This window comes from Zea mays, chromosome 7 (genome assembly GCF_902167145.1).
Source record: "Zea mays cultivar B73 chromosome 7, Zm-B73-REFERENCE-NAM-5.0, whole genome shotgun sequence".
NCBI lineage: Eukaryota > Viridiplantae > Streptophyta > Magnoliopsida > Poales > Poaceae > Zea > Zea mays.
The window spans coordinates 35965379-36037467 of record NC_050102.1 but is presented as its reverse complement, the minus strand read 5'-3'; the positions used below and the strand labels follow the sequence as shown (position 1 = coordinate 36037467).

Genomic DNA, 72089 nt, shown 5'->3' with positions numbered 1-72089 from the left:
CGAAGCTTTACTTTTGGGACTTCGAAAGTTAAAGGCAATGGGGATAAGAAGGGCGGTCCTTAAAATCGACTCTCAAGTTATTTCTGGTCATGTTGACAAGAGTTGCAAGGCAAGAGATCCGAAGTTTGAGAAATACCTGGACATAGTTCGAAGGCTTGAAGCTTCTTTCGAAGGATTTTCTGTTAAGAATATTCCACGAGGAGAAAATGAGCATGCTGATCTGCTGGCCAAATCAGCGGCACAGGGGCTTCCTCTACCTTCGGAAGTATTCTTTGAAACAATAAGAGCACCTTCGGTGGAACTTCTCGAAAGAGCAGTCCTCACTATATCTCCTGTCCATAGTGAAGATTGGAGGACTGAGATTATATCTTTCCTCCAAGGTAACTGTCTCTCGGATGATGAGGTTTATAACAAAAGAATGGAAGCAAGAATAAGACCATATGTCATAATAGAAGGGGAGTTATATAAACATGGAGTTTGTTCCCCACTTCTCAAGTGCTTGTCCAGAACCGAAGGTATAGAACTGATGAAGGAGATACATGCAGGATCTTGTGGATCCCATATTGGGTCCAGACCTCTTCTGGGAAGGTTTTTCGGCAAGGATTCTATTGTCCGAAGGCAGCTTCGGACGCGCAGATTTGGTTCAAAAGTGCGAAAATTGCCAAAAATGTGCAAGAGATCAGAAGCAACCTTCGTCATTGACTCAGCTGATACAACCTACCTGGCCATTGCAAAGATGGGGCCTAGATTTACTAGGTCCACTTCCACCAGCGCAGGGCAACTTGAGATATGTCGTGGTGGCGGTAGAATATTTTTCTAAGTGGATCGAAGCGAAGCCTTTGGCGACAATAACTTCGGCTACAGTCCAAAAATTCTTCTTGCAGAATATAGTTTGTCGCTTCAGTGTGCTGAAGGCTATAACTGTAGACAATGGAACGCAGTTTGATGCTGAAACTTTCAAAGATTTCTGTGATCAGATCGGCACAAAAATTCATTTTGCATCAGTCAGGCACCCGGAATCAAATGGACTAGTCGAAAGGGCAAATGGTATTATAATGGCGGGAATAATGAAGTTAATCTTCAATCAGCCCAGAGGAAAGTGGCCAAATGAGTTGGTTAAAGTGGTGTGGAGCCACAATACATCTATATCAAGGTCAACAGGTTTTACACCATTCAAGTTACGGTTTGGTGATGAAGCTATAACCCCTGAAGAGGCCAAAGCGGGGTCAATAAGAACAGTAGCTTCGACAGAAGACGAAGCTAATTATTCTGTGGCAAAAGACACTATAGAAGGGATCAGACTTCAGGCTGTGGAAAATATCAACAAATATTAAGCCGAAACAATAAAATGGCGTGATAGAAAGGTTCGATTGAAAGACATTAAGCCTGGACATTTGGTGCTTCGGAGAGTAGCCAACCCTGACACAGTAGGCAAGCTTCAGCTGAAGTGGGAAGGACCCTTTCTGGTAGTATCTTCGTCAAGACCCGGTTCTTACAAATTAAAGGACATGGATGGCAACGACATTCCTAGATCTTGGAACGCGGATGAGCTTCAACGGTATTATGTATAAATTGATGTAATCTTTTACATTTTTCCTATGGCACCCTTTTCCTTTACAAAGGGGGATAAAGGTTTTTAATGGGGCTATATTTTGTAATTTTTCCTTTCTTATTCAGCTCTACGAGAGCAAAATCCCCCAAAATATGTAAATGTAAAATCTGAGCATGCACCATCGAGTGCAGAAAAAAGGAAAAAACAAGGAGAAGCTCGAAAGTCGTCCCTAAGGGGATGCAGAGCATGATGAAGCTACAAAAAGTCGTTCCCAAGGAAGCGCAGCGTAAGTTTTCTGCTCAAAAGTCGTTTCTAAGGGAATGCAGAGCCAAATACCGCCGAAATATAAGGCGAAGCGTGAAAATTCAACGTGAATACCACCGAAATAGAAGGCGAAGAAGTTCAAAAGACATTCCTAAGGGGATGCAGAACTTACACCGAAAAATAAGCGGTGCAGCTGAAAAATAAACGGCAGAGACTTCAGTCATTCCTAAGGGGATGAAGGGTATGGATGTGGCTTCGTATGTGTGTGTTTGGGCCTTCATTTGCATGATACATTGCATTCATAAACATTCATTTAGACATACATAGGATCATCATCATCATATCATTCAGATACAGACAGTTGCTTCGGCTCTAAGGATACAGCTTCAGAAGCAGATTTATGCTTCGATTGTGTACGAAAAGAAGGGAAGGTGTTTTTCGCCTTCGGCTCAAAAAAATACAGGCTTCGTCCACATCAAAGCACTTTATACATTGACGGAAAGATAAAAATATATTACAAGGTATGGACAAATTTACAGGGTAGAATCTGATTCTCAAATTACAATATTCTTTACAAAGGATAATACAAGAGTTTTTCTAGAGATTTTTTTTCACAACCAGGCTTTCGGCTTCATCATCTACTGATAAGCTTTGGATCATCTGCTAAGCTTCGGCTCAATGCTCTTCGGCTTCATCATCCTGTACACATCAAAGCATTATAAGGTAAATTCAAGTTTCAAAGGAAAGGTAAGCGCAAGGTATGAGTTTATTACCGGTTTAAGGTGACTTCGAGCTTCGTCACCAGCCAGGTTTCGCCCGCCCTTTGCCCAGATTTGAGTAATGAATCTGTTTCCGATGCTTTGGGCCAGGCCGGGGATGTCATCCAAGTCTGCTGGTGACAGGCTGAAGTTTGGTCTGTTTACAATATTTCCATGTGTGCAGCCAGCCTTCATGAAAGCGATAGCTGTGCCTCGAGAAGCTAGCAGGGCACAGAAATCACCATGTCCAGCTATAATTTCGTCCTGAGCATCAACTTCACCTTCAATATGATCAAATGTGTCCGGCAGGTCTTCAACCGAAGGTTTAAATTTTTCGGAGCTGGCTCCAACGGAGTTAAAGACCTGTTTCAGCCGTTGAATGCATCGAGTGCCGAAGCCTAGGCATTTTTCCTGAAGATCCTTGAGTGATTTCTGTAGATTCGAACTTTTTTCAGCTTCGGCTTCGAGTTTTGTTTTGAAATCTTTCTTTTCTTGCTCAAAGCTTTTTGATTGTAGGGAAAGTTCACCGTTCAATCTGGCGACTTCGGCCTAAGCTTCTGCTAGTGAACCTTCCATCGTTTGAAGCATGAAGTCTTTCTTTTCCAAGGCAGCTTCCTGATCTTTAATCTTCTTCTCTAAGCCCTCAATTATAACTTCGTTTTTCTTGTCCTCGAGGTCTTGTTGCATCCTCAAGGCTTTGCTTAGCAGTAAGCTCTGACAAAATAACCTTCATCAGAAAGCATCTTCATAACAAAACAATAAAAAGTTAAGGGAAGAATTCTACCTTAAAGTTAGAATAAAACAGGCTACCGACGATGTGCTGTCATCGGTATCTGCTAAGATCAGTTTCGAGCTTTGGAAAACCAACACTTTTCGATAAAGTGCTGACAACCTTCGCCCCAACTCGGTCCCGAAGGCATCCTAAACTCTCTTCGGCAACACCGCCGTAGAGCAGCGCCCCTGGCTAGTATCCGCAAGATATGGCATATTCCTTCAGCTCTTCTTTTTCAGCTTTTGACAATTCTTGCCCAATTATGTTTTGAAAGATGAAATTTTCTTCTTCCGAAGTATCTTCGGCAGGCTCTTTCTCTTTTCCAGGCATCTTCTCCCCTTTTTCAGGCACTGTGGCCGGGGTTTCCTCAGCAGCTGCAACAGTATCTTCCTCAGCCATATTCAAAATCATTTCATCAATATCAATGAGTGTGTTTTCCAAATCTGTGGCTTTGGCTGCTACAGCTTCGGAAGTAGAAGCTTCGGCAGGAGCATCTTCGGCTGCTGCTGGTTTCGGCGCTGAGGCCGATGGCGGTGTTTCTTCAATAGCCTCAATAACAGTAATAATTCTTCGCTTTTTTGGTTCAGCAGGCTTCTCGGCAGCCGAAGGCTCCTTCTTCTTCTGTAAAAGCTTCATCAGTTCCGATCCCAGCGGACTTAGCTTATTAGGTAGAGATTCAGTCATTACCTTTAAAATTTCTTCTGCGTCAGTGGCAGAAGGTGTTGAGGGAACTTCTTCTTCTAAATCAGCTTTCGGCTTAAGAGCTAGAGCCTTTCTTTTCTTCAACACAGCCACCTTCGGCTCAGGACTGGATTTTTTCTTTTTTGCCAAATTCTCATCTTCTTTTATCATCCTAGCAACTTGTCTTTTTATAATACTAACAGCCCTTTTTCGTTTTGGCCCTTCGGCACCTTTGTTTAACCTTTCGTAGTCCGGGTATTCAAATTTTAAAGCATCCATTACTCAGTTTAACCTTCGTTTCGGCCGGGTGCCGAAGGCTGCTGTCATCAGTTGATCTTCTTTTTTCGTATAATTGCCCAAGATTTCATTACACATAACCTCAATTGTATCCAACCATTCTTGGCAGGGTTCTTTAAAGTGTTTCTTGAACTTAAAATGATAGGGCAGCCGAACAAGTTCATTCTTCTTCTCTCCTTTAAGCTTTGGCATACCCCATTCCCTTAACGTTAGGAATACCCTGTTGGCTAAGTATTCCTGAACTAAATCTCTAATACCAATATGTTCAGACACAACTCTAAATTTGCCCACAGCATCTGGGCATGATGCCCCCGGCGTCATGTTGCACTGAGGCCTAGTCAACCTGAAAGTAAGCTCCAGCGGGCTCTGAACTAGCTTCTCCTTTTTCTCATCAATCTTAACATAAAACCATTCAGTCTTCCAACCGGTCGGCCACTTAGTGCGGTAGCTAACCACCGGTGTCTTCATGTCTTTGCGGTAAGCAAAATTATAGCAGTCGAAGTTCTCGTGCAGTCCATCTTCTCTAGCCTTTGTCTGATAGTGAAGTTCATGTACCCGGCAGAAGGCGAGCGGCTCCACTTCTTGGCTTCGGAGAGCCCAAATAAACACGCTGAGCCTAACGATAGCGTTAGGAGTCAACTGATGAAGATAAATCTCAAAATTTTCCAAAACATCTGCAATCATTTCGTGCAGAGGAAACCTCAACCCTGCTTTGAAGAAGCTCTTAAAAACTACCACTTCATCATTTTCTGGTTTCGGGATGGTCTCTTCCCTGCCAAAGCGAATCAACTTCTTTTCGACTTCCCCGAAGTAGCCTAGCTTCGTCATCATGGGCATATCAGCTTCGGACACAGTCGACTTCCCAAAATCCAAATGGCTGGGCTTGGATGGCATAGCGGTGTTATAATCAATCTCTTCTTCACCAGTATTGCCCTCTTCAATATTTGCCTGCTCGGCTTCAGTAGCAGGTGCACCTTCGTCAGAATCACCCTCCGTCACAACCAGTCCCGACCGCCTCATAACTTCGGAGATTAGGGCAGTCTCAGTAGCTTCGGTCTCCTCTCCGTCACGTTTTATCCTAGCTATCGAGCGCACCCTGGCCATTTGATGCTGAATTTCTTGCGTTTTGGCGAAGTTGAATACTTTTTGTTTTTGCCGAAGCTCCCTCTTGTGACGAAGCTAAAGCAAAACGATGCTTCGATTGAGAGCACGGTGAATAAGCTTCGGCTGTGGTCAAATTTTTCGGTAGCACAACAGTGCAATAGCAGTAAATGTTGTGGTAACTTCACACCTACCCGTCTGTTTATATAATGCTGCAGGTGGGAAGGTGAATCGTCAAGCCACTCGCACCCGCTGAACAGTCGCTCGCACCCACTAAACGGTGGACCATAGTGCCCAAGAAGGTGAATCACCATATCGCGTGTACCCGTTGTATGGTGGGACCACCTTTCACTCAGAATATTTAAATCGTTTCTCGACAACGAGCCCAGGGAAGGTGTTTTTTGGACCTTCGACATCCCGAAGCCTGAGAGAATTTTTCACGAGTCGAGCTCGTTACGAAAAACGATCTGGCACCGTGAAGGGGCTACTATTGGGGGTCTGCTTCGTCGCCGAGGGTCCCATAAGAAGAAACACCTTCGAAAGATTGACACAAAGATAAAGCTATCAATCAAAGAGCTTCGTAGCGTACTTCCAGATGCACCGACTTAAAGATGAAATGACCAATCGGCCCATGATAACTTGTATTATGATTGTAATCATTTGTAAAGGGTATGAATGTAATTTCTCACAGGCTGCGTCCTGTGCCTATAAATAGATGAACAGTACCCCTGTACTGTTCACGCTATCTTGTATTCGCTCGAGCGCCACGTTTGGATTTTTGCCTTCTGTCAAGCCGAATGTACAAATGTAATTAAATATTATCTTTGTTTATTCGAGATTATATAATGAAGACATGTGAATTATGTTATATGATTATTCATGTTATCTTTCATGTTTCATATGCTCTATCTTTCATTAACATATATCGTGATGATGAAGGTACGTCCTTCATAACCTTCGTCCGAAGATCGTTATATCCTAAGGGAAATAATGCTTCGAATGACGAAGGACATTAACATTTAATATTTTGTGTTGCCTTGTTCTTAACTCATAGTATTTGAGAACAAGTCCCCAACAGCTAGTGTAAGCCAAGTGTTTGATCTAGGGTAGAAAGAACTCTAGATGCAGGTAACTTGACTTAACCTGACAAGTAAAATGAATTCTTAAGGATCCACTCATAGTAAGCTTTTCTGCAAAGAGTCTTTGAATCTTGTTAAACTCTACCTTGATTCCCAAAAGCCAGCACGTCCTTGAGAGTCTTTTTCTTTAGTTGGGTAAGACTTGTGAAAGTATACTTCGTACTCAGGGTTTTCGAACCCATGTTGTTGCAGGTACTAGATTTGTGCTGCTATGGATGGTGTTAAGCACCGGTGGGCACGACCTTCTTATAAGTCTAAGTACCTCTCCTATACTTCTTATTGAGGATTGTCATTGAGCTAGCATATATTTCAAAATTATAAATAATTTATAACATTTCAAAGTTTATTTCTTTGAATCACTTTTGCAATCACTCTGATAAACATAATGTAAATTTTTGTAACTTGTAACTTTTTGTAATAAAGAAATTCCGCTGCAAAATGTTGGTGTGTGATTTGTGTTTACTTAATCTTGTGATCTTAGTTGTAAGTGGTTTATCCGGGGTCTTTATGACAATCGGACGGATCCTGTTAAGTTATCCGGTGCACATGCATAGCCGTTTGAGGTCTTTGAGACAAGGACAGGTGTATGTGGGCCCAATAACTTGGGAGGTTCTGCCACACACAGGGGTCTGCTTGAAGAGGAAAAATAGACCCACTTCTTGATGCAAGTTTCTGCTGACGATTCTGAAATTGATGTTGTTCTAGGTATGTTGGCTAGAGAGTCGTCCGACTGTGCGAGTTGAGTCGGGGAGTGGGGCTCCCGATTAATCAGGCACAGGGGGAAAAGAGTTAGTAGTCTCGAAGGCGAACCTCACAAGTAAACATGCCAAACAGACTCTCAGGCTGAGTCTGTCGTGGTAAAGAAGAAGAAGAAGAAAAGGCTTCGTCGTTCGTCGGACCTAGAACTAGTGACTGCCCCTGTCGTGCTGAACCCTGATGATAGTACAATGATTGCTGATCTAGAGGATGTTGTGGAGGGCTACAATGGTGTGAGGACTGAAAGGTACATGATGGAGGGAGATGATGAAAAAGGGGAAGAAACGCTCCCCCTGGTTCATCGAGAACGGCGAAGAAAAGCTGGTGGTGACAAGTCAGGCCTAGCTTCTGTGGGGATAATCAATATCCGAGGTCTGATAATGTCTGTCGATGACAGTGTGCTGGAAGACTCTATTCCTGAAGATCTTTTGCTTGAGTTGCCTGAAATTAGAGTCGTTGACGTCCGTATAGAGTGCCCGGACGACGTGCCCTCTGTTGGCTTACTTGTCAGGCCAGAGGTAAGCCTGCCAGTCTGCTAGTGCTCTTTAGCCCCCAGGGGTGTTCCAGCCCCCGAGGGTCCTGCGATCGGCTCCCCATCTACTGCTTCGATAGATGTTCAAGTGGGGTTGCCAATGCCCCAGACTGATGATGTCGCGGTGATGAGTTCTGATATGCTCATTGGTCCAGCTAGCCTAGCCACCTTAGAGGTCAATGGCCATGGAGATGAAGACCCAATGGATGTTCCAAGTGTTGAAGGTCCAATGGGTGCATTTGGAGTTGAGATCCCAATGGGTGTTGCACTTAGCTTGGATTATCCGTTATCCAGTTCCTCCGATGCCTGACCCTGGTCATAATGCGGCTTCTGTTGTTGTCCTTTCTTCTAGGAGCGCGTCGGCACTCCCGGCTTTAGGGTATCCCTTGTTTCTGTCCAACTTACAGGCACCTGCATCCCACGCTTCCTTGTTTTTACCAATGGGTGTTCCCTTTGCTAACTTCTGTAGCTGCAGAGTGTCCTAGACTTGGTGGCTGCTCAGCTGAAGGCATGTGGCGCTCCCGTGCTCGAGAAAATTTCTTCGTTGTCGTAATGGAACCCCCTTTCTCTTCAGAAGCAGATATATGATCTAAAATCTGCTAACGCTGGTGAGCTGGTTGATAGTGTTTCCTGTTAATCTTTCTTTCTGTTCATATCACAAGTGGTTGCTAATTTTTTTTCTTCAGATTTGACTCGGCGGTGTTCTGATGCTGAGGAGAGGTGTACTCAAGGCCAGGCAGAGCTTGATCAGGTGACCATGTCTCTTGACGGTGCCCGTGCCATGAACTCTTCCCTGCAGTCAAAGCTTGTTTTGGAGAAGAAAACCCATGAGGTAACCCGCCGAGAGCTTCAAGTTGCTTATTCCATGTTTTTGTCCTATTACCAAAGGTTCTCCTATGAGGAGATGCAGAAATTTCTTGACTCCCGAAACAATCTTGATAAATCAGTCTTGGCCACATTTATCTTTTGCAAAGTTGTAACATCACCAACAGTGATAGCAAAAATAACATCCACTTTGCATCAAACAATTCCTTTGCATAAGATTGCACTGAACACACAAGTATGACAACACAATTTACCTCCCACTTTGCTTTCTGTTGATTGCACTAAGCTGGCTCCTGACATTATTATCTTATGTTGCTTGTACCTGGGGAAGAGTATTTTTTAGAAGTCGTGAATTAAAAATTAAGCATATAAGTTATTGACCGTATGTTTTAGCACCGCAAAAACGAGACATAAAATTGAGAGCATAGCTAAAATCACAGCCAGAGAACCAAATGGTATAGCTGAGAAATATGATTTTTTGTTTGTCCTGAGTCCTGACAAAATCTAGGATCAATGGTTTCTAATCACTTTGCAACCTAGTGGGTCATGTGACAACTATATGCTAGGATAAGTAGCAGTATACCTAATAGTCAAACAAACAGTGGTTATAACAATGTAGTGATAGCGTTGAATTGACACGAAAAAATCCCCTAGCATGCACTGGTAACTGTACTAAGTTCCTTAGAAATTTACATACATGTTTAGGAAACAAGTAGAAACATGGCCTCTTATTAAACACATATGAGCAACCTTAGCTCCTAAATCCCAACCAAGATCACAATAGTAGCAAATAAACTATCTGTGAGTCTAGCTAATGAGTTGATGTTGCTATACCAGTGACAAATTGGGGCAGGCTGCGACAGGACACAAAAAAGCATAGGCAAAGAGATGGCCATAGGGGTAGCTCGAAGAGGGGCGACGCTGACGTCCTTGGATCCGTCGACGTCGACCCCGCGAGCGGGGAGGCAACTAGCGCGGACCCAGGCATGGGCGGTCGCAGCTGCTGTCTAGGACGGGGGAGGCGGTTGTCTTGGGGAGTGGCGCTAGCCGCTCGAGGGAGTTGGGCAGCGACTGTCTCGGCGGAGCAGGGCGACGCTCGACACGGGCGAAATTGGGCGAGACAGGGGCATGGACCAACTGTGGATGCCTACGTTTGATTTTTATAGAGTAGTAGATTGATATAGAGATGTTATATATGATTTTGGTGAACAAATGTGTGTGAAACTATTATTTTTATTGCGCATCGTGAGTTATACACATTACAAACAAACCCTATCAGAAATTTGATTTTTTTTCCAAACTTAATCATAGTTTTTTAGTAAAAACAATGAATTTCGACGATAATACATTTTCGACCAAAAAATATAAATTTGTTTTTTTAATTTGAAAATGCATTCTGGTTGAAAAATCCGTTGAATTTCGATCGGTTTCCCGACCGATCATAAAAAAAATTTAAAAACAAAATTTCCGCAGACCACACTGCCTCATGAATTTTTATAGCATCATCGCATTCCTTGTGCATGTAGCACATATTAACTTAAGTAATGTTGTGGTAATGATTTAAGTAATTGACTCCATTAGAAGAAAAGAATAAGACGAGGATGAACGACTTCGTTTCTTTAACCAAAACACCCCGTACATTACAAACATGGCAGCTGGTCCACCCAATACATATCCAAATACAACACATAAGGCAACATTTCTTTTGACAGGTCTAACTAGGTCTCCAATTGTTTACCCAGTCTGTCAGTGCACCTACGTTCCTACTAATATCCTCCACGTTGTCACTTCGCAATGGCATCACGATGTCCTCTCTGTAGCTCTCCCTCGCCTCCTCGAGGAGCACTTGGAAGATTTCGCACTCTATGTTGTTGGCGAGTTTGGAACCCATGTAACCTCTGTACAAGTTTAGTCCCAAATATAAGGATGCAGGATGAGGTGACTAGAATGCACTTACGTCGAATTCAACTTGGATTACCTACCTACCCGTCAGGCGATCATGCAGAATTGAGTTGTCAGTCTGGAGCACAACTACGAGGTCAAACCAACGTTCTGGAAAGAAATCACATCCGTGGTAATCTACTAGTATGCCACCTTCTTCCATCATGTCCTCAAGCTCGTCGCACACCTGCGGCAAAAATATATATTATAGCAACAATTCAGCAAATTATAGAACCCCAAACGTAAACAAGGGAACCAGGAAGCTTTGCTTGTTCAAAATAAAAGATAACTGAATCTAGGAAGTTAACATAATGAGGAAACAACACTGCACGTTTACTTTTGCTACCTCCAAATGATCTAAAATATTTCTATGACCAAACCTCATGCAGGTGGGGCACACCCAAAGGTGAGCGAAAGCTCGATATGCAGCACAGAGATGATATCCATGTATCTTTTTGTGTGTGCGCAAATGATTCAACTTATTTCTTCTTTTATTTGCACACTTTGATGATCCGGGATGTCACCACTAATTTTTTTTATGACTGTCATCGCTAACTTCTTTTTCATGCAAGGTGGGGTTTCTGATTTTTTATTTACATTCCAATTACTTCCACCCACTGAACTTTCTATGCAAGCAACCAAAGTTACTATGCAATTGATTCCCATGCAATCTTGCATGTTTCTATGATGCATGCACACATTTTTTTTCTGGTTGTTTTTTCATCTAAAAATATTTATGCATCCCAAGAGAAAAATCATGTTTCAATGCTTGCATAAGTTTCTATTGCTCGAGCAATTATGATTGGACAATATGACTAGAATGTGTTGATTAGATTAGCACAATGATCTAGTGGCGATTATGTATGCTTGCATTTCTACTGTTTATTTCCCAACATTTTTTATGCCCATCATATGATTTTTTCCAATTTTCCGTACTTGCATCAATGTAAATTTCTGTACTTGCATTAGTGGTGTGCAATGAAATTGAAATCTTAATTTTTGGTTCTATGCTTTATGAGTTAGGTTTGTCTGTGTTAAGTTCATCTGTGTGATATATGATTTTAGCTGGAGCTGCTCTTGGCCATGTACCTAGTCAGCGCCGTCTTTTATTGTTCCTATGATTTCCTTCATTTGTTTTCATGGCAAATGGCGATAGAGGTCTTAATCTTCGGACGCATAGAAATTGATGTTGTTTGCCATAATTATTGAACCTCTTTGATTTTTTATTTCTCATTTTGCTTTTCTTCCTTTTTCCAAGTGTCGATGAGGTGCTAACATCTGGGCGCTACGTGCAGGAGGTCCAATCGTAGTATCTAACTTTATTACAATTAACATCAATTTACGATGGTGAAAGTGGGTTTCTATATTTGTCTGAAATGTAATGACTCAAAATTTGTATGCAGTGAGAAAAAGTTTCATTTTTTTTTACTTGTATTCATAATTTCTACACCTTGCATAAGAATGTGGAGTGGCTAGATATAGGGATGAAAACGGTTTCGGAATTTTTCGGAATTCCGGAAATCGATTTCGAAATTTTTCGATCGGATTCACCGGTAACGGTATTTTTCGAAAACGGAATCGGTTTTCGGAATTTTCTATCGGAATCGGTATCGGAATCGGCGTGGTGTTTTACCGACCGTTTCCATCGGTTACCAGTTTTTGTCGGAAATTACCGGATTTGTGTCTCGGAAATTTCCGGAATTGTGTCTCGGAATTTTTTTCGGAATTTTCCAGCATGTGATTTTTTCGCATCGCCTGTACATTTCTGGATAAGGATTGCTTATTTTTGTATTTTTTGGACGCTTTAAGATTTTTTTTGGGGTTAGATGGTGTTGGAAGGCAATTGAGATTAACAATTTGGTCTCTCGAACGAATTCATCATTTCCTATGCACATGTTATGTATTAGTAATATATAATGATAGAGAGCCGACAGTCTGTCTTTTTCACACACTAGATTTTAGGCTTTTCCTGTGAGGCTATGAAAAAAACCTTTATGTGAGGAAAAAATATTTCATGAGTAAGCATGCCATGTCAACTAAATCGAGTGGATATTGTGAATTGTGAACTTTGAGTCTGTGAACTTGTGATCTTTATGAACTTGTTATATTGTGAACTTATGATCTTTGTAAACTTTTTATATTATAAATTTGTGATCATTGTGAACTTGTTATATTGTGAACTTGTTATATCATGAATTGTGAACTTATGGTATTTGTGATCTTTTGTCAATTTTGTTTTATTGTGAAGTTTGATACATTTACCGATCGTATTTTAGATTTCGACCGTTACCGGTGTATTTTCCGCACCGAACTTTCGTTTCCGATGTTTCCGAAATACCGATATCGTTTCCGTTTCCGGAGTTACCGTTTCCGATAAAAAATATGAAAACGGTAATGGTTTTAGTGTTTACCGACCGTTTCCGACCGTTTTCATCCCTACTAGATAGGTTTGCATCCGTTGTTTCAATATGTTTGGTCATAATTAGTTTTGTGTGATGCTGGTGTTGATTGTAATCCTTGTGTGTTTAGTATCTATATTGCTTAGCAAGTAGCTCCTATTTTAGTAAGTAATCTAAGAATAGGCATGTGATTGTCCGCATGACCGAGAGGCCCTGATTTGTTTCCTTGCAATCTTCTATATAAGCAAAGCAATAGACAACGGAAACGCTGCCAATTTCTGCAGCACAAGAACGAGATTGTGTTCTTCATGTTCGTGTGAGCATCTGTTGGTCGCGATCTCGCCGACAACCTGAGTATTGTCAATCCGGTGAGGTTCTAACAAGTGGTACCAAGGAGCTAGGTTCTGATTCTTCTGAACGTCTGGGAAGAAGAACGAAGACGGCACCTCCAAAGACGGAGTTGTGATCCAGCGGGTAATTCGTGAGGTGGGTGGCGGTAGCAGCTACCCCGTTCTGACCAAGAACAACTACTCCTACCGGTTATATAATGGTCAACTGACGATCCACGAGGACCTGTTTCCTTAACGGCATCTAGCAAAAGAAATAGAGGTAACCCGACCTGCAGTCAGTGGCGGAGCACCCATTATGGTCTATGGCTTGAGACATACCTAAAAATCATGTTTGGTGTAGTGGTAAGTTCATACTACCTGTAATCAACAGGTTCCAGGTTCAAGTCCTATGTGTTGCATCATGTTTTTCTCTTTTTTTTTTCCTTCTTCAGCCATACCTTATTATTATTTTGTCCTCCGCCACTGCCTGCAGTACGGCTGTTTACATACCACAAAAAAGGAATCCAACAAATCTTAAAAACTAAATCTGGGGGCACTTCAACCACAGAATAAACTCAGAATTTTAGGTTTCACGCATAATAATCCTGGTATTTAAGCTCGTGTATTCAATCTACAGGGCAAATGCTGAACATTACGGTCGAGATTAACACGATAGGACGAAGAGAGGAATATCCGAAGAAAGGAGCGGAGCGGAGCTCAGTTGGGCAGAGGCGAGACTTACCAGGTCCTCGTTGATGACATGGCACTCGAGGTCGGCGTCCCAGCCGTCGTGGAGGCTCTTCTCGCGGACGAGGTCGCCGATGTTGACGTGGCGGAGGCCTGCGGCGTCGGCAAGGAGCGAGCACGTTGTCGTCTTCCCCGTCCCCGGCGTCCCCGTCACTAGCACGTTCGGACGCGCGCGCCGCGAGCCGCCGCCGCTCCCTACGGCCATCGAGGGGGAAGAGGGTTCTAGGTCTCAGGTGCCGGAAGGAGCTCCTCTTTCTTTCTAACATGGAAGACTCAGGGACACGCTAGGCCTGATGCCGTTCGTTTGGCATCCTATGGTACAAAGCAAATAAACAGAGATGAATACGCAGTTCCCACCCATACGCGATCTGGCCCAGGTTTTACCCTGGATCCAACGTGGGCTGTATCGCCCTCTAATACGGCCCATATCGACCTTAGCAACCTTAACTTGTATTGATTTTTTTAAAGGGTGAAAATTTCATTATGAAATAGGCAAACAGTTAACAACATAACCATTACAGCAAACCACACAGACATGTCTTAAGCGGGAAAACGGCTAGATAGACCGAGCTAGCAACCTATTCAGATAAGCGACTTCTGAACAAGAAAGGGCCAATGCAGACAAACCCACAGACTGAACCTAAGGCATCGCACGGTCTGAGTCTGATCACACACTATGATGATCACACGAAACAACGACAGTGTTTATTACAAATACTGTGGACCTAGTATTGCAATCGCCGACAAAAGAGCCTGACCAGCTGGACATAAACTGGGGCGAGGACATGGAGAGCGCATGCGTCTGGAGAAAGAGCACGGCAGGGCGCGGAAGATTCAGCAGATGCGTCTGTCAAGCGGTGTCCATCCCAGATCACGGTTGAAAACTTCTTTAGCCAGTCTTCTGATTCGCAGGCTTCCGCCCACCAACTTCTTTCTTTCCGTCTCTTTCTGCAACAAAGACCAAGAGTCCAGCCAGAAGCAAGTAAGCAACCAAAAAAAAATGACGTCAGATGGGTTAACCATAGTTCTATTATTAAAACAGAAGTCATTCCTGATTCTTCAAATGGACCACAGCACAGCACAGCAGTCGACTATGATCAGGTTTCTATCAGTTTTCTTGAAACCCCTAACCCAACCACCGAAGAGAGTCTCGACATTACCAGGAGTACTATTAATGTTGAGCGCATTCTATCAGTGACATAATTATCTGAAATAATTGTGTCACTACTATTGCTTAATAGAAATTTTGTCACTTTTATAATTTCAGGATTTCTGTTATATTTTCAAAAAACGGTACAGCACACATCAATGGTTTAGCACAAAACAATTATGTTTTTACCTTCTAATTTGAACTTTATAATATAACATAAATGCTGAAATTCAGTTCAGTACAAAAATGACAAAAAACATGTAATCAACTGTTGATCCTGCTAGCCCTTAGGTATTCTCTTCCATATTTCCAAGTCCGACTGTGATGTGGTTGTCTAAATGTGGAAACATAGCCTTGTATGGCTTCATGAAACGTTTCCCACCAAAGAGCTCACCACAAGCAAGGTAAATGTGTGTTTTATTGTCAAATCCCATAGCAGGTAGCACCTAGAATAAGACCTACGTGCACAACAAACCAAATAGAATATTAGATTACTTCAGTAGTAAAAAAATTTGTTCATGATGAAAGGCTTACCATGTGCCTAGGAAGCCATCATAATACTCCAGCAGCACTCTTTTTTTTTTTTTTGCTCCTGAGATGAAACCACTTATTCTCCATTCAGCAGCTTGGGAATGAAATTTTATCCCTTCGTGTAGCAGGTTGGGAGGTGACGAAAGGGGTATTAGCATCACCAAACCAAACCAGACAACATAGACGGGCAGCCCTTGGAAGAACTGCGAGCGAGGCAGAAGGGCAACATGCCTGCCGACAGAGGTGATGTATGGCACCCGGAATTCCAGCAAAGCTGAGGAGAAAGCTTGAGAACCCGTGTGCAAGAGGAAGGATGGTGTGCCTCCTTCTTCATGCTCTCCTTTCCGATGCGCCTGTTGGAGACTTGTTATCAAATGTTATGAGTTAAGAACAAAGCAACACAAAATGTGTAACACCATAAAAATCATCAAATAAAAGTAATACATTTAGTTGTTAATGGTAATAAATTTTATTTTAAGTGTTTGTTATTTGTTTGCATTTGGAATGATTTTTGATTGCTCATAATGGATTTTGGATATTGAATATCATTTTTTTCTTAAATGAAAAACCAAATAAATAATATAATAATTAGTCAAAAATAATATTTTATTTAAAAATAATTTTGGTTTAATTATTATGAATTTTAGGGTTATTTAAAATATGATTTTAAATTTAGAAAAAGGAAATAGAAAAAAAACTAACATAACTAACCCTTGGCCCATTAGGCCCATGAGCCGGCCGCCCCTGCCCCCTTCCCTAACCCTAAGCCGCCGCCCCTAACTCCTAGCCGTCGCCGCCGTTCCCTCTTCCCCTTTCTCTCTCTCTCTCTCACCCGGCTTTCTCTCTCCTCGCTCCTCTCTCCGACGCACTGCACCGCCCGACTGAGCAGCCCCTGCGCCCATCGAGCTCGCACGTGCGCCTCAAGCCGAGCAAGCCAGCGACCCGCGTCGAGGATTCTATCTAGCCGCGCCCATGAAGTCACCCGCCCCTACGCGCTCGATGCCATGCCCCAACACCGACCGCGCGCCCTGCACGCCAGCGAAGACCGGCTGTGCGACGCCCGCACGACCGCGCCAGAAGCCGTGCACCGAGCGCCCGACGCCGAGTAGCCGACCCGTGTGACCCCGTCATCCGCGACCGTTTCTTTCTTGCGTTATGGACCTTCAATGGAGTCGTTTTCCTCCCCATTAATCCCTCTCTTCATGGACGTCGTAGATGACAGCCTTGAAGCCATGGTCGTTTCTCCCTCTTCCTGGCTCTCTCTCTCTCCCTCTCCCTTCTCTATAAATTGGGCAGCCGAGCTCTTCTCTCTCCCTACCCCAAGCTCGCTCCCTCCTCTCGGTTTTCTCTCTCCCTCGCCGTTCGCTGCCGTAAAGTTCGTCGTCGGACCGTCCGCGCCCGTTTGTCGTTCAACGGAGTGCCTATGCGTTGTCCGTCGTTCGCCGTCCGTCCCGGAGTCTGTGAAGCTCGCCCACACAGCAGCCCGGCGACCGTGCCCACACCGTTCGCCGTCATCCGTTCACCCAAGGTTGAAGACAACCCCAACCCGTTAACTTATTGTCTAAATCATGTGTTGAATTAATTTATGAATTTGTGAATTATCGTTGTAATATTATGCGACTTGGCGATTCGTGTATGATTTAGAGATTCCGATGTATACGTGTATCCAAAATCGAACCCCGCGACAATATTTTAAAATGTGTGTGAGTTTATAATTCTAAAAATGAACACGGTCACTATTCACTACTTCAGTGATTTCATACTAGAAATGTTTATGATTAATTTCGCTTTAGTGTGTAGAGCGATAATCGGTTAATATTGATATAAGTATAAATTCTGTGATATAAGAAATTGAAATAAGTATTTAAGCCACGTATTTCCGGTCAAATGAAAATATAGATTTTACTATTCATGATAAATGTATTCATAAGTATAGCACTTAAATTACTTAGAATTAGTAAACTATTTATTTATGTCATAATAACCATGAATATGTTATTAAAAGTCCCATTTAGTAATTTACAAATAATTCTTAGTATATTAATGTTAGAAGAATTAAATAAACAATTTTTAGTTATACGTATAAATTCTATTTAGAAAATAAAGGAGAAAACTGAAATAGTAGAATTTTATAATAATATTAAAATAACTTAATTAGGCACTCATGCTTTCCTAATAAAGAAATTGATAGTTATATTGGTAAACATATGTTTCTTACTAAAGATTTAGAGAATTTGTTTCTAACTGTAAAATGACCCTTTTGATAGACATCCTGATTTTGATTTAATAAGATTCGTTATAGATGTTTAAGTATAGCCGTACTAAATAGTAATATGTCATATAACTTTTCTAATAATGATATAATGGCTTAATTAAATGCTCACACTGTCATAACTAAAATGATAGTTAATAATATACCAATAAATATAGTATTCATTTTAATTATCTGGATCATTTGTTCCTACAATAGAATTAAAGATAATTAATAGATTAATTATCATTTATCATAATTTATTAATCAAACCTATAGTCAATTTGTTCTTAACTAGGTTTATGGCATGATTAATGATTTCATAGAATTTAGTGCACATTACATACGAATCACTTAGCTTTTCCTAAAGGATAAAATAAAGTAATAAGAGTTTAAGTTCTTTTATAACTTAAAATGTTACTTTATATATATTGACTTCAAATATAATAATATAGGCTATGTGCTTTTTAATGAAATTAAATGATGGTTATGTGTTCATTATCTTTTGCATGAAAATCCATTTAAGACCCATAACCTAACTCGTCTTAAATAGTTATTAATAATATAATTATGATCTTTTCACATAAAAAGTTGTTTATGAGCTTGTTATAAAAGTAATGTTTAATAATGTGTTTTATAACTCATTATCGTTAGATATATAACATATATCTTCTCTAAAAGGTAAAAAGGTTTAATATTGTTATAACGTGTTTTATCATCTTATAAACCCTTTATCTTAGACGTATCACATATGATGTTTTATAAAAGATTAAATTGGTGAACCTAATATTTGCATATTTTAATTAAGATATTTTAAGCTTATGTCTTGTTTTATAAAGTATAGATCACACATTTTTAAAAAGAATACCCTCTTATTATAACCATTACTCGCAACGTTTTTGAAAAGCGAATGCTCTTTTCGTTAAGCTTTCTTTTAGCTTTACGTATGGTGAATGTTGTATGTTATTGAGTGGTGTTTGTTCTTCTTGTTTGTTTGTGTGATATTTAGTGGTTGATCTAGTAGTTAAGAGTCAAGATATATTCCTATCCGTGGAAGAACCTCAAGTTTTCAATAAGCAAGGCAAGTGGACTTCTCCCTCTGCATACTCTGTTTGATCCCAAACAATACATTTAATAAAGTTTATTCTTCGATGAATATATGCATAATTTGATGGGTTACCTATTTAGATAACCTTTCCAACCTTACTCCTTGTTTAACCTGGGATTATGATCTAATCAAGTAGCTATGCTATTGCTACAACTTGAAATTTATGCAGTCACTCCTGTTTATGATATTAATGTTCCAAATGGTAAGATTACTTTGTTGTTGTTAACCCGATGGTTAAACAAGATTATTGCATATTAATTGGAACATGGAGTGACCACCCAGGAAAACGGTGCTACCATGAGAACTATCATGGCTCTGGTCTTGGCTAAATAACTAGGGAAGTCTTATGTTGGGTGTTGGTCGTGGTCGACCAGGAACGGGGGCACCTAGCAAGCGCTTATAGTACCGGCTCAGGCAGATTGGATACGGGCATAGTTCCCAAAGCTTTACCCTGTGGACTGGACTATAAGTTGGTTACGGTAGGTGTACCTTATGTAGTTGACCATTTCCAACATTTGCGTAATGAGGACTCTAGGAAGAAGCCTCGTAGTGAGACCCTGGTCATTCACCTCGGAAGTGAATACGGGTCTAGCTAACCCGGGCTAGAAGGGAATCGCGACTCATGGGTAAAGATGCGCCACCTCTGCAGAGTGTAAAACTGATATATCAGCCCTGCTCACGGTTATGAGCAGCCTGGACTCCTCACATGATAATTGAACTTGAAGATGGAAATAAATCGAGATCCGACGATCTGCCAATGGTTTGCTTAAGTGGTTTCACTTAAGTGTTTTTGATATACACTTGTACCTTTGTTTAATGGGAATACTTGGGATTCACACTTATTAGTAAGATTGGTGTTGTTAATAAAATGTTGACCAACTAAAATGCTTACTGCTCAACCTTAGCCTCACCTTGTTAAACTTGCATTAGTTTTCCCCCACTTGCTGAGCCCCGACCATAAGTGAGCTCACCCTTGCTTAATTTTGATCAGAAGTTTGCAGGTGAAGTTATGATGCTGAGCTCCATGGATGCTAGTCTAGTGATACCCCCGGTCATCTTCCTGTGGATGGATGTCCATGTTTCGCTGTACTTTGATGAATAAAGGTTAAGACATTATGTCTGTTTGAAGTGTAATATGTTAATATAATCGTTATTTACGCTTTTATGCATTGTCCTTTTGATATATTACACTTGTGATGTCAACATATGTGTGGAAATAGATCTTGGCACACATATGCGATGCACCCGGCTCTGCCCCTTGGGAAACGGGTGTGACAAAATGTTAGTGGTTAAAGACCTTCGTCCTCCAAAGCATTATCTCCCTTAGGATATAATGATCTTTAGAAGAAGATTATGAAGGACATACCTTCATCATCTCAGTATAAAATAATGAAAGTAGAAGCATATGAAACATGGGGAATACCATGAATAGACATATGATATCATTAGGATATTTTTATTATATCATCATGAATAAACATGAACAATATCGAATTACATTTATACCTTCGGCTTGATAGAAGGTGAGAATCCAAGTGTGACGTGCAAATGAATACAGGACAGCATGAATAGTACGGTGTTACTGTTCATCTATTTATAGGCACAGGACGCAGCCTATGTAAAGTTACATCCATGCCCTTTATATTTATTATTGACTTAAAGACGAATACAGAGAAAATTACTAAGGAGATAATGGAGGGTTTGTCTGAAGATTCTGATGACAGTGATAGTTATGATGTGGAGAGTGGAGATGAAGATTCTGAGTACCGGCCCTGGCGGCCAAGCCATACCATCTTCGGGAAATCGACCATCAAACAAAGTCATGTTGACACCATGAGAGGGAGATATTTTTGCGACATGTCTATTGTGAGGGTTGGTGGAGACAGCACTGCCCCTGCTCCTGAGGAAAATGAAGTTGTTATTTACCGAAACTTCTTGAAGGCAGGCCTTCGGTTCCAGTTGAGCAAATTTGTGGTTGAAGTGTTAAAGATATTCCAGATCTTTCTTCATCAGATTACCCTCGAAGCTATAATTAGGATGGGGATGTTTGTCTGAGCTATAAGGAGCCAGGGGCTAGAGCCGAGCGCAAAGTGCTTCTGCAATATGCACGAGTTATTATACGAGACGAAGGCTACTAGCAAAGAACAATACCACAACAACTTCGGTTGTTATGGGTTCATTGCCCGCTCTAATGCAAGCTACCCGGTGCCAACATACCGGAAAAGATGTCCTGGGGCCTGGATGGAGGAGTGGTTTTATGTTAAAAATGATCCGATTGAAAGAAAGAATATCAAGGAAATCATCCAGTGCCCCATCTGGTCTCGCTTTGGCCTCCAAAGGCCGAAGGTGGCTATTGAAGGTGATGTCGAAGCATGCCAGAAGGCTGAAAGTGCATTCATCCCTTTTGTGAGTTTTGGTGATTTGGATAACAACACATTTAAAGGTCTAACAGTTTGCTAAGTGTTGAACAGGAAATTCAGTATGATGAACATACTTGAATAGTGTATAATGATCAGTGAACAAAGGTTCAACACAAGGTTAAATCCAGTGAGACAATGCAAATGGATATAATATGGTCTCTCTATATTGGTTTGAATATATGGGCAAGACCTAAGAAATCACTGCATACATATGATCAGAATAGAGGTTGAAGTGATTAAAAGGATTGGTCAAGCCAAAGTGAATAAGATATGAGGAATCGTGAATTGGCTTGACCATATTACTATTAGTCCATATATGAATATATGAGAATCAAACTAGAGCTTGATTGATCTTAGCAGTTATATCTAGATGGCATTCAAGCAAGGTTCACAATATTGAAGAAATGATTCTCTCAATGGATGCTCAATAGGATGTGACTCAAGAATGGCTTGATAGAGTGAAGATAGCAAGGAAAGGGCTTCGAGGAACTAAGCGAAGGTGAAGGCCAAGCGACGGCTTGTAGACCGAGGTACCATGGCTAAGGTGAAGAAGAGAGTACTTGCACTAAGTCGATGAACTAATCAGCTATGAAGAGTTACAACATGTTGATGCATCGGTAAGGTGACTTGAAGCCATGATTTGAACTCATATAAGGTGATATGGTACAAGTCACAGGGTTTGATTTGAGTTTGCTTCAAAAGGTGAGACAAAGATGTTTGTGATCCTTATGAAGCAATGCCATGGAGAAATCACACATGAGACACCAATGACTCAAGGAGTTTACTTCAATTTATTTTATTTAACTTGAGTATAGGAATCGTCGTACTATAAAGGGGATCCAAAAAGAAGGTTGGTGTTTGCCAAAGCTCAAACCTCTCTATTCAAAGCTATTTTTGAAAAGCAAAAATCTCTTTAACGTTCTATGGTTGACCGTGGTTAGGGTTGAGAAACCTAGAGTGTTCTTGCTGAAAAGCAGCTGAACTTCTTCAACTGCAGCTGAGCTTTCCAGCTGAACTTGACTTCAGCTGAGTTGAGCTTCTTCAGCTGCAGCTGAGCTTTTCAGCTGAGCTGAACTTCAGCTGAGTTGAGCTTTCTCAACTTCAGCTGAACTCAACTTCAGCTGTGAACCTCTTTGACCATACACCAGCTGAACTTGCCTCCGGGCAGTTGAGCTGGGGTTTTCTCTCCTAAACTCACTGGTCAAGACCGGTTGAACTGGTCCTGAGGGGCAGTTCAGCTGGTCTCTGACCCCTCTAACCTCTGATCTGCAGTCTGCCAGTCAGACTGGCAAACAGGTCGCCAGGAGCTGTCAGGGGCGGTTCAACCGCCCCCCTGGGCGGTTCAACCGGTGTTGGTCAACTTTGACCAGTCTGCGGTCAGTCTGCGCGTCAGTCTGCCAGTCAGACTGGCAGACAGGCTGCCAGGCCTGCCAGGGGCGGTTCAACCGCCCTAGGGGGCGGTTCAACCGGTCTCAGGCAGAAAAATCTGCCCAAACGACTAGTTTTGAGCTCCACCTATATATACTCACTCCTACCTCTCACCCCACAGCGGTGAGCATGATTTGAACTCCATTTCTAACCCAAGAAACACCTCCCTCTCTCTCTCACACACATCTCTTGCCTCTCCCATTTTAAATCTTTGGAGAGAAATCTTTGAGTGAGCTTGAGAGCTGCAGTTTTGTGCTTCATCTCTAAATCTCTCTTGCTCTTCTTCTTGATTCGAGCTTTGGTACTACATCGAGTTCTTTGTGGATTCATTACTCTTGGAGCTTCTAGCTCCTAGACGACTAGGTGTCTCTTGTGAGTCTCCAAATCTTGTGGAAGACCACAAGAAAGTTTGTATTACCCGCTCGTTTGAGCAAAGATTATTGTGTGGGCTTGACCTTTGTGGTCGGCGAAGGGAGGATTAGGGTTGAAAGAGACCCGGCTCTTTGTGGGCGCCTCAACGAGGAAGTAGGGCACCTTTTGTGGTGTGACCGAACCTCGGGATAAATCTTGTGTCTTTTGTGTTCTTGTTCATTGTGCTTATTCGTGTTCTTCGTTCTCTCACCCTTTCGTGAAAGATTTGTTCATATCTTTTTGGTGTGTGGATTTTGAGAAGTGTCCTTCTCAGATCTACTATTTTGAACCCTGTGGATTATCTAGAACATCTCATTACCAAAGTTAACTGGGTGAATTTCGAGATCAATTCAGTTTTACCCAGTTTGCTTCTAGTTTTTTGTTGAAAAAGTTTTAACTTGCCTATTCACCCCCCTCTAGGCAACTTTCACATGGTATCAGAGGCTAATCCTCGTTCTAACGCTTAACCGCGTGAGGAAAAGATCATGTCGGGGGGACTAAGAAACGAAAGTGCTTCTAAGCTTGAAAAAGTTGAGGTTGCCTCGACTTTATCTTTTGGTGCAGATGTTGATCCTAGGGCAATAGATCTTGCCATGAGAATCGCCGAAAGGATGTTCCTCAAAATGAAGGAAGATGAGGCGAAGAACAAGATTGAAGAAGAAAATGATCGATGGAGACCAAACGACGAATCCACCTCTTCACAAGGTTCGTCTGTCAAATCTACTTCTCATATGTGCTTTATTGCTAATGGGAGTGACAGTGAAAGCGAAAGTGAGGATGAGGAGGAGCAAGAAAGTGATAGTGAAGATGAGGATGATCTTCAACAATTCTTCACTCAGCTAAGCAAGAAACATCGGATGAGCTTGCTCAAACTCATGAAAAGAGCGGAAGAACAAAAAGAAATGCTTCATAAGCAAGAAGACTTCCTCATCAGAAAAATCGAAGACTTAGAGAAGTTGACCAAAGAGCATGAGAAGCTAAAGTGCTCTCATGATGATTTGGTCCAAAGGTATGAAGACATTTCAATTGAGCAAATTAAAGTTGTTAATCATTCATCATATATTGCTCAATTAGAAAATAAAAATGCTATGTTCAAGAACACGATAGAAAGGCTAAATATTGAAAAACTAGCTTTGCAAGAAAAACATGATATGTTTGTGTGCTCTCATAATGAATTTATGGATTCACATATCATGTTAGAAATGGCTCATGAGGTTGTGTTAACTAATTTGAAATCATACCAACCTCACATATGCACATGTACTCAAATAGAAACTATATTATCATGTGCTAACAAATGTTGCTCTCAAGAAAGCCAATCTTCCATTGAGCTAGAAATTTCAAGAATTAGTGATATTTTTATCACACAAGAAAATAAAGAGCTCAAGGAAGAAGTTGGAAGGCTAAGAAAGAGCTTAACTCTTTTGAAGGGAAAGTGTCATGCTCAACCTTCTCAAGATAACTGTGATAATATGGTGAAAAAGCTTGAGAAGGGGACAACCGTAGCATGCACAAAACCCCTTCAAAAGAATACCAAGCTTTCCAAGAAGGACATGAGCAAAATCCATGGTGAGAAAATTAATGCTCATATGATTTGCTCTAACAATGTACCTATGTGCTTCAACAAAGAAAGATCAAAGAGAAGCGATAGGAGGTGCTATGGATGCGAGGAGAAGGGCCATAGAATTGATTCATGCCCCCACATGAAGAATCAAGACCTTGCACGGTCAAGAAAGATAACCATCAAAAAGGATGAAAGCAAAAGGCAAATGCATTGCAAGGACAAGCATCGCATTTGCTACAATTGCCGTGAAAAAGGTCATCTATTCAAGGTTTGTCCAAAGGGTAAAACTCCTAAGCCTAACTTGTCAATACATTCAAATATGCTTAGGAGACCCAAATTTGACTCTTGTGCTAGAAAGGTGATGAGTTCACCACATTCTAGGACCAAGGCTATTTGGGTGCCTAAGTCCTTATTGGCTAACCTTGATGGACCTATCATGAGATGGGTACCAAAATGTACTTAATAAGTTTTGCAGGTACCCAGAGATGATATGAAGCTTTGGGGTGCTTGAGCGGTTCAACTCAATTCTTATCTCAAGCTATCAATCTTACATTGTCTATCCTTTAAGATTGACCCAAAGATGAATTGAGTTGTTATATCACTAACTTCATATTCATCTCTAGCAAGAACTTATGTTGTAGGGAATAAGGATTAACCTTTGTGGGAATCAAGCAAAAGGCCTACAACCAAGTGATATCCAAAGGATGGTAACAATTAATTCTTAAGTGCACATTGCTTTTAATTGGTATATTCCTTTGTGTCTTTTGTAGCCACATAGGAAAAATGAAGCACTTGAGAATGAACTTAAAAGATTTTACCTTGCTTTGGAAAGGATCTAATTATATGGTAGATTGCAAGTTCATATTTTTATATTGTGACAATCTACATGCTTTAAATTGATTGTATGTATCTTGTGGCATATTTCAAGTTAATCATCATATTATTGCCATGACCTAGACATAAAGAGTATTATCCCATGTTCTTAAATGAATAGAGTGCTAAGTAAGAAATTCAAATTCTTATAACACTTACCAAATGGGGAATTCTCTATATGACTAGAGTTGTGAGACTAATGTTTCTATCTAAGTGTTTATGTAGTCTCACAACATGAGAATGTGTTTCCCAAATGGAGTGTGCCATTCAACATTCAAAGAAGATCGAACCAATACTATATGATGTATTCATTCTTGTTTAAATTGGTTTTGAGTCTTCTTCATTAATCACTCACCATGCTATGAATTAAACTTGCCATGTAAACTTAATTAAATAATCATGCTACTTTCATCTTTTTTTTTACAATTGATGTTATGCATGATGCTTGTAAGAGTAATTTAGTTCATATCATGAGGTTTCCTTGTTTTAGTAACCTTCTTGTCATTCATATACTAGAGGTTGCTAAATAGGAAACTATTGCTTGTGTTACTAATACAATCTCTTTTAAGATATTTAATGGAAATTCATAAGTAGAGATTGTGCTCTTTCAATTGGTAAAATCACAAGCTTTAAAGGTTAATCTTCACCTAAAATGAAGATTAGGAATGTTCAAGGCAAAGGTATGGAACAAATTGCTTCAATTGGTAGTTGATCAATAGTAGTTCCTTCCAAGTGGCATTCTTTCAATTGGTAATAATATATTATATGGAAAGGAATGTCAATATGAAGGTTAAATTCCTTTTGGCTTAAATTTGTAAATTAATGCATATTATGAATTCACTGCTCCATGTGCATTAACTTAAAAGGAATTTAATTTATGCCTTTACGCCTCATAAATGATGATTTGTTTGCCATTCATATATAGATATCATCATTCATTAAATACTTCCTTGTACTACTAATACCTCTTTTCAAAGTGTTTTATCGACTAGTTTTAAAAGGAAAAGAGATAACAAAGAAGGAAGTCTCCACAAATGATGAAAAGAAGAATACTAAGGTGACACCACCACAGATAGTAAGAGCTGTCAAATTGGTATAATAAATGGTACATTCTATATGGTGGTAAGTATTCTTAGGCATAAGTTAATTCATTGCAAATTTGTCATGCCTTGACCATGATATGTAATATACTCCTCATGAGACTCTTAACTGAATTGAAAGTGCATGTGGCAAGTCATTCAAATACTTGATGCACATATCTAGTGGGAGAACATTATATATCTTGTGTCATAGAGAATAAGTTTCACTTGAGTAAGCTATACTAAGACAATCCAAAATGGTAAATTTGTATCTCATTCATATGGATTGTAATCTTTGTTTTCTAAATAGCTACTCTTGATGTAGTTTAAAATTCCCTTATCGTTAAATCTAAAAGTGCATAAGAATCCTTTTTGTTGATATTCATCACATACATATGCACTAACATGGATATGATTTTTAAACTGTAAAAGGTACAATTAGTGATCCATACTCTCTAAATTTTGGAAACCCATATTTTTATATCTTAGAAATCTACTTCAATCAGTATCCATATGCTTCACATTGAATTGGATCACTAAGTTGTAAATTCCATGCATAACTTGTCTTTATGATATGAATGCTTGTGCAACTAACCTTGATAAGGTAGGTGCACCCAAGGTCAAGCTAGGTTCATCATCAAGAAGGCAACACAATGATGTATCAAGAAAAGGAGAAAAGGCTCCTATTCTTAACTCTTGCTCTTATCTGTGAGTTTACATATTAACTTGGAACCATAGTAAGATGGTTGTCAAGTATATGTGGATGCCTACACAAAGAGAAAGGCCACAATAAGGAATGTGTGGGTACCCAAGGCTCTTACTACTAATCTTAAAGGACCCAATTAAAATTGGGTACCAAAATACGAAGCTTAAACTTGTTTTGCAGGATCACTCCTTCAATGGATCAAGTTGGGTGCTCGATAATGAATATATAAATCATATTTGGAGATAGTAGCAAGGGTGGTAACAACTGAATCTCAAGTGCATATTATTTTCAAATCTTATCTCTTTTGTGACTTGTGTAGCCACTAAGGGAAAAGAAGCACTTGAGGATATACATCAGTTATTGATTATGAAATAAAGGTCTAATTGGAAGATAAATGAATATTTTCATATGGTGAACAATCCAAAATTATGTGATGTATTCTCTATCTAGTTAATTTGGATTTGATTCTTCTTTATTAGACACTTACCATAATATGGATTAAGTCAGCCCTTTTAGACTTCATTGAATAACCATGCATATTATCCATGTCATTCAAAATATATTGTGCATGAGGGCTCAAGGGAAATTTAGTCCATATTATGAGGTTTCTCTATTTTAGCAACTCACTTGCCTTCCACATATAAAGGATTGCTAAATAAGAAACTAGTGCTTGTGCTACTAATGCCATCTCTTGTGTTGAGTTTATCCATAGAAAATCTATATTAAGAGATGGTGCTTATTATTAAATTGGATAAATCACAAGCTTAAGGGATACTATTCAACTAAAGTAAGATGAAGTTGATAAGAGGCCAAGGTATGAAAACTTCCTCTCCTTAAGTTGTTTTAGTATTCTATCCTTAGTGAAATGTACCATAGTATAGGTTAAATTCCTTGCAATATAAAATGTTCAATGGTGCATAAAACTTTGACATCAACTATATGTATGCACTAATTTAAAGGAATTTAATCTATCCTTTTGGGTTCTAAGAATGATGATTCATTTGCGATCCACATATAAGGATCATCATTTGTGAAACCCTCTCTTGTGTTTCTAATGCTCTCTTTTCTAAGTGTTTCAATAAGGTCCTTCCAAGTGTTTTCAAGATGGATTCAAAATCTACGGATATAAGAGTCTTGGTTATTTCAATCATTGAGTTTCAATGGGTCTCATATCATGTATGATTGAACCATGCCAAGATGAATGAAGTTCAAGATTGCCTGGTTGGATGAAATCATAAAGAGAAAAGAAATCATAGTGATTCAAGAAGGGAGTTACACTTTTTGTCAACCAAATAATGAGGATGTAGTGACATATTTATATGATATCCTTCATTATGAGGTTTGAGGGTCATATTAGCATGCTTTACCCTTCAGAATTTCAATTGATATACTTCCAATTCTTAAACTTTCAATTGGTTTAATTTTCATCATCTATGTAAAGCATGTTATGTTAAACCAAGATATAGTACAAACATCTCCTTTAACCTCGTATTGTTGATGTGCATAAGTGTACTTTGTGTACTCTTGCATGCACAAATTGAGGGAGAGTTTAGCCTATATCTTGTGAGACTAATGATTTCTTTCAAGTTCATGTTGTGTAGTCTCACACCTTGGAGAACATCAAATGAGGATGAGTGGTTCCAAGGAAATGATCAAATATTTACCACATGTCACCCCATGGATTAGTTCTATTGGGGATGTGTTCTCTAGCATAAATTCAATAGTTTCAAATATATTATGCCTTGACCAAGATATATGATGAACTCCTCTAAGAATCTTAATTGAATCAAGTGCATGTTACAAGTAATTCAAGTACTTGATGCATACATTTAGGGGGAGCTCATTCTATATCTTGTGTCCTTAAAGACTAACATTTTCTTTTAGTGAATTTGTGTAGTTCTTTGAAGAGAATGAATTTCTCTTGATCGTTTAAAGAGGATAAGTTTCTCTTTGAAATGTCAAGCCTATCAAAAGCTAAGATAGAAATTCATGATTATAATGAAGACCATATGGCATAGAACAAAGGTGTGTCACTCCATGAACTATTGTATTACATTTGTGTATCTAGGCTCTTACAAGTTAGTGCATGCATGTATATGCAATATCTTAAGTCACATCATAAGGTTGCACTTGAATCTTGGCTTAAAATATTGCATATCATGTCTATTAGTATACCCTTTGATTATGAGTAATTCCTTAAATTGGTTCAATTTCATATTTTTCATACTTTATTTGTACCAAGGTTCAAATTGTAGAACTTAATCCCCTGGCCTCACAAGTCCAAGTGCATAAGCTAAACAAGTATTCATCACTTGTATGCACACATTTGGGGGGAGAATGGTCTATAATTTGAATCTTTGAGACTAACTTCATTTCCAAGTCTATTATGTGTGTAGTCTCAAATTAGAAAGGAATTTTCGGGCAAAGACAATCACTTCCACTGCAAATTTGATGGGTATCAAAAATTCTTTGCTCCAATAAATGTATCTTTTATACATTTCATAAGGGAATGAGTTTCTCTTTTATATGCTACTCCAACGTCATCTAAAATTGGTAAATATGTATCACATCCTTTTGGATTGCAAATGTCTGAAGTAGCATAGCTTATAAATTCTCCTGTCTAGAACTTAATTGATTAAATAGTGCACATGTTTCTTATGTTGCATGATTATGTTCAATTGATACTCCTTTTATGCCAATGGTACTTTAAGTTGCAAATAAGTACTCTCAACAGATATCAATTGAATTCATATATATATATATATATATATATATGTGTGTGTGCACTAAAACTTGAGGAGAACTTAGTGTAATATGCTATTAGTGATCTATTTATCTATCAAATTGTATCAATTAGTGTTTTTCAATTGATATTTTTCATACATGATCACTAGTTGCATAATCCATACTTGTGCAATTTTCATGTTGCCTCTTGTTGTGATAAGAAAATGCTAGGTGACATCTAGACTCTAGGTATCAAGATTTATCTTTCAGTTAGTATGACAATCTTCATTTGATATCTTGGACCTATGTCACAATTATGCCAACAAGAGCTTGCAAATGAATTCTAAATCCAACACAAGTCTGGAAACTCCTTGAAAAGGTAAAACGCAAAGGTACATCACTTATGACACTTATCCATTACCTTTATGCCATCTAAGGATCCCTTTCATGATAGTGTGTTCACATCTCGCTTAATCATAATTTCGATCCTTTATATTCTTTGTATCCTTTTTGGAGATTTATGACAAAGGGGGAGAAATTGTGCATTAAAGCTTACCTTTAGTCTTATGTAACTAAGTGTTAGAAGACTTTTAAAAAGGGGAGAAATAATTAACAAAAAGGGGAAGTCATAAGAAAAACATAAGATGAAGAAAGTTGATAAGTGCATTCCATGTCATGAGCATCACATTTATTTTATGACACACTGCACCCTATGAATTGTATGATATAAGTTGTCTCCATACTTTGACCCAAATATGTGCTTTTGGCATTTGAGTACAAAATTGGTATTTTCTGAAATGCACATATTTAGGGGGAGGAAACTATATCATAGGATTTAAAATCTTATTTATCAAATCTTATGTAAGCTTTAAATGTGTTGTCATCAATCACCAAAAAGGGGGAGATTGAAAGTGCATTCATCCCTTTTGTGAGTTTTGGTGATTTGGATAACAACACATTTAAAGGTCTAACAGTTTGCTAAGTGTTGAACAGGAAATTCAGTATGATGAACATACTTGAATAGTGTATAATGATCAGTGAACAAAGGTTCAACACAAGGTTAAATCCAGTGAGACAATGCAAATGGATATAATATGGTCTCTCTATATTGGTTTGAATATATGGGCAAGACCTAAGAAATCACTGCATACATATGATCAGAATAGAGGTTGAAGTGATTAAAAGGATTGGTCAAGCCAAAGTGAATAAGATATGAGGAATCGTGAATTGGCTTGACCATATTACTATTAGTCCATATATGAATATATGAGAATCAAACTAGAGCTTGATTGATCTTAGCAGTTATATCTAGATGGCATTCAAGCAAGGTTCACAATATTGAAGAAATGATTCTCTCAATGGATGCTCAATAGGATGTGATTCAAGAATGGCTTGATAGGGTGAAGATAGCAAGGAAAGGGCTTCGAGGAACTAAGCGAAGGTGAAGGCCAAGCGACGGCTTGTAGACCGAGGTACCATGGCTAAGGTGAAAAAGAGAGTACTTGCATTAAGTCGATGAACTAATCAACTATGAAGAGTTACAACATGTTGATGCATCAGTAAGGTGACTTGAAGCCATGATTTGAACTCATATAAGGTGATATGGTACAAGTCACAGGGTTTGATTTGAGTTTGCTTCAAAAGGTGAGACAAAGATGTTTGTGATCCTTATGAAGCAATGCCATGGAGAAATCACACATGAGACACCAATGACTCAAGGAGTTTACTTCAATTTATTTTATTTAACTTGAGTATAGGAATCGTCGTACTATAAAGGGGGATCCAAAAAGAAGGTTGGTGTTTGCCAAAGCTCAAACCTCTCTATTCAAAAGCTATTTTTGAAAAGCAAAAATCTCTTTAACGTTCTATGGTTGACCGTGGTTAGGGTTGAGAAACCTAGAGTGTTCTTGCTGAAAAGCAGCTGAACTTCTTCAACTGCAGCTGAGCTTTCCAGCTGAACTTGACTTCAGCTGAGTTGAGCTTCTTCAGCTGCAGCTGAGCTTTTCAGCTGAGCTTTTCAGCTGAGCTGAACTTCAGCTGAGTTGAACTTTCTCAACTTCAGCTGAACTCAACTTCAGCTGTGAACCTCTTTGACCATACACCAGCTGAACTTGCCTCTGGGCAGTTGAGCTGGGGTTTTCTCTCCTAAACTCACTGGTCAAGACCGGTTGAACTGGTCCTGAGGGGCAGTTCAGCTGGTCTCTGACCCCTCTGACCTCTGATCTGCAGTCTGCCAGTCAGACTGGCAAACAGGTCGCCAGGAGCTGTCAGGGGCGGTTCAACCGGTGTTGGTCAACTTTGACCAGTCTGCGCGTCAGTCTGCCAGTCAGACTGGCAGACAGGCTGCCAGGCCTGCCAGGGGCGGTTCAACCGCCCTAGGGGGCGGTTCAACCGGTCTCAGGCAGAAAAATCTGCCCAAACGGCTAGTTTTGAGCTCCACCTATATATACTCACTCCTACCTCTCACCCCACAGCGGTGAGCACGATTTGAACTCCATTTCTAACCCAAGAAACACCTCCCTCTCTCTCTCACACACATCTCTTGCCTCTCCCATTTTAAATCTTTGGAGAGAAATCTTTGAGTGAGCTTGAGAGCTGCGGTTTTGTGCTTCATCTCTAAATCTCTCTTGCTCTTCTTCTTGATTAGAGCTTTGGTACTACATCGAGTTCTTTGTGGATTCATTACTCTTGGAGCTTCTAGCTCCTAGACGACTAGGTGTCTCTTGTGAGTCTCCAAATCTTGTGGAAGACCACAAGAAAGTTTGTATTACCCGCTCGTTTGAGCAAAGATTATTGTGTGGGCTTGACCTTTTTGGTCGGCGAAGGGAGGATTAGGGTTGAAAGAGACCCGGCTCTTTGTGGGCGCCTCAACGAGGAAGTAGGGCACCTTTTGTGGTGTGACCGAACCTCGGGATAAATCTTGTGTCTTTTGTGTTCTTGTTCATTGTGCTTATTCGTGTTCTTCGTTCTCTCACCCTTTCGTGAAAGATTTGTTCATATCTTTTTGGTGTGTGGATTTTGAGAAGTGCCCTTCTCAGATCTACTATTTTGAACCCTGTGGATTATCTAGAACATCTCATTACCAAAGTTAACTGGGTGAATTTCGAGATCAATTCAGTTTTACCCAGTTTGCTTCTAGTTTTTTGTTGAAAAGGTTTTAACTTGCCTATTCAACCCCCCTCTAGGCAACTTTCAAAGGCCTTTAGCAATGTTTGTGCCTTCATTGCCACAAGAGATATAGTCCAAGAGCACATAGCCTATAGGGTGTGGCACTTGTGGATAGCTGGGAAATGCCGAAGGAGACTACCGTTGAATCCAGTGAAGGTGACTTAGTTCGATTGAAATATACCTTCAGATTCAGAGAGAAGTTTGACAAACCAAATGATGCTGGTTGAAATGCATTGAAGCTACCAGCGACGAGCTGCTTGGGACATATTCCAAGGCCGAAGATGATGCCTTGTCCGCAGCCTTCGGGGGTCGGGGCAAGAAAATATTAAACAGGGTTTTTGACGCAATTGGCTTCGTATATCCTGACTATAGCTATCCCTTGAGGAAAGGAAAAAAGAGGAAAATTGCCGTTTCGGCCGCCACCGCTGTACCGAAGGGCAAGATAATGAAGGTTTTGACACACCGGCCTCGGTCGTAGTGCCTGAATTGGGTGAGGGGACCTCCTCTACTGCCGAAGTAGAACAAGCCGCTCCCGCCGCCCGAAGCGCTGAAGGGTCTACTGTAGTGCCGAAGGTTCCTACAGTCGGGCCAACCGAAGCCAAAGATGATTCGGCCGAAGAGCCAAAAGTGGAAAAGACAGTGAAAATGCTAGAAATTTTGAGCCCACCAGCAGGGGTAGGATTGTCGAAAGTGCAAAAAGCTCCTACCGCAACTCCCAAGAGAAGGAGGATGGCCAGCGTGCTAGACACTGTCATGGAGACCACAATGGCCTTGAGCCATGCTCCTACTAAGAAAATTGTCGAAGCCGTCAAAGTCTAGGCCGAAGCCGAAGCTGGGCCTTCAGTGCCCATTAAAATGAAGGTTGCCGCGTCTGAAGATAAAGCTGAGCAACAAACTTCAGATACTGGCATGACAACGAGGCAAGATATGATGGAAAAAGCAAAATCTCCTGCCCCCGAAGCTCCAGCCGAAGATGTTGATTACATTATTCGACATGCTTCAGGGAAAAAATTATCCGAAGAAGAAATCCTAGAAGCCAGACACTACGCCCAGAAACTAAAATATCCGAAGGGGGCCTTAGTGTTCAAGGGCACTAACGAAGATGATTTCCTATACTGTCTCCCGGACAACAAAGAAATGTCTGTTTGCTGGGAGATAGCTAAAAGTATGGGATTTTCGAAGCTTGAGGAAGGCCTTTCGGCTATGTCGAAGGATGATCTTGCTGATAGCCTTGTGTACAACAGTATAAAGGTATAGAAGTTAACTTTAAAGTTGGAAATGAAGTATTTCATTGTCATGCTTAATTCTTTCTTTTTCTTTGCAGGGCTTGATTCTTAGCAATGCCTTGAGGGCACAAAAGAGCGCCGAAGACGAAAGTTGTACAATAGCTCTCAGTAACCTTCGCTCAGAGGTAATTGAGCTGAGAAACGAAGGTCTAGAGAAAGACAAAATTTTAATTTCATTGGTGAATAAAATGAAAGAAGAGGAAGCTAAGTACAATGCTCAGGCCGAAGCCCAAAAAGCCGAGGTTGAAGACCTTCGGAAACAACTGCCGAAGCCAAAGAAAATTGTGAAGTCGCGAAGGCCAGCCAAGAAATAAGTGAATGGTGGAAGACCAGGCTGGAGAAAAATATTGAGGAGCTTCACGAATCCAAGGAAAGATGCTTCGAAAAATCCTTAGACTGCGTGAAAATTTTGAAAAACAGTTTTGCAAAAGTTGGTGCCTACTCCTCTGAGGAGAACTTCATTTGAGGCGACCCCGAAGGCGTCATTGAGTGGATAAGCGGGGAAGCCGAAGCTTTTGAGAAAATTTTGAATGATCGCGGAGATATTTGTGCTTTCTTCGGCGCCCGGATCGCAGCTATTCTGGAGAAGGCTAGATGCGAACACGTGCAAGCTGCAGCTCAGGCCGAAGCCGCCTTCTCCATAAATGACACGAAGGACCCTTCAGCCGAAGCAACTTTAGTGGGCGAAAAGTTTTATTCTGATGTCTGGGTGAACAGTGACCGAGAATTAGCCAATGAAATTATAAAAAAGAATGAAAAAGACACCCATGACGCCCGAGAAGAAGCTAGGCGAACTGAAGAGGCTACTGAACGTGAAAAGTGCATATGTATTGTTTTTTAATTTTAACTTCGGTACTTACTTTGTAGCTTTGAACTAATAGTTTACCTACTACAGCTGAGCTATCACCGCTACCAGAGCCATATGACCCCCTCGCTGATCCGGAGATGAAAGAAGCACTAGATGTTATAAGCATTGCAAATTCTATTATCGACGAAGTTGTCGACAAATTGTTAAACGAAGCTGCAGAAAAGATCCTTAGAGAAGAGTAGACTATTGTGATAATACCTTGTAACTTTATTGTAAGAATACTTTGTAATATTTGATGTATGGAACAATTGATGGGACATGTAAATTATTGTAATATATCTCTTTGCGATGCATGAAATTTGCACACATACCGTTTTTGAGCCATTGGCGAAAAAACACCTTCCCTTCTTTTCATGCTTCGTAAAGAAAGAGCCCTTCTATGGCAAGTCTGATAAAACTGTATTTCCCGAAGCACATTTTCATTTTGACAAAGCACTTGCCGAAGTTTTGCTTTGTATTCAATTTTTGTGTCGTTAATGCGATATGATGTATGATGCAATGTTATGCGGAATGATATGATGCAAAATGGTGGTGATGTCGACCATACACACGCACGCGCCCACACTATAAAACATAAGACTCGGTATCCCCTTGGGAACGACTTTTGAGTCTTTTTAAGCTCTGCATCCCCTTAGGAACGACTTTTGAGCTTCTTCACCTTCTATTTCAGTGGCATTTAAGCTTTGCATCCCCTTAGGAACAACTTTTGAGCTTCTTCACCTTCTATTTCGGTGGTATTTGGCTCTGCATTCCCTTAGGAACGACTTTTGAGTAGAAAACTTATGTTGTGCTCCGTTGGGAACGACTTTTTTGCAGCTTCGGATCATAATTTTTGGCTCTGCATTCCTTTTGGAACGACTTTTGAGTAGAAAACTTACGTTGCGCTCCCTTAGGAATGACTTTTTTGCAGTTTCGGGTCATAATTTTTGGCTCTGCTTTCTTAGATACGTCTTTCAAGCTTCGTAAATCCATGAGGAAGATATAATTCACTCTGGTGCAGGCACAATTATTATAAAAAAATTGAAATTAAGTTCTTCCTTGTTTCTCACACAAAAAATAAAATGGCATAAAAGATAAAAGTACATCAAAAGTAGGATATTCCTTGGTATATATGCTTCGATTCTGGTACAGTGCTATTGACTATACGAGCTTCGGACTCCTCCCTAAAGTCGCGCTGCTGTTGGGCGCGCTGGTGCCCTTCTGGCTGCTGGCTTCGGGTATGAGTAGGTGGCAATGGTGGTGGTAGTGGGAGCTAGGGCCAGGAAGCTTGTGAATGACTTGCCGAAGCAACAGAGGCTATATGTTGATTACCCACGTATTCTGGTATATAGGAAGAGTAGCACGAAGCAGTATGTAAAACCGGCTTCGGCTGATTCTACCGCGCTTCTGCTTCGACAATCTCTTTTTGCTTCTGAATGGTGGCCTGACATGTTCTTGTAGTGTGGCCCTTGTCTTCACCACAGAATAAGCAATAGAGTTTCCTGGGTTGATCCTCATATCTTCCTCCGAAGCCCATGCCGCCTCTGCCCCTTGGAGCTGGTGGCCTGAAGGAGCTCTGCTGTTGCCCTAAAGACTGTGAGCTATGCTGTGGCCTCTGAAACTGGCTTCCTCTGGCATCACTCTAACTGGAGTTGTGGATTGACCTGACATGCCTAGGGTGGATTCTTCCTCCGAAGCCCCTAGTCATCTCAGAAAACCTATAAGCTTCTTCCCTTCTCTAGCGGATATCATTATCGACCCGGATGTACTCATCCATTTTCTGAAGCAGCTTCTCCAGAGTCTGAGGGGGTTTCCTGGCGAAGTATTGAGCTGTAGGTCCTGGCCGAAGCCCTTTGATCATGGCCTCAATGACGATTTCATTGGGCACTGTGGGCGCTTATGCTCTCAGACGCAAGAACCTTCGGACATACGCCTGGAGGTATTCTTCGTGGTCTTGCGTGCACTGGAACAAAGCTTGAGCAGTAACAGGCTTCGTCTAAAACCCTTGGAAACTGGTGATCAGCATGTCCTTCAGCTTCTGCCATGATGTGATTGTTCCTGGCCGAAGAGAGGAGTACCAGGTTTGCGCAACATTCTTGACTGCCATAACGAAGGATTTCACCATGACTGCGGTATTGCCCCCATATGAAGATATGATTGCTTCGTAGCTCATCAGAAACTGCTTCGGATCTGAGTGTCATACATGGGGAGCTGGGGTGGCTTGTATGATGGGGCCATGGGGTAGCCTGTAGTTCTGCTGACAGAGGAGAAGCATCATCAAAAGCAAAATTTCCATGATGGAAATCATCATACCACTCATCATCATCGTAGGAACTGTCCTGACGAAGCTCTCTGCGCTGAGGTCTTCGATCCTGGTCATCTTGAGTGAGATGATGCATTTCCTCAGCAGCCTCATCGATCTTACTTTGAAGATCGGAGAGACGAAGCATCTTCTCCTTCTTCCTCTGGACCTGTTGATGAATGGCTTCGAGGTCCCTTATTTCTTGGTCCAGCTCCTCCTCCTGAGGCATTGGACTTGTAGCCTTCCTTTTTGGCTTCTGGCTTCACGCGATGTTTCTTAGTTGACGTCTAGTGGCTGCAATGCAGCCCCCAGCGCTGGAGCTTTCTTCGGCGGCATGACGAAGGTCACAGCTTGCCGAAGGTGGTCGAATGAGTTCACCGGAGGTGGACGCCAATGTTGGAGACTTGTTCTCAAATGCTATGAGTTAAGAACAAGGCAACACAAAATGTTAGTGGTTAAAGACCTTCGTCCTCCAAAGCATTATCTCCCTTAGGATATAATGATCTTTAGACGAAGGTTATGAAGGACATACCTTCATCATCTCAGTATAAAATAATGAAAGTAGAAGCATATGAAACATGGGGAATAACATGAATAGACATATGATACCATTAGGATATTTTTATTATATCATCATGAATAAATATGAACAATATCGAATTACATTTATACCTTCGGCTTGATAGAAGGTGAGAATCCAAGTGTGACGTGCAAATGAATACAGGTCAACGTGAACAGTACGGTGTTACTGTTCATCTATTTATAGGCACAGGACGCAGCCTGTGTAAAGTTACAGCCATGCCCTTTATATTTACTATTGACTTAAGGATAATCTATCGAGGACTAGATAGCCTTTTCCTCTTTAAGTCGGTTTAATTTTCCACCGCTAAGCCGAAGCTTCTCCATGCGTAGCTTCGGAACTGGCTCATCCTTCTCCCAGACCATGCTTTTAATATCGTGTACAGCTTCATTCCGAGGCCGAAGGTCCCTGTGAATGTATTATACTTGGAAAACATGTTAGTTGTGTTTTTGAGGGCCTTCGGAAGATGAAGGCCCCCAACAGCGCCCTTCGTCGCTTTCTTCTCGTCCACCACGGAAGCAAAGGAATAGAAGGGAGAGGAATCAGATGACGTGATGCAACGATTCCTGGCCGATGGCGGGGCTTCCATCTCCCGTGCTGTCTTGAAGCTTTCGTTGAGCATGTCTTGACCGGACTGCTGCCCCTCGATCCATCTCCTAGGCGCGTGGTGACTTGGTGGACAAACGGGGGCGGCGTTGTGAGGAGAAAGGGAGAGAGAGGTGGGGACCGCAGGGCGATGCGAGCAGCGGCAGCCATAGGTGGGGTGAAGCGAGGCGACGAGGGATGGGGAGAGTAAGCGACAAAGCTATGGGAGAGAGGCGGTCTAGCGGCCGTGTTTCCGTGGGAGGTAGAGGAACCGGTCGACTGGAAATGTCAAGACTCTTCGAGCCGCAAAAGGGTGGGCTGCTCAGTCCGATGAAGATCCTACGACTGTTAATATTTCGATGATGTGGCTGCACGAAGAGCAGCCTTTACGTCGCGCTTTAATATATAAGAATTCTGCTATATTATGATATGTAAGTGCTAAATATAAGTTTGTTTTCCGTTATTGAACACTATTTTCTGATATCCCGTTCCTTTGTTGTAAGTGTGGACTTCTTGGACTGTTGGACATATATGTACAGTGAGCCTAAGTTGTTTTTAAAAATCAGGATGACAGACTGATGGTCCAACCTGTGGCAAGAGACGTGTTGCTGCATCCACCGTTGCAATGTGTCCATGATATGCTTGTTGACTTTGTCACACTCGAGCACGATTTTGGAGCAAAAATTCCCACAAAAACTGTGACTACAACTTTTTTTTGGCCGGTGGGGTTTCGAAGTTGTACTTGAAGCCAATGAGTACTGTACAATCTGTATGTGACCATCTAGGTAAGGATGCAGTCATCACCATTCATGGTAGGAGACCTTGGGAGCATGTTTGTTTCCAACCCGTGGCAAAGCTTGGGCCAAATCCTAGCAAAGAGCCTGTTGGGACCATGCTTCGTCGCCGAAGGTCCTGCAGGAAGAAACAGCTTCGGCTGAAGCTGTCTACACGTGATGCCGAAGGGTGCCGTTCATGAAGCTTCAGAATTACAAACCGACTTAAAAGTAGAATGACCTTTTAGTCCATAAGTGTTTGAGTCGTTGTTGTAAACTTTTATGAGGGGTATGATTGTAATTGCTCACAGGCTGTGTCATGTGCCTATAAATAGTGAACAATATTCCTTTACTGTTCACGCATTCCTGTAATTGCAATCGCATCATTCGAGAATTATTCTTTGCCAAGGCAGAGCATTTGAGAACGAGTCCCCAACATTGGCGCCCACCTCCGGTGAACTCACTTCCACTTTTCTGAGCTGATGGCTTCGTTCAATATTCAAGCTGGAGCTGCTTCAGTTCCAAAGCTGGTACTCCCGATAACAGGCGGTTCATGTTCAGAACCAGCCAACAAGAAGCAGAATAAGGAAGCACAGAGAAGGGTACAGCATGTCGGGGTGCAAGGACCCTTCATCAAGTCAAGATGGTCTCACATTCCTATTACCTTCTCCCAAGAGGACCTTCAACTCAAGGATTACCCACACAATGATGCTATGGTTATCTCTTGTGTTATTAAAGGATTTCTGGTCCACAATGTTTTGGTTGATACAGGCAGTGCAGATGATATCATATTTGCTAAGGCCTTCAGACAGATGCAAGAGCCCGAAGATAAAATTCTTGATGCCACACATCCCCTCTGCGGCTTCGGAGGAAGGCAGATTGTAGCACTCGGCAAAATCTCAATGTCAGTGGCCTTCGGATTCATCAACAACACAAGGACTGAACAAGTTATGTTTGATATCGTTGACATGGAGTACCCTTACAATGCAATCATTGGTCGTGGTACTCTTAATGCCTTCGAAGCAATTCTGCATCCAGCTTATCTTTGCATGAAGATACCTTCGGACCAAGGGCCCATTGCTATTCATGGAAGTCAAGAAGCTGCCAGAAGGGCCGAAGGAAATTGGACAGACTCAAAAGCAATCCATAATATAGATGGAACTGAAGCTTGTGAGCAATACAAGTTCAGAAGGGAAAAAGCTGCTTCGGCTGACCAGCCGAAACCCATGCTCCTATGTGAGGATATAGCAGAGCAGAAGGTGCTATTGGGATCTCAATTGTCCGAAGAGCAGGAGAAAACCTTGATAAGGTTTCTGTTCAACAATAAAGATGTTTTTGCTTGGTCAGCTAACGATATTTGTGGAGTTAACAGGGATGTTATTGAGCATTCGCTCAATGTTGACCCATCCTTCAGGCCCAGAAAGCAGAGGCTTCGGAAAATGTCTGAAGACAAGGCCGAAGGTGCTCGGAATGAAGTAAAAAGACTCCTCAGTGCCAGAGTTATTAGAGAGGTAAAATACCCAGAATGGTTGGCTAACACTGTTATGGTGAAGAAGGCCAATAGTAAATGGAGAATGTGTATCGATTTTACTGACCTCAATAAAGCCTGTCCGAAGGACGAGTTTCCATTGCCAAGGATAGATTCCTTAGTTGATGCAGCAGCTTCATCAGAGCTTATGAGTTTGCTGGATTGCTATTCAGGCTATCATCAAATATGGATGAAGAAAGGAAGATGAACCAAAAACCAGCTTCATAACCCCTAGTGGGACATATTGCTACCTTCGGATGCCTGAGGGGCTTAAAAATGCTGGAGGAAGTTTCAGCAGAATGACAGCGAAGGTCCTTCACTCTCAGATAGGAAGGAATGTGCTAACTTATGTTGATGATATCATTGTAAAAAGCACGAAGCAAGATAACCACATTGCTGATTTGCAGGAGACCTTCGCTAATTTTAGACAAGCTGGTCTAAAATTGAATCCAGAAAAATGTGTCTTCGGAGTAAAGAAGGGGAAATTTCTCGGTTGCCTAGTCTCAACAAAGGGAATCGAGGCTAATCCAAGCAAAATCGAAGCAATACTTCGAATGGAACCACCAAGTACAAAAAAGGGGGCTCAAAGATTGACAGGAAGGCTGGCGTCTCTCAACAGATTCATATCTAGATCAGCAGAGAGAAACTTACCATTCTTTGAAGTGCTGAAGACAGCTGAAGTCTTTCAATGGGGACCAATCCAGCAGAAGGCCTTCGAAGAGCTGAAGCAGTATTTGATAGATCTAACAACATTAACTCCACCTACGCCAGGGGCTCCTTTGTTATTATATGTGGCAGCTTCGCACTCAGCGGTAAGTGCAGCACTTGTTCAGGAGAAGCTTGAAGGCCAAGTTAAGAGGCAGGCCCCAATATATTTTGTATCCGAGGTTCTTAGTTTATCAAAGAAAAATTATACAGAGTTGGAGAAGGTACTGTATGCTGTCTTGATGGCCTCCAGGAAGCTTCGGCACTATTTTCAAGCTTACAACATAATTGTTCCTTCTTCACAACCTCTAAAGGATATTATGAGGAACCGAGAAGCTACTGGAAGGATTGGAAAATGGGCTGCAGAGCTCAATGAATTTTGTATTGATTATGTTCATAGATCTTCGATTCAGTCCCAGGCGTTAGCAGACTTCATTGCTGACTGGACGCCAGGGGCTCAGGAGGAAGAAACAAATAAAGACGCCGAAGCATGGACATTGTTTTGCGATGGGTCTTGGGGAACCTTCGGAGTGGGAGCGGCTGTTGTGTTGGTTTCACCTTCCAAAGTTAAAACTTGTTATGCGGCAAGACTTGATTTTAGTTGCACAAATAACATCGCCGAGTATGAAGCTCTGCTTTTGGGTCTTCGGAAACTAAAGGCAATGAGAATCAGAAGGGCCATTCTTAAAACTGATTCTCAAGTTATTTCTGGTCATATTGACAAAAGTTACAAAGCAAGAGACCCGAAGCTTGAAAAGTATCTAGATACAGTCCGAAGGATTGAGGCTTCCTTCGAAGGTTTCTCTGTCAAAAATATTCCTCGTGGAGAAAATGAATACGCTGATCTATTGGCTAAGTCAGCAGCCCAGGGGCTGCCTATACCTTCGGAAGTATTTTTTGAAACAATAAAAGCACCTTCGGTCGAGCTTCTTGAAAGAGCAATCTGATAGTCGCCTAGAAGGGGGGGTGAATAGGGCGAAACTGAAATTTACAAATATAAACACAACTACAAGCCGGGTTAGCGTTAGTAATAAAGAAACGAGTCCGCGAGAGAGGGCGCAAAACAAATCGCAAGCAAATAAAGAGTGTGACACGTGGATTTGTTTTACCGAGGTTCGGTTCTTGCAAACCTACTCCCCGTTGAGGAGGCCACAAAGGCCGGGTCTCTTTCAACCCTTCCCTCTCTCAACCGATCCCTCGGATCGAGTGAGCTTTCTCTTCTCAATCACTTGGAACACAAAGTTCCCACACGGACCACCACAAGTTTGGTGTCTCTTGCCTCAATTACAAGTGAGTTTGATTGCAATGGAAGAATCAAGAAAGAAGAAAGCAATCCAAGCGCAAGAGCTCGAAAGAACACAAACAAATCTCTCTCTCTAGTCACTAGGGCGTTGTGTGGAATTTGGAGAGGATTTGATCTCTTTGGTGTGTCTAAAATTGAATGCTAGAGCTCTTGTAGTAGTTGGGAAGTGGAAAACTTGGATGCAATGAATGGTGGGGTGGTTGGGGTATTTATAGCCCCAACCACCAACTTGACCGTTGGTGGAGGCTGTCTGTTCGATGGCGCACCGGACAGTCCGGTGCACACCGGACATGTCCGGTGCCCCCGCCACGTCATCACTGTCGTTGGATTCTGACCGTTGGAGCTTCTGACTTGTGGGCCCGCCTGGGTGTCCGGTGCACACCGGACATGTACTGTTCCTTGTCCGGTGTGCCAGTATGGGCGCGCCTGACTTCTGCGCGCGCTGCGCGCGCATTTAATGCGCCGCAGGTAGCCGTTGGCGCGGAGGTAGCCGTTGCTCCGGAGTTGCACCGGACAGTCCGGTGCACACCGGACATGTCCGGTGAATTATAGCGGACTAGCTGTTGGAGTTTCCCGAAGCTGGCGAGTTCCTGAGGCCGCTCTTCTTTGGCGCACCGGACACTGTCCGGTGTACACCGGACAGTCCGGTGAATTATAGCGCGAGTGCCTATGGAAATTCCCGAAGGTGGCGAGTTCGAGTTGGAGTCCTCTGGTGCACCGGACACTGTCCGGTGCCTCCAGACCAGAGGGCCTTCGGTTGCCTCTTTGCTCCTTTGTTGAATCCAAAACTTGATCTTTTTATTGGCTGAGTGTGAACCTTTAACACCTGTATAATCTATACACTTGGGCAAACTAGTTAGTCCAATTATTTGTGTTGGGCAATTCAACCACCAAAATTAATTAGGGACTAGGTGTAAGCCTAATTCCCTTTCAATCTCCCCCTTTTTGGTGATTGATGCCAACACAAACCAAAGCAAATATGGAAGTGTATAATTGAACTAGTTTTCATAATATAAGTGCAAAGGTTGCTTGGAATTGAGCCAATATAACTACTTACAAGATATGCATGGATTGTTCCTTTCTTATTTAACATTTTGGACCACGCTTGCACCACATGTTTTGTTTTTGCAAACTCTTTTGTAAATTCTTTTCAAAGTTCTTTTGCAAATAGTCAAAGGCAAATGAATAAGATTTTGAGAAGCATTTTCAAGATTTGAAATTTTCTCCCTTGTTTCAAATGCTTTTCCTTTGATTAAACAAAACTCCCCCTAAATGAGATCCTCCTCTTAGTGTTCAAGAGGGTTTTGATATGTCATTTTTGAAATACTACTTTCTCCCCCTTTTGAACACAATAGGATACCAATTGAAAATATTCAACACTAAGTTTTGAAATTGGTGGTGGTGCGGTCCTTTTGCTTTGGGCTCTTACTCTCTCCCCCTTTGGCATGAATCGCCAAAAACGGAATCATTAGAGCCCTTGAAGTGCTCTCTTCCCCTTTGGTCATAAATAAATGAGTTAAGATTATACCAAAGACGAAGTCCTTTTGCGCTCTCCCGGCGAAGGATGAGTTACGGAGTGGAAGCCTTTGTCTCCGCCGAAGACTTCAATTCCCTTTCAATACACCTATGACTTGGTTTGAAATAGACTTGAAAACACATTAGTCATAGCATATGAAAGAGACATGATCAAAGGTATATAAATGAGCTATGTGTGCAAGTCAACAAAAGAAATTCCTAGAATCAAGAATATTTAGCTCATGCCTAAGTTCATTAAAAGTTTGTTCATCAAGAGGCTTGGTAAAGATATCGGCTAATTGATCTTTAGTATTAATGTAAGAAATCTCGATATCTCCCTTTTGTTGGTGATCCCTAAGAAAATGATACCGAATGGCTATGTGTTTAGTGCGGCTATGCTCGACGGGATTATCCGCTATCTTGATTGCACTTTCATTATCACATAGCAAAGGGACTTTGGTTAATTTGTAATCGTAGTCCCGCAGGGTTTGCCTCATCCAAAGCAATTGCGCGCAACAATGGCCTGCGGCAATGTACTCGGCTTCGGCGGTGGAAAGAGCGACCGAATTTTGCTTCTTTGAAGCCCAAGATACCAAGGATCTTCCCAAGAACTGGCAAGTCCCCGATGTGCTCTTTCTATAAATTTTACACCCCGCCCAATCGGCATCCGAATAACCAATCAAATCAAATGTGGATCCCCTGGGATACCAAAGCCCAAACTTAGAAGTATAAGCCAAATATCTCAAGATTCGTTTTACGGCCGTAAGGTGAGCTTCCTTAGGGTCGGCTTGGAATCTTGCACACATGCATACGGAAAGCATAATATCCGGTCGAGATGCACATAAATAGAGTAAAGAACCTATCATCGACCGGTATACCTTTTGATCCACGGACTTACCTCCCGTGTCGAGGTCGAGATGCCCATTAGTTCCCATGGGTGTCTTGATGGGCTTGGCATCCTTCATCCCAAACTTGTTTAGAATGTCTTGAGTGTACTTCGTTTGGCTAATGAAGGTGCCCTCTTGGAGTTGCTTTACTTGAAATCCTAAGAAATACTTCAACTCCCCCATCATAGACATCTCGAATTTCTGTGTCATAATCCTACTAAACTCTTCACATGTAGACTCGTTAGTAGACCCAAATATAATATCATCAACATAAATTTGGCATACAAACAAGTCATTTTCAAGAGTTTTAGTAAAGAGTGTAGGATCGGCCTTTCCGACTTTGAAGCCATTTGCAATAAGGAAATCTCTAAGGCATTCATACCATGCTCTTGGGGCTTGTTTGAGCCCATAAAGCGCCTTAGAGAGCTTATAGACATGGTTAGGATACTCACTGTCTTCAAAGCCGGGAGGTTGCTCAACATAGACCTCTTCCTTGATTGGTCCATTGAGGAAAGCACTTTTCACGTCCATTTGATAAAGCTTAAAGCCATGGTAAGTAGCATAGGCCAATAATATGCGAATTGACTCAAGCCTAGCTACGGGTGCATAGGTTTCACCGAAATCCAAACCTTCGACTTGGGAGTATCCCTTGGCCACAAGCCGAGCTTTGTTCCTTGTCACCACACCATGCTCGTCTTGCTTGTTGCGGAAGACCCATTTGGTTCCTACAACATTTTGGTCAGGACGTGGAACTAGATGCCATACCTCATTCCTAGTGAAGTTGTTGAGCTCCTCTTGCATCGCCACCACCCAATCCGAATCTTGGAGTGCTTCCTCTACCCTGTGTGGCTCAATAGAGGAAACAAAAGAGTAATGTTCACAAAAATGTGCAACACGAGATCGAGTAGTTACCCCCTTATGAATGTCGCCGAGGATGGTGTCCACGGGGTGATCTCGTTGGATTGCTTGGTGGACTCTTGGGTGTGGCGGCCTTTGTTCCTCATCCTCATTGTCTTCCTCATTTGCATCTCCCCCTTGATCATTGCCATCATCTTGAGGTGGCTCATTTGCTTGATCTTCTACTTCATCAACTTGAGCCTCATCCTCATTTTGAGTTGGTGGAGATGCTTGCGTGGAGGAGGATGGTTGATCTTGTGCATTTGGAGGCTCTTTGGATTCCTTAGGACACACATCCCCAATGGACATGTTCCTTAGCGTGATGCACGGAGCCTGTTCAATACCTGTCTCATCAAGATCAACTTGCTCTACTTGAGAGCCGTTAGTCTCATCAAACACAACATCACAAGAAACTTCAACTTGTCCGGAGGACTTGTTAAAGACTCTATATGCCCTTGTGTTTGAATCATATCCTAGTAAAAAGCCTTCTACAGTCTTAGGAGCAAATTTAGATTTTCTACCTCTTTTAACAAGTATAAAGCATTTGCTACCAAAGACTCTAAAATATGAAACATTGGGCTTTTTACCGGTTAGGAGTTCGTATGATGTCTTCTTGAGGATTCGGTGTAGATATAATCGGTTGATGGCGTAGCAAGCGGTGTTGACCGCCTCGGCCCAAAACCGATCCGAAGTCTTGTACTCATCAAGCATGGTCCTTGCCATGTCCAATAGAGTTCGATTCTTCCTCTCCACTACACCATTTTGTTGTGGCGTGTAGGGAGAAGAGAACTCATGCTTGATGCCCTCTTCCTCAAGAAAGCCTTCAATTTGAGAATTCTTGAACTTCGTTCCGTTGTCGCTTCTAATCTTCTTGATCCTTAAGCCGAACTCATTTTGAGCCCGTCTCAAGAATCCCTTTAGGGTCTCTTGGGTTTGAGATTTTTCCTGTAAAAAGAATACCCAAGTGAAGCGAGAATAATCATCCACTATTACAAGACAATACTTACTCCCGCCGATGCTTATGTAAGCAATCGGGCCGAATAGATCCATGTGGAGTAGCTCAAGCGGCCTGTCGGTCGTCATGATGTTCTTGTGTGGATGATGAGCTCCAACTTGCTTTCCTGCCTGGCATGCGCTACAAATCCTGTCTTTCTCAAAATGAACATTTGTTAGTCCTAAAATGTGTTCTCCCTTTAGAAGCTTGTGAAGATTCTTCATCCCAACATGTGCTAGTCGGCGATGCCAGAGCCAGCCCATGTTAGTCTTAGCAATTAAGCAAGTATCGAGTTCAGCTCTATCAAAATCTACCAAGTATAGCTGACCCTCTAACACTCCCTTAAAGGCTATTGAATCATCACTTCTTCTAAAGACAGTGACACCAATATCAGTAAAAAGACAGTTGTAGCCCATTTGACATAATTGAGATACAGAAAGCAAATTGTAATCTAAAGAATCTACAAGAAAAACATTGGAAATGGAATGGTCAGGAGATATAGCTATTTTACCAAGACCTTTGACCAAACCTTGATTTCCATCCCCGAATGTGATAGCTCGTTGGGGATCTTGGTTTTTCTCATAGGAGGAGAACATCCTTTTCTCCCCTGTCATATGGTTTGTGCAGCCGCTGTCGAGTATCCAACTTGAGCCCCCGGATGCATAAACCTACAAAACAAGTTTAGTTCTTGACTTTAGGTACCCAAATGGTTTTGGGTCCTTTGGCATTAGACACAAGAACTTTGGGTACCCAAACACAAGTCTTTGACCCCTTGTGCTTGCCCCCAACATATTTGGCAACTACCTTGCCGAATTTGTTAGTTAACACATAAGATGCATCAAAAGTTTTAAATGAAAAACTATGTTCATTTGATGCAGTAGGAATTTTCTTCTTAGGCAACTTAGCGCGGGTTGGTTGCCTAGAGCTAGATGTCTCACTCTTATACATAAAAGCATGATTAGAACCAGAGTGAGACTTCCTAGAATGAATTTTCCTAATTTTGTCCTCGGGATAACCGGCAGGGTATAAAATGTAACCCTCGTTATCCTGAGGCATGGGAGCCTTGCCCTTTACAAAATTAGACAATCTTTTAGGAGGAGCATTAAGTTTGACATTGTCTCCCCTTTGGAAGCCAATGCCATCCTTGATGCCAGGGCGTCTCCCATTATAAAGCATGTTACGAGCAAATTTAAATTTTTCATTTTCTAAGTTATGCTCGGCAATTTTAGCATCTAATTTAGCTATATGATCATTTTGTTGCTTAATTAAGGTCATGTGATCATGGATAGCATTGATATCAACATCTCTACATCTAGTACAAATAGTGACATGCTCAATGGTAGATGTAGTTGGTTTGCAAGAATTAAGTTCAACAATCTTAGCATGAAGAATATCATTTTTATCTCTAAGATCGGAAATTGTAGCTTTGCAAACATCAAAATCTTTAGCCTTAACAATTAAATTTTCATTTTCTAATCTAAGACTAGCAAGAGAAATGTTCAATTTTTTAATCCTAGCAAGCGAATCATCATTATTATCTCTAGGGTTGGGAATTGAAACATTGCAAACATGAGAATCAACCTTAGCTAACAAATTAGCATTTTCATTTCTAAGGTTGTCTATTGTTTCATGGCAAGTGCTTAGCTCACTAGATAATTTTTGACATTTCTCAATTTCTAGAGCATAAGCATTTTTAACCTTAACATGTTTCTTATTTTCCTTAATAAGGAAGTCCTCTTGGGTGTCCAAGAGATCATCCTTTTCATGGATGGCACTAATCAATTCATTAAGTTTTTCTTTTTGTTGCATGTTGAGGTTGGCAAAAAGGGTACGCAAATTATCTTCCTCATTGCTAGCATTATCATCACTAGAGGATTCATATTTAGTGGAGGATTTAGATTTAACCTTCTTTTTGCCGTCCTTTGCCATGAGGCACTTGTGGCCGACGTTGGGGAAGAGAAGTCCCTTGGTGACGGCGATGTTGGCGGCGTCCTCGTCGTCGGAGGAGACGCTAGAGCTTTCGTCGGAGTCCCACTCCCGACAAACATGGGCATCGCCGCCCTTCTTCTTGTAGTACCTCTTCTTCTCCTTTCTTCTCCCCTTCTTGTCGTCCCCCCTGTCACTATCACTTGATAATGGACATTTAGCAATAAAGTGACCGGGCTTACCACACTTGTAGCAAACCTTCTTGGAGCGAGACTTGTAGTCTTTCCCTCTCCTTTGCTTGAGGATTTGGCGGAAGCTCTTGATGACGAGCGCCATTTCCTCATTGTCGAGCTTGGAGGCGTCTATTGGTTGTCGACTTGGTGTAGACTCCTCCTTCTTTTCCTCCGTCGCCTTGAATGCGACGGGTTGAGCTTCGGATGTGGGGGGATCATCAAGCTCGTTGATCTTCCTCGAGCCTTCGATCATGCATTCAAAACTTACAAAATTCCCGATAACTTCCTCGGGGGTCATTTTAGTATATCTAGGATTACCACGAATTAATTGAACTTGAGTGGGGTTAAGGAAAATGAGAGATCTTAGAATAACCTTAACCATTTCGTGGTCGTCCCACTTCTTGCTCCCGAGGTTGCGTACTTGGTTCACCAAGGTCTTGAGCCGGTTGTACATGTGTTGTGGCTCTTCTCCTTTGCGAAGCCAGAACCGACCGAGCTCCCCCTCGATCGTTTCTCGCTTGGTGATCTTTGTGAGCTCATCTCCCTCGTGCGCGGTTTTGAGCACATCCCAAACCTCCTTGGCGCTCTTCAACCCTTGTACTTTGTTATACTCCTCTCTACTTAAAGAGGCGAGGAGTATCGTTGTTGCTTGAGAGTTGAAGTGCTCGATTTGGGCCACCTCATCCTCATCATAATCCTTATCCCCTACGGATGGTACCTGTGCACCAAACTCAACAACATCCCATATACTTTTGTGGAGTGAGGTTAGATGAAATCGCATTAAATCACTCCACCTAGCATAATCTTCACCATCAAAAGTTGGTGGTTTGCCTAATGGGACGGAAAGTAAAGGTGCATGTTTAGTAATGCGAGGGTAGTGTAGGGGGATCTTACTAAACTTCTTACGCTCTTGGCGTTTAGAAGTTACGGAGGGCGCATCGGAGTCGGAGGTCGATGTTGATGAAGTGTCGGTCTCGTAGTAGACCACTTTCCTCATCCTCTTTTGCTTGTCCCCACTCCGATGCGGCTTGTGGGAAGAAGATTTTTCCTTCTTCTCTTTGTGGTGAGAAGAAGATTTCTTCTCCTTCCCTTTGTTGGAGGAGCTCTTCTTCTTCTCCCTCCTCTTGGTGCGGGACTCTTCCGATTAAGTGCTCCCGTGGCTTGTAGTGGGCTTTTCGCCGGTCTCCATCTCCTTCTTGGCGTGATCTCCCGACATCACTTCGAGCGGTTAGGCTCTAATGAAGCACCAGGCTCTGATACCAATTGATAGTCGCCTAGAAGGGGGGGTGAATAGGGCGAAACTGAAATTTACAAATATAAACACAACTACAAGCCGGGTTAGCGTTAGTAATAAAGAAATGAGTCCGCGAGAGAGGGCGCAAAACAAATCGCAAGCAAATAAAGAGTGTGACACGTGGATTTGTTTTACCGAGGTTCGGTTCTTGCAAACCTACTCCCCGTTGAGGAGGCCACAAAGGCCGGGTCTCTTTCAACCCTTCCCTCTCTCAAACGATCCCTCGGATCGAGTGAGCTTTCTCTTCTCAATCACTTGGAACACAAAGTTCCCACACGGACCACCACAAGTTTGGTGTCTCTTGCCTCAATTACAAGTGAGTTTGATTGCAATGGAAGAATCAAGAAAGAAGAAAGCAATCCAAGCGCAAGAGCTCGAAAGAACACAAACAAATCTCTCTCTCTAGTCACTAGGGCGTTGTGTGGAATTTGGAGAGGATTTGATCTCTTTGGTGTGTCTAAAATTGAATGCTAGAGCTCTTGTAGTAGTTGGGAAGTGGAAAACTTGGATGCAATGAATGGTGGGGTGGTTGGGGTATTTATAGCCCCAACCACCAACTTGACCGTTGGTGGAGGCTGTCTGTTCGATGGCGCACCGGACAGTCCGGTGCACACCGGACATGTCCGGTGCCCCCGCCACGTCATCACTGTCGTTGGATTCTGACCGTTGGAGCTTCTGACTTGTGGGCCCGCCTGGGTGTCCGGTGCACACCGGACATGTACTGTTCCTTGTCCGGTGTGCCAGTATGGGCGCGCCTGACTTCTGCGCGCGCTGCGCGCGCATTTAATGCGCCGCAGGTAGCCGTTGGCGCGGAGGTAGCCGTTGCTCCGGAGTTGCACCGGACAGTCCGGTGCACACCGGACATGTCCGGTGAATTATAGCGGACTAGCCGTTGGAGTTTCCCGAAGCGGGCGAGTTCCTGAGGCCGCTCTTCTTTGGCGCACCGGACACTGTCCGGTGTATACCGGACAGTCCGGTGAATTATAGCGCGAGTGCCTATGGAAATTCCCGAAGGTGGCGAGTTCGAGTTGGAGTCCTCTGGTGCACCGGACACTGTCCGGTGGTGCACCGGACACTGTCCGGTGTACACCGGACAGTCCGGTGCCTCCAGACCAGAGGGCCTTCGGTTGCCTCTTTGCTCCTTTGTTGAATCCAAAACTTGATCTTTTTATTGGCTGAGTGTGAACCTTTAACACCTGTATAATCTATACACTTGGGCAAACTAGTTAGTCCAATTATTTGTGTTGGGCAATTCAACCACCAAAATTAATTAGGGACTAGGTGTAAGCCTAATTCCCTTTCACAATCCTTAATATATCCCCTTTTTATAGTGAAGATTGGAGAACTGAGATCATCTCTTTCCTTCAGGGTAATTTTCTTTCAGACGACGAAGCTTATAACAGGAGAATAGAAGCAAGAGCTCGACCATATGTCATAATAGAAGGGGAGTTATACAAGCGCGGGGTCTGTTCCCCATTGCTCAAGTGCTTATCCAGATCCGAAGGTATAGAATTAATGAAGGACATACATGCAGGTCTGTGTGGATCTCACATTGGATCTAGGCCCTTGCTTGGGAAAGTTTTTCGCCAAGGGTTTTATTGGCTAAAGGCAGCTTCGGATGCAGCGGATTTAGTTCAAAAGTGCGAAGGTTGTCAGAAATGTGCAAGAGATCAAAAACAACCTTCGTCTTTAACTCAATTAATACAACTCACTTGGTCGTTGCAAAGGTGGGGTCTGGATTTGCTAGGTCCATTACCACCAGCACAGGGGAACTTAAGATATGTGGTGGTGGCAGTGGAATATTTTTCCAAATGGATTGAGGTGAAGCCCTTAGCCACAATAACTTCATTTACTATTCAAAAGTTTTTCTGGCAAAACATTGTTTGTCGCTTCGGAGTGCCGAAGGCTATCACTATGGATAATGGGACACAGTTTGATTCTGAAGCCTTCAGAGAATTTTGTAATCAAATTGGCACGAAGATCCATTTTGCATCAGTCCGACACCCAGAGTCAAATGGACTTGTCGAAAGAGCCAATGGGATCATAATGACAGGAATAATGAAGTCAATCTTCAATCAGCCCAGGGGAAAGTGGCCAGATGAGTTAATCAAAGTGGTGTGGAGTCATAACCCAACCATGTCAATATTAACAGGCTTTACACCCTTTAAACTATTGTTTGGTGACGAAGCAATAACCCCAGAAGAGGCCAAAACAGGATCAATAAGGACAGTAGCTTCGGCAGAGGGCGAAAACGAAGCTGATTGCTCTGTAGAAAAAGATGCTATTGAAGGGATCAGACTTCAAGCTGTGGAAAACATCAATAAATATCAAGCTGAAACAATAAAATGGCGTGATAGAAAGGTCAAGCTGAAGAACATTGAACCAGGACACTTGGTACTTCGAAGAGTAGCTAACCCTGAAACAGTAGGCAAATTACAGCTGAAGTGGGAAGGCCTCTTTTTGGTAGTATCTTCGTCAAGACCCGGTTCCTACAGATTGAAGGATATGGACGGCAATGACATTCCTAGATCGTGGAATGCGGATGAGCTTCGGCGATATTATGTTTAGTTCGATGTAATTTTTTATATTCTTTCTTGTGGCACCCCTTTTCCTTTCCAAAGGGGGAGAAAGGTTTTTAATGGGGCCACAACATGTAATTTTTCTTTTCCTTATTTCAATTCTATAAGAGCGATATCCCCCAAAAATGTAAATGTAAAAGCTGAGAACGCACCTTCGAGTGCAAAGAAAAAAAGAAAAGAAAACAGGGAGAAGCTCAAAAGTCGTTCCTAAGGGAATGCAGAGCTTACAGCGAAAAATAAACGCTGATTCCGCCGAAAGTAAAAGGCGAAGAAGCTCCTAAGGGAGGCTTACAGCGAAAAATAAACGCTGATTCCACCGAAAGTAAAAGGCGAAGAAGCTCCTAAGAGAGGCTTACAGCGAAAAGTCAACGCTGATACACCGAAAAGTAAACGGTGAAGCCGAAAAGTAAACGGCAAAAAGATTTTTATCATTCTTGAGGAGATGAAGGGCTGTGCTTATGGTTTTTGAACATGTGTCCTAATATTCATTTGCACATTACATGTCATCATGTCATTTGCATTCATAAACATCCATTTAGACATATATAGAATCATCATCATGCTACACAAAAAAGATAGGTGTTTCAGAAAATAAGGAAAAGATTCGAAGGGAAAATTTTCTATGCTTCGTTGTGTACGAAAAGAAGGGAAGGTGTTTTTCGCCTTCGGCTCAAAAGAGAAGTTTCGTCCACAGCAAAGCAGACTGAATGCGGATAAGGAAGACAGGATATATTGCAAGGTATGTACAAATTTACATGAGTTATTCCATATCTATATTACAAGAGTTTCTCCAAGAATTTTTGCAGGAAAGCACATTATAAGCAACTTTAAGCTTCAGCTAAGGCTTCGTCTTCAGTTTTGTCAAACTTCAGCATTGTCAATCTTCAGCTTCGTCATCCTGTATATACCAAACAACAGAGTAAGAAAGGTACAAATTTCAAAGGAGAAGGTAAAAGTAACAAACATAAGTTTCTTACCGGCTTAAGATGGCTTCGAGCTTCGTCGCCTGCCATTTTCCGCCCGCCACTTACCCAGATCTGGGTCATGAATCTATTTCCGATGCTTCTGGCTAAGCTTGGGATATCTATCAAATCTGAAGCTGACAAGCTAAAGTTTGGTCTGTTCACAATGTTTCCATGCGTGCAGCCAGCCTTCAAAAAAGCAGTAGCTGTGCCCCGAGAAGCTACCAGGGCGCAGAAGTCGGCGTGCCCACCAATAACTTCGTCAAGGGCATCAACTTCGCCTTCAATATATTCTAATGTTCTTGGCAGATTTTCAGCTGAAGGTGTAAATTTCGAAGAGCTAGCTCCGACAGAGTGAAACACGTCCTTCAGCCGCTGCACACATCGGCTGCCGAAGCTTAAGCATTTCTCCTGAAGTTCTTTAAAGGATTTCTGCAAATTTGAGTATTTATCCACTTCAGTTTTCAGGCTTGCTTCAAGATATTTCTTTTCTTGCTCGAATTTTTCTGATTGTTGGAGCAATTCATTCTTTAATTTGTCATTCTCAGTTTGGACTTCAGCCAAAGAGCCCTCCATGGTCTGAATAACAAAATCCTTCTTTTCTAATGCACCTTCGTGCTCTTTGACCATGATTTCAAGGTCTTGGATTGTGAAGTCTTTCTTTTTCAGATTGGCTTCGTGGTTTTCAACTTTTTCAGCCAAATCTTGAATGACGACTTTGTTTTTCTCTTCTTCCAGATCTTGTTGCATTTTTAGAACCTTGCTTAATAATATGCTCTGTCGAAACGATCTTCGTTAGAACACGACCTAAAAGATAATAATAATAGTAATAAAATAACAAAAATGTTCGTTACCTTAAAGTTAGCATAAAGCAAGCTTCCGGCGATGTGGTGTCGTTGATAACGGCACAAGTCCGCTTCCAGCTTCGGCAAGCCAATGCTTTTGGAAAGGGTTCTAACAATTTTGGCCTCGGTGCGGTTCCGAAGGCATCTTAGTTTCCCTTCGTTCACCCCACCAAATAGCATAGCCCCTGATTTATATCCGCAAGATATGGCATATTTTTTCAACTCCTCTTTCTCAGCGTCTGTTAACTCTTGTCCAAGTAGATCTTGAAAGTTAAAATCTTCTTCTTCAGAAATTTCATCAATTTGCTCTTTCCCCTTTTCAGTTGCCGTGCTCACCGCAGCTGCAGTAGTTTCTTCTTCAACCATTTTCAGGAGTATATTGTCAATAACCTCAAGTGTAGTTTCCAGGTTCGACTCTTCGGTGGTCCCGGCTTCGGCCCCGGTAGCTTTGGCTTCACCGGTCTCAGCTTCAGTGGTTTCCACTCCAGTAGCTTCGGCTTCGGCAGTCTCGGCAAAGACAATTTTTGACACCGTCGCCGGTGGCGGTGTCTGATGGATCACATCTGTCACTTGAATAATTCTCTGTTTTTTCGGCTTCACAGGACTTTTTGCTGCCGAAGCTGCCTTGTCTCTCTGAAAAAACTTCGTCAGTTCCAGTGCCAGTGGACTTAGCCTGATAGGCAAGGGTTCAGTCATTACCTTCATAATGTCTTCTACTTCAACAGCAGAAGGAGAAGCAGGTGTATCTTCTTCTCGGACCGGCGTTTCCGGCTCTGGGGATGCACTTTTTGTCTTTCTTGTAGTGGCCACCTTCGGCTCAGGATTTAACTCTTCAGCGCTAAGATTTTCAGAATCTTTCTTTTTCTTTTTGGCTACCTTGACGACTTCTTCGTCAGTAGCGCTGGCAATCCTTTTTCGCTTCGGGCCTCCAGCATCTCCGCCCAGTCGGCCGTAGTCAGCATATTCAAATCCTATGGCATCAAGCACCCTGTTCAGCCTTCGTTTCGGCCGAGTGCCGAAGGCCGCTGTCATCAGTTGGTCCTCTTTTTTAGAGTAATTCCCAAGAATTTCATTACTCATTATTTCAATTGTATCAAGCCATGCTTGGCAGGGTACTTTAAAATATTTCTTGAACTTATAATAGTAGGGCAGTCGGACGAGTTCCCCCTCTTTCTTTTCCCCTTTAAGCTTCGGCATTGTCCACTCTTTCATAGTTGGAAAAACTCTGAAGGCCAGGAATTTCTGCACTAAATCTCTAGTGCCAATATGTTCTGCTATAATTTTGAATTCGCCCAGTGCAGCCCAAGTTGGACCTTCTACTGCCATTTCGCATCGGGGTCTTGTTTCTCCGAAGATTAGTTCAAGAGGGCTCTGAACCAGCTTCTCTTTGTCTTCGTCAACTTTGACATAAAACCATTCTGATTTCCAGCCTGCCGGCCATTTGCTTCGGTAGCTGATCACGGGAAACTTTGTGGTTTTCCGATAAGCAAAATTATAGCAACCAAAATTTTCATGCAATCCATCTTTTCTGGCCTTAGTTTGGTAATGCAGCTCATGAACTCGACAGAAGTTGTCGGCAAACGGCTCCACCGCCTGGCTTCGGAGAGCCCAGATATAGACGCTGAGCCTGACAATCGCGTTGGGAGTTAGTTGGTGAAAGTAGATACCAAATCTTTGCAGCACATCAGAGATCATCCTATTTAAGGGGAATCTCAACCCAGCTTTTAGAAAACTCTTGAAAATAACTATTTCATCTTTTTCTGGCTTCGGGGTAGTTTCTTCCCCCCGAAGCGAAGCAGCTTCTTCTCATTCTCACTAAAATAGCCCGACTTCACCATTTTGGAGAAATCAACCTTGGAAACAGTCGACTTTCCGAAGTCCAAATGGCTGGGCTTGTTTGGTACGGCAATATGGTAATCATCATCGGAATCAGCTTCCTCAATATCTCCTTCTTCCGCTTCGGCAGCAACTTGTTCTGTATCGGCAACAGTTTGCTCTGTCTCGGTAGTGCGGATTCCTTCCGAGGTCACCAGTCCGGATCGTTGCATCGCTTCGGAGATAGGAACAGTCTCCGCTCCTTCGGCTTCGCCTCCCTCACGCTCAACTCTAGCGGTAGAGCGCACTCTGGCCATTTAATTCTGAATTTCTTGCGAACTAAATAACTTCCTCTCCCGAAGCTTTTCTTCTGACGAAGTAGGCCTTGAACTAGAGCTTCGTCTGATTGCGAGAGCAAAGCTTCGGCTATGGTTAAAAATTTTGGCAGCAGAACAGTGCAATAGCAATGAATGTTGTGGTAACTTCACACCTACCCGTCTGTTTATATAGTGCTGCAGGTAAGAAGGTGAATCGTCAGGATTTTTACACCAGGCAAACAGCTGCTTACACCCGCTGCGCGGTGGACCGCAGAGACCAAATAGTAACCCTGCAGGGTGGGACCGCTATGCGCTCAGAAACTGAATCGTTTCTCGACAACGAGCTCAGGGAATGTGTTTTTCGGACCTTCGGCTTCCTGAAGCCTAAGAGACTTTTTTCACGGATCAAGCTCGTTACGAAAAACGATCTAGCACCGCGAAGGGGCTACTATTGGGACCATGCTTCGTCGCCGAAGGTCCTGCAGGAAGAAACAGCTTCGGCTGAAGCTGTCTACACGTGATGCCGAAGGGTGCCGTTCATGAAGCTTCGGAATTACAAACCGACTTAAAAGTAGAATGAACTTTTAGTCCATAAGTGTTTGAGTCGTTGTTGTAAACTTTTATGAGGGGTATGATTGTAATTGCTCACAGGCTGTGTCCTGTGCCTATACTGTTCACGCATTCCTGTAATTGCAATCGCATCATTCGGGAATTATTCTTTGCCAAGGCAGAGCATTTGAGAACGAGTCCCCAACAGAGCCAATGAAACTAATTAGGTCACCGCAGATCGTCTAAAATGGGGATTTATACTATATTACACTATTTATAAAGTGAAGTTTGAAATATAAGATTAGATATGATAGCGGTTAGAGACCGCCTTAGGGTTGAAGTTGAACATGTAACTCTACCATTTTTATCAATTTTGATATTGTGTCTGGCTCTAGATACCACTTATTAGCAAATAATGTGAATAAGATCAAATTCGATCCACATATATTTTACTGAAAACCCCCTTAAAAAACGAGGTAACTCATAATCTTCTCTTTATAATACTATTGGTAGACAAAATTGACTATATTCAATATAGAAACTAATCTGCTAATCACATCGCCAAACAACGGGCCCTCTAAAACTATATCTGGATACTCTAGTATTCATCATAATATACATGAGTTGAGTAGGATTGATGAATTTATACTCTAATTCTCCTCAACTCATGATATTAGAGCATCCAAACAAGCCCTAAACATCTGTGCAAAATAGCCAACCCAACGTCGAAACGCACCTTTTCTCTACCGATCCTGCTGATGCATCATGTATGTCATCCGTGGGTCAACAATTTATCATATTCCAGGTAGATGAAACGATGTTGCAGCTGCCAAATGGAAAAAGATAGTACGAGTCATCCTCTCGTGACTCCTTCGATCGGTCCTTCCTAATTTCTCCTTCGGTCATTTTCACCGGCGGTTACAGGCCTGCTTTAAGATGCAGCTGCTAGTGGTCCGAGTTAAACTGCCACCACTTGCGGCCTCTCCCATGCGGCTCCAACCTGTCCATTTCTACCATATAACCTCTGCCTAAGCTACCGCATGATGCTGGCGCTTTTCGCAGAGTTTTTTTTTCTTCTAGAATAAACTGTCTGCTTGTTACGCGAGCTATCTGAATCGGGAAGGATTTCTCAGCCGTTCGCTTTTTTAACTTGGAGAGTGATATATATTATATATATTTTTAATTCGGACAAGGTGAAACCAATCAATAGACACGTCGGAACTGAAAACTAGAACAAGTCAAATTACTCTAATTAACTCTTGCATAGCAATGACAGGACTTTGAGCATTTAGTTCCTGACGACAAACTGAGAACTAGAGGGCTAGATATCAAGCCACCTCAAGCTGGCGAGCTAGCTCGACTCGTTAAGTTAACGAGCCATAGACGTTTAGCTCGCGAGCCAAAACAGAAAAACAATATGTACATGATAATTAATTTCTAGTTAATTTTAAACTAATTTAACAACATAAAATAGTAATTATACTCACTGTTTCAAACACCATATCAATCTAACACCAAATCAACACAACTCGTCACTCAGCAATTCACAATTTACACACATGTTCATTAGTTTAACACACAGTTATATTCGCATAGATCAATTTAACATATAGACATAGTTCATCAATCATTAGTTTAACTCATAAGCCATAAACACTACACATGTATATAACATGCTCATCAACTATTACGTAAATGATATGTATATAGTTTCGTTTTGTTGAAATGTGGTAGCTCGTTTAACTCGCGAGCTGATGCGTTAAACAGGGGCGGATCCAGAATCCGATTACATCCCGGATCGGTCTATTAGATATAATGTTTTTAATAAATTTTGATTAAAAAACAACAAATATGAATGGAGATATATGGATCACATCCTGTGGCACGGACCAGGTGGCCTGAGACTTGAATCCGTCCCTGTCATTAACAAATCGAGCTGACTTGTTAATGAACCAAACAAGGATGTCAGCTTAGCTTATAAAAAACTTCAAATAGGTTGACCCGAGTTAAGTCGAGCAAATCACAAACCGAGTGACTCGACGAGCCACGAACAACTTAAAACTCTGCATCAATTAAGCTACCGCATGATGCTGGTGCTTTTCGCAGAGTTTTTTCTTTTAAAAAAACTGTGTATGTTTGTTGCGCGAGCTGTCTGAATCGGGAAGGATTTATCAGTCATTCGCTTTTTTAACTTGGAGAGTGATATATTTTTTTATTCGGACAAGGTGAAACCAATCAATAGACACGTCGGAACTGAAAACCAGAACAAGTCAAATTACTCTAATTAACTCCTTCATAGCAATGGCAGGATTTTGAGCATTTCTTTCCTCACGACAAACTGAGAACTCTATCAATTGATTCTCGGTGTGGTGGTGTAGAATTGGGCACAATCATACTTAGAACCGAACCGAAACAGAACCGAACCAACGATTTTTTCAGTTTTCGGTTTCGGTTTTTATTTTTGGGAATAACGGTTTCCAGTTTTGGTATTGGTTCTGTCCAACTACCAAACCGAATCTAACAGAATCTGCAAAATGCAGCCGAACCTGCCAATCCATCCATCCAAGCCTACGCCACAAGTCAGCCGCCACGACCCATGGGCCATCCTACCGCAGTAGCGCACACAGCCGGCAACCCACCCCTTAAGGGCTTGTTCGGTTATTTTCAATCCATATGGATTGGAGGGGATTGATACGGATTGGGAGAGATTTTGACTTAATAGGGATTGAAACCCTATCAATCCCCCTCAATCCATATGGATTGAGGTAGAACCGAACAAGTCCTAACCTAACTACCTAAGTGATCGGTCGGTCTCCGCCCTACTCCCATCATCCCACGCCAACTGCCATTCACGATTCGTCAATTCCCAACCATCTGCCATCCTAGCGCGCGGCGAGCGCCTGGAGCGCTGAACGAGGGCATGGCCTGATGGCAATGCGTGGGGGCGGAGGTGAGTGTCCGGCATGGTGGCGCGGCGAGCGCCTGGAGCGGCAGCGTGGCAAAGTGGTGAGCGCCTAGAGCGGCAGCGCGACAAGTGCCGAGAGCTTCCAAGCATGAACTTCAGTGAAAACCGAACCGATTAAGATGATACCGAAGTTGTTAGTTTTTGAACTTTTTTCTTCACCGATCGGTTTTGATTTCTTTGAACACCGAAGTTTCTATATACTGAAACACCTAACTGAATCGTCTGTTTCTAGGTGGGGGTGGAATCTTTGTCCTTTGGTAGTTGTTGGAGAGAATAATTCAGTACTGACTTGAGACAGGAATACATGATGCTCCGTTTTGTTCTCTTCAAAAGTAGTTTGAATTTATTATACTAAAAATTTAACTAAAAATGGCACGTTAAGGAAAATGGAACAAGTCTGTCGGTGGGAAAATCCTCCGGTCGGGTGATGAAATGCACCTGCCCTAATCCTAAGATAAGGAGGGGGCCTAAGTGTTTGCCTGTTTGGTGAATTTCGGATGAACACAAGAGGACTCGAGGGATTATAGTGGTTCAGGCCGCTGGAGCATAATACCCTACCTCCACTGTCTATAAGTTGTATTGAGCGTGTCCCTTGCAACGCTGTCTCTCCTCCCTTTTATAGTTTAAGGGAGGTACATACAAGGATGCTGAGCTCTGACATGCGAGTCCAGGAGCATAATGGAAGGAATACATTATGTGATAATTAATGCTGACAACACACATGAGTAGAGGCGTATAGGCGGAGCCGTTCAGATTCCTTTCGCCTTAGTAACACATGAGTAATTAGCGGGAGTCAGGATGACTGCAGTCCATGCAGTATTGATAGGCAGTGACCCTTTCCCTGGTAACGCGGGAGTAATAGTGAGTCATTGTCCTTGCTATGGTAACGTGTGAGTAATCAGCACGGCCCACGCAACGTGGACTGGGCGTGCTGCCTATCACTAGAATGGACAGACGTACGTCTTATCCGTAATAAATGCAAAGACGCGCGTAGCCCAGAGGCTTTATGCCAGGCTCCGCCCGTTGGCTTACGCCGCGCAGTAGGCCACGTGGCAGCATCGAGTCTCCGCCTGGGCGGGGAGCAGGAGTGTACGTGATAAGGTCCGGATCCCACCAGATCAGGTCTGGACACGTGTCGGCACCGGACCCCCGCCTGGGTCCTGTTTAAGGACCGGGTATGCTCTGTCCTGGAACCCTAGGACCCCACTATGGGCTGCTCGGACCTTGAAAGGGAAATAGGCTTACACCTTTTCCTAATTGATTTTGGTGGTTGAATTGCCCAACACAAATAATTAGACTAACTAGTTTGCTCTAGATTATAAGTTTTACAGGTGCCAAAGGTTCACAACAAACCAATAAAAAAACCAAGAAAGGGTTCAAATAAAGAGAGCAAAAGACTACCGAAGTGTGCCCTGGTCTGGCGCACCGGACTGTCCGGTGTGCCACCGGACAGTGTCCGGTGCACCAGGGAATTCTAGTCTGAACTTGCCACCTTCGGGAATTCTGGGAGCCACTCCGCTATAATTCACCGGACTATCCGGTGTAGCACCGGACTGTCCGGTGCGCCAGCGGAGTAACGGCTACACAGCGCCAACGGTCGTCTGCAATGAGCAGTTAATGCGCTACAATGCGCGCAGAAGTCAGAGCAGAGCTAGAAGGCGCACCGAACAGTGACTGTCCGGTGACCCATAAGACAGAAGCTCCAACGGTCAAACCCTAACGGTCGGGTGACGTGGCTGGCGCACAGGACATTGTCCGGTGGCGCACCGGACTGTCCGGTGCGCCATGCGACAGCAGCCTCCACCAACGGCTCTTTTGGTGGTTGGGGCTATAAATACCCCCAACCACCCACCATTCATGGCATCCAAGTTTTCAGCCTTCACACCTCATACAAGAGCTATAGCATTCAATACAATACACAAACAAGAGATCAAATCCTCTCCCAAGTCCAAAGATCATTCCAATCAAATAGTGACTAGTGAGAGAGAGATACTTGTGTTCATTTGAGCTCTTATGCTTGGATTGCTTTTCTTCTTCCTTCTTTATTGATTCCAACTCAATTGTAACCAAGGCAAGAGACACCAATTGTGTGGTGGTCCTTGTGGGGACTTAGTGTCCCGTTTGATTGAGAAGAGAAGCTCACTCGGTCTAAGTGATCGTTTGAGAGAGGGAAAGGGTTGAAAGAGACCTGGTCTTTGTGACCACCTCAACGGGGAGTAGGTTTGCAAGAACCGAACCTCGATAAAACAAATCACCGTGTCATCCGCTTTATTTGCTTGTGATTTGTTTTTCGCCCTCTCTTTCGGACTTGCATTTAATTCTAACGCTAACCTCGGCTTGTAGTGTGTGCTTAAGTTTGTAAATTTCAGATTTGCCTATTCACCCCCCTCTAGGTGACTTTCAGACCTTACACAGGGGGGTCTGGTGAAAAGGAAATAGGCTCAAACCTTTTCCTAAATGATTTTGGTTGAATTGCCCAACACAAATAATTGAACTAACTAGTTTGCTCTAGAATATAAGTTCTACAGGTGCCAAAGGTTCAACACAAACCAATAAAAAGTCCAAGAAAGGGTTCAAATAGAAAGGAGCAAAACCAACCGAAGGCTACCCTGGTCTAGCGCACCGGACTGTCCGGTGTGCCATCAGACAGTGTCCGGTGCACCAGGGAGAATCAATTCAAAATCCTCAGCTTCGGGTTTCTGGAAAATGCTCTCCGCTATAATTCACCGGACTGTCCGGTGTAGCACCGGACTGTCCGGTATGCCATGCGGAGCAACGGCTAACAGCGCCAACAGTCGTCTGCAAAAGTGAACAGTGCGTGAACAGTGCTCAGACGTCGCGCGCAGAGTCAGAGCAGGCGCACCGGATAGTGAACAATGACTGTCCGGTGCACCACCGGACTGTCCGGTGGCCCCACATGTCAGAGCTCCAACGGTCGAACCCTAACGGTTGGGTGACATGGCTGGCGCACCGGACAGTGTCCGGTGGCGCATCAGACTGTCCGGTGCGCCCTTCGACAGCAGCCTTCCCCAACGGCCACTTTGGTGGTTGGGGCTATAAATACCCCCAACCACCACACTTCAAGGCATCCAAGTTTTCAGCCAACACATTCAATACAAGAGCTAGTGCATTCAATACAAGACACAATTAGATTGAATCAAAACCTCTCCAAGTCCCAATTCCACTCAAAGCAATTAGTGACTAGAAGAGAGAGTTTTGCCCATGTTCTTTGAGCTCTTGCGCTTGGATCGCTTTTCTTCTTCCCCATTTCTTGTTCCCAAGATCTTTGTAATCAAAGCAAAAGACACCAATTGTGTGGTGGTCCTTGTGGGGACTAAGTGTCCCAATTGATTGAGGAGAAAAGCTCACTCGGTCTAAGTGACTGTTTGAGAGAGGGAAAGGGTTGAAAGAGACCCGGTCTTTGTGACCACCTCAACGGGGAGTAGGTTTGCAAGAACCGAACCTCGGTAAAACAAATCATCGTGTCACTCTCGCTATTTGCTTGTGATTTGTTTTTCGCCCTCTCTTTCGGACTCGATTATATTTCTAACGCTAACCCCGGCTTGTAGTTGTGCTTAAACTTTATAAATTTCAGATTTTCCTATTCACCCCCCTCTAGGCGACTTTCATCTGGATCCCATTCCAGGGGTCCAGTTCGCACACGTGTAGGTCGGAGGTCCTGGACCAAACTTGGAGGCCCGGACCGTATGTACAGGGGACCGACACTTTCCTATGGGGGTCCGGACTCACTGGTGACGCCTCAGAGTATGTCACTTTCTCTGGACACTTGGCGGTACCGAACTCGCCCATGTGGTGGGGTCAGGTGCTGTTGCTGGCCTAGAGTAGTCGCCCGAGGCTGGGATGAGTCATGGCCTGGTCCCACATACAGCTCCTTTACCACACGACTAAAAATAGTCGCGTGGGTACTGCATCTTTATACAGTAGTAAGGGGTACCCTAGTTTCAGGGTACCGATAGTGGCCCCCGGGCCCACCTCAGGGGAGGATGCAAGCCTGCAGGTGGGGCCAAAGCTTGTACTTTGCCTCAACATGGCCTGATCAGTGATTGGCACGCTGTTTTAGCATGTCTGCTGACACGCCCACTGTCAATCCACCCTCAGTCACGTCAACTGCCATATCTGTCCCCGCAGCTGACTGACCCATGGTCCCCACGCCTAGTGGTTTTGTCGGGCCACGCGCGGGGCGCCTCATTGCTGCTGCATTGGTTTAAAATAACCTTTTGTCCCCTGCAGCGGCCCCAAGGAGGCGCGCTATCGCGTGTGGCGGTTCACTTTTTCCGCACCCGAAATCTAGCACACAAACTGTATGACTTGTGGACCCGGGCCCTCGTGTCACATACTGGGTTGCCTGGGTCCTTGGTGCTCGTCGAACGAGGTTTCTTGCGGCGTTTCAGGGGCGTGCTGAAGAGTTTCCCTGAACAAGGATTCAAGTTTCCTTGAAAAAGGATTCACCCCTCATGGAGCAGTTACCTTTTCGCATTCTCTCCCAATCGGTTGCGCCCCTTTGCCTTCGTGCTCCTCTATTCCACGCCCGCGCCATCGCACACGCCATGGCTTCGCTTGGTCATCCTGACCGCTTTCAGTCTGAGGAAGCGCTCAATCTGGTGCGTGGCCTGCTTGGATGGAGCGCGTCAGGGCTCGCCGGAAGAATCTATGCCAGCGCTGCTCCCCTTGGCGATCTCGCGGCCGAGGAGTTTGTGTTGTTCACCTCCTACATTTCCTACGGGTTGGCGCTGCCGATTTCGCCCTTCTTCCTGCTACTGCTGGAGGAGTTCGGGCTTCAGCTTCAACACCTCACGCCCCACTCCATTCTCGAGGCAGCGATCTTCGTCCACCTCTGCGACATGTTCGTAGGTGTGCCCCCTGCACTTCCCTCTTCCGCTATTTCTTCATGCTGGTCAGATCCGGGAAGACTAGGGACCACATTGGTGCCTACTACTTTCAGACGAGGCCAGATCCGGCCATAGTCTACATCCCCACCTTTGGTGGTGCGAGGTGGGAAAACTGGCGCAGCGACTGGGTGATTGCCACCACCGAGGCTAACGACCGCCTCATCCCGCCGAGCAATGGGCCAGCCCTCGACCGCAAGCAATGGAGGACCAAGCCATCCCTCTCGCCAGAGTTCCTGCCCGTATTGGACAGGATCAAGGTCTTGGCTACGGGCGGCCTGACATCAATGCACGTGGTCGGCGATCTCCTGAAGCGCCGGATCGTGCCGCTACAGAGGAGGTCGCGCCTGTCCTGCTGGTTCACCGGCCCGAACGACATCGGCAGGATCCAGCGTGGGCCGGGTACCGATCTGTCCTGGGACGAGCTGGGACTCCTGGTGGGAGGGATTACTGGGGAGACTTTTGTCCCTGAATCCCTGATACTCTCCCAGGACATCCTGACGCCCTACGACGACGTAGGCCTGAGGACGGCGATCTTGGCCACATTGCTGACCCTCGACGACAGCGGCATGGCGGTTCGCCAGACCGGCGGCCGGGACCCCCACCCCAGGATCCGGATCTCTGATGCATCGGATGGGGGTCCCCAGCCCGCCGGTGTGGCTCCCAACGCCAATCCCGCCATGGCCCCCAGCCCCTTGGGCAAGGGCAAAGGGGCTGCAAGCAGTGCCTCCGTCCCAGGAGAGGCGACGCAGGCTGCATCGCATTGACGGGTCGCTCATTTTGGAGCCCCCTAGAAGCGCCAGAGGGCTGCAGGTGGGACCGAGGAGGCCAGCTCCCAGGCCCGCGACGCGCAGAGGCGCGTGAGTCCTTCGATTCCGCTGCCACCACCACCATCCGGGGGTGATCACTCCTAGGAGCACCAGCAACAGCAACAGCAGCAGCAGCAACAAAAACACCAGGAGCGGCGATCGCCTCGCTTCCTGAGAGCACCTAGAGGGGGGGGGGTGAATAGGTGATCCTGTAAAACTTGAAACTTAAAGCCACAAAACTTGATTAGGAGTTAGCACAAGAATGCCAAGTGGCTAGAGAGGAGTCTTTGCAAGACACGATAACCATAAGAAGATCAATCACAGATAGACACAGTGGTTTATCCTGTGGTTCGGCCAAGTTCAACACTTTCCTAGTCCACGTTGTGGCGTCCCAACGGACGAGGGTTGCAATCAACCCCTCTCAAGCGGTCCAAAGACTCACTTGAATACCACGGTGTTTTGCTTTGCTTTACTATATCCCGTTTGCGAGGAATCTCCACAACTTGGAGCCTCTCGCCCTTACACTTTGATGTTCACAAAGAAGCACGGAGTAAGGGAGGAATGAGCAACGCACACAAGACACGAAATCACAGTACCAACACACACACAAGTCGCAACAAGAGCTCTCAACACAACTCAGCGAGTTCACAACTCAAATGGAGCTCTAATTGCTATCGCAAAGAATCAAATGCGCGGAATCGAAGTCTTGGTGCTTATGAATGCTTAGAGAATGCTTGGTGTACTCCTTCATGCGCCTAGGGGTCCCTTTTATAGCCCCAAGGCAGCTAGGAGCCGTTGAGTGCATTCCAGGAAGGCAATTCTTGCCTTCTGTCGCTTGGTACACCGGACAGACCGGTGCACCACCGGACACTGTCCGGTGCGGATTTCTTTCCTTCTTTGGCGAAGCCGACCGTTGCAGATTTCGAGCCATTGGCGCACCGGACACTGTCCGGTGCACACCGGACAGTCCAGTGCCCCCTTCCGACCGTTGGCTCACCGGACAGTCCAGTGCCCACCGGACAGTCCGGTGAATTATAGCCGTACGCCGTTAATCACTTCCCCAGAGCTGCAAGTTCGCCTGAGCCAGCCTGGCGCACCGGACACTGTCCGGTGCACCACCTGACAGTCCGGTGCACCCAGACAGAGCTGACATTGGCTGAACAAAGCCATCTTTAATTTCAACTTGATTTTTCCTGTTTCCAGCACTTAGACATAATACATTAGTCTCTAAAACAATGTACTAAGTCTGAGAAACATACCTTTATATTTGATTTGTACTTTGTCCACCATTTAACACTTAGGCACTTGTGTTGGTCACTAAATCACCAAAATACTTAGAAATGGCCCAAGGGCACATTTCCCTTTCACTTCCAGGGTCAGTGGAAAGTCCAGGGCCCCAAGTAAGTGTATTCCCTTTTTCCACGAGTCTAATCATCATGCCGACAAGTCTTAACCCATCATCTGTTCGCCAGGGCTTCTTCCTCCGCTGCTCCTAAGGCCACGCCTCCTTCGCCAGCCACCAGGCCCACCGATGGGTCTGGCTCTTAGCAGCAGGAATCCGCTGAGGGTGGTGCCAGCGGTCCGCTCCCCGCTGCTGCCAGGACAGCGCCAACGGCTTCCCATGCCCCAGCCGGGGATCCGGCGGCAGCAGCGCCAGCGTCAGGCGGCGTCGCAGTGGCAGAGGAGGTCCCAGCTGAGGGATCTGCGCCCACTCCTGACACTGGGGGTGACACAGGAGGTGCGTCCAGCTCCAACCCCCCACCTGCTCCGTAGGAGATGGAGGTGGTGTTTGGGCGACGACTCCGGTCGAGTGCCGAGCAAGAAGCTGCGCCAGTCCCCCTCCCTCGCATGTTGTCCCGTGCCCACTAGGTCCTTAGTGAAACTGAGGCAGTAATCTTGCGGGAGTGGGAGGCGCTTGAGGATGAGCACCAGCGCCTCAGTGACTGGCGCACCCAACTGGAGGAGCGCACCAAGACGGCGTCCCGACAGTTCACCTCCGAGCGGTCCCAACTCGAGCGGGACCACAAGGAGTACAAGAGAGACCTCCAGAGGGTGTGCGCCAGGGAGCTAGAGGTGTCCCAGAGGGAGAAGAAAGTGGCCAGGAGGGAGGAAGCCGTGACCCAGAGGGAGGCCCTCACGACAGAGTACCAGGCCAAGCTGAGTGCTCTGGACCAGACTCTGGAAGCCCAGCAGGCCCAGCAGGTCAAGGCTATGGAAAGGCTGCAGAAATGGCAGCAAGAGCTCGAGGGCAAGGCCAGCTCGCCCTCGCCGAGGAAAACCTTAAGGCGAAGGAGCAGTCCTTGGACAGGTGGGAGACGGACCTCGCCAGGCGAGAGACGGATCTCGCCTTCAGGGAAGAAATGCTCACCCGACGAGGTGAGTTGCTGGCCGAGCACGAGCTTGAAGCAGAGGAAAAAGAGAGGAAGCTGCAGTAGCAGATCCGCCAGTTCAATGCGGCGTAGGCGGCGCTGGCCCCCCAGGAAATGGAGGCCACCAGAAAGGCCCTCGAGGATCTCCAGGTAGAACACCACGCCGGGGTCCAGCGCATCGCCGAGTGGGCCGGCGAGGCAAGCACGACACTAGTGCCACTAGAGATGAGCCCCATCCCAGTGTCAGAGCTGCTAGTGTCGATCTCCGATGCCCTCCCGGTGCTGGACTCCGCCGCCGATCGCCTCCAGCGCCTGGATCAGATCCTCGGTGCCCGCCTGGAGGCAGAGGGCAGCAAGCTCTGCCGGGCGATGGTTGAATACGTCCTGACGTGCTTCCGGAGTCATGACCCCGCCATATCCTTGGCGCTGGTGATCGATGGTCCGGTAGCCGCCACAGAAGATGCCGGGCGGGAGAGTGTACAAGATGCCGTGGAGACGGTGGCTGCTCGCTTTCAGCGTGATCCTGCCGACGCCGAATAGTCAATCCTGTAGAAACAAGGCGAGGGTTCCGCTGGGGGGAGGCTGTTATAACTTTTGGTTTTGTAACATATTCTAAGAACCGCTAATGAGGTAGCACTGGAACTTAAACTTATCTGTATGTTATTTGTCCTTGCTGTGTGTAGCGTCATCAACTTCCCCCTGGTACTTGCCCCCCTGGGAGGTAGGCTCGACGTGTCGAGGCTAGATACCAGTATACCAAAGATAAAATTGGTGGTCCGGCCCCTAGGAGGTAGTCTCTACAGTTTGAGACTACCTACTACTAGACTGGGACCTAGACCTGCACACAGCTTCGGCTTTGAAGTTTTTAGGAGCACACCCATAGGACCCACCATCTGGTATCTTTCATCCTTTGATTCATGCAACAGGACCTGCAGGATTTGGCCTGGGAAGTCAAGCCGTATGCCCAGACCCACAGTTGTGGTGGTTGGGGGTATTTATAGCCCTCAACCACCAAGTAGCCGTTGGGGAAGGCTGCTGGCAATGGGCGCACCGGACAGTCTGGTGCGCCACCGGACAGGTCCTGTTCATTGTTCGGGGTGCTGCCACGTCACCCAACCGTTAGGGTTCGGAGCGAAGTCGACCGTTGGAGCTTTGTCTCCTTGTGGCACCGGACAGTCTGGTGCCACACCAGACAGTGTCCGGTGCGCCTCTTACTCTACGACTCTAACTCTGCGCGCACTGTTTCCTCTGTCTGCGGCTTTTGCAGTCGACCGTTGGAGCTAGTAGTCGTTGCTCCGTTGGCACACCGGACAGTCCGGTGGTACACGAGACAGTCCGGTGAATTATAGTGGAGCGCGGCTCAGTTTTCCCGAGAGTGGCTGGTTCATCTTCGTACGGACATGGTGCACCGGACACTGTCCGGTGACACACCGGACAGTCCGGTGCGCCATTCCACAGCTCACTCAAGTCTTTGCTTCGGTTCATTTTAGTCCCTAACTTGAATCTTTTATTGGTTTGTGTTGAACTTTATGCACCTGTAGAACGTGTATTCTAGAGCAAACTAATTAGTCCATATATTTGTGTTGGGCATTCAACCACCAAAATTAATTATGGGAAAAGGTTAACCCTATTTCCCTTTCAATTTCCCTCTTTTTGGTGATTGATGCCAACACAAACCAAAGCAAATAAAAAGTGCAGAAATGAACTAGTTTGCATACTGTAAGTGCATAGGTTACTTGGAATTAAACCAATTGATAATCTCACTAGATATGAATGGATTGCTTTTCCTTTTCTTTAATATTTTGGACCACATTTTCACCACTTGTTTTGTTTTTGCAAATTCTTTTGGAAAAGCTTTTCAAAGTCTTTTTGCAAATAGTCAAAGGTATATGAATAAGATTGCAAGAAGCATTTTCAAGATTTGAAATTTCTCCCCCTGTTTCAAATGCTTTTCCTTTTACTAAACAAAACTCCCCCTGAATGAAATTCTCCTCTTAGCTTTCAAGAGGTTTTTAATAGATACCAATTTTGAAAATTTACCAATTGAAGAATTTGCCATTGCAAGATACCAATTGAAATTTTGCTTTCTCAAGTTCTCAAGATAAGGATACCAATTGAGATATTGCCATGACATAGATACCAATGAAAAATATCAATTAAAGCTTTATTTTGAAAATTTTGAGATTGGTGGTGCGGTCCTTTTGCTTTGGGCTTAATATTTTCTCCCCCTTTGGCATTAATCGCCAAAAACGGAGACTTGAGAGCCCTTAATTACTTTCTCCCCCATTGGTATAAGTAAATATGAGTGATGGATAATACCAATTTGAGAGTGTTGTGGAGTAACGGCGAAAGGTAAATGATACCGATAGAGTGGAGTGGAAGCCTTGTTTTCGCCGAATTCTCCATTTCCCTTTCAATCTATGACTTATCATAGAAATACACTTGAAAACACATTAGTCGTAGTCTTGGTACAAAAATAATAAGAAATATGCATTTGTACCAAAGGAAGAAGATATGATCAAAGGTATATAAATGAGTTATGTGTGCAATGTTTCAATCAAAATTCCGAGAATCAATAATATTTAGCTCATTCCTAAGTTTGCTAAAGGTTTTCTCATCTAAAGGTTTGGTAAAGATATCAGCTAATTGATTCTTGGTGTTTACATAAGCTATTTCGATATCCCCCGTTTGTTGGTGATCTCTTAGAAAGTGATACCGAATGTCTATGTGCTTAGTGCGGCTGTGTTCAACGGGATTATCCACCATCCGGATTGCACTCTCATTATCACATAGGAGAGGGACTTTGCTCAA

The 72089-nt window shown here is 43.4% G+C and overlaps 1 protein-coding gene and 1 pseudogene across 1 annotated transcript; both read right to left on the bottom strand.

The window, feature by feature from the left end:
• Positions 1–10230: 10230 nt before the first annotated feature.
• LOC103632249 (adenylate kinase isoenzyme 6 homolog) lies at positions 10231–14508 on the bottom strand. The gene is made up of 3 exons (XM_008654065.3): positions 14089–14508; positions 10660–10805; positions 10231–10575 (listed from the first exon to the last, which is right to left on the bottom strand). The coding sequence occupies exons 1-3, from the start codon at positions 14296–14298 to the stop codon at positions 10392–10394; spliced, it is 540 nt and encodes a 179-aa protein (XP_008652287.1). The 5' UTR covers positions 14299–14508; the 3' UTR covers positions 10231–10391.
• A 1196-nt stretch (positions 14509–15704) lies between these two features.
• LOC103632250 (uncharacterized) lies at positions 15705–39277 on the bottom strand (annotated as a pseudogene).
• Positions 39278–72089: the final 32812 nt, after the last annotated feature.

Coding starts and splice junctions, on each gene's coding strand:
- LOC103632249 (XM_008654065.3), bottom strand. CDS start 14,298: ATGGCCGTAGGGAGCGGCGGCGGCTCGCGGCGCGCGCGTCCGAACGTG. Junction 10,806..14,088: donor ATGTCATCAACGAGGACCTG/GTAAGTCTCGCC, acceptor TTTTTGCCGCAG/GTGTGCGACGAGCTTGAGGA. Junction 10,576..10,659: donor CATGATCGCCTGACGGGTAG/GTAGGTAATCCA, acceptor AAACTTGTACAG/AGGTTACATGGGTTCCAAAC.